This window comes from Mobula birostris, chromosome 20 (genome assembly GCF_030028105.1).
Source record: "Mobula birostris isolate sMobBir1 chromosome 20, sMobBir1.hap1, whole genome shotgun sequence".
NCBI lineage: Eukaryota > Metazoa > Chordata > Chondrichthyes > Myliobatiformes > Myliobatidae > Mobula > Mobula birostris.
In genome coordinates, this window is record NC_092389.1 from 47,363,672 (window position 1) to 47,435,760 (window position 72,089).

The 72,089-nt window shown below is 45.9% G+C and overlaps 3 long non-coding RNA genes across 3 annotated transcripts in view; 2 read left to right on the top strand and 1 right to left on the bottom strand.

The window, feature by feature from the left end:
• The window catches only part of LOC140212698 (uncharacterized), an 18,141-nt gene extending 16,102 nt beyond the window's left edge, over positions 1-2,039 (bottom strand). Inside the window, exon 1 of the long non-coding RNA XR_011889782.1 lies at positions 1,988-2,039. This is a non-coding gene — a long non-coding RNA (uncharacterized lncRNA). The remainder of the gene's footprint in view (positions 1-1,987) is intronic.
• A 10,166-nt stretch (positions 2,040-12,205) lies between these two features.
• Positions 12,206-28,996, top strand: LOC140212699 (uncharacterized). Its single transcript, XR_011889783.1, has 4 exons — positions 12,206-13,071; positions 13,685-13,760; positions 24,072-24,142; positions 27,887-28,996. It is a non-coding gene; the product is annotated as an uncharacterized lncRNA (long non-coding RNA).
• A 1,138-nt stretch (positions 28,997-30,134) lies between these two features.
• On the top strand, positions 30,135-35,775 carry LOC140212700 (uncharacterized). Its single transcript, XR_011889784.1, has 3 exons — positions 30,135-30,216; positions 34,446-34,731; positions 35,594-35,775. It is a non-coding gene; the product is annotated as an uncharacterized lncRNA (long non-coding RNA).
• The last annotated feature ends 36,314 nt before the right edge of the window (positions 35,776-72,089 follow it).

Sequence of the window (72,089 nt, forward strand, 5' to 3'; positions counted from 1 at the left end):
TTGCTATCCGTGACTCGCCAAACATTTTTGCTATGTTGTGTTTAAATTTGGAAAAAATTATAAGTGTGGTTTATGACCCTGCCATTAAATTTGAAAAAACTTGGATGCCATTTATTCAGCATTTTCATATGAAGTAATTTGACCATTTCCAAACATATTTTACTTCTCTGTAGTGTTGGTGGAGAGGAACGGAGTCATCGACACTAAGGTTTTCTTTTCTTCCATTTTTACGTTGTTAAAATTGCCCAGGTCTTTTTTTTAGTTTAGTTGATTAATTCTGTTTAGATTAGTTTTTTTTTGAGGGGGTTTTATTTTGTTTTCTTTTTTCATGATTTTTTCTAGATATTTTCTTTTTGTCCTGTATTATTCATTGGTATCCTACATGATTGGGAGTTTTGTCAATTAAATACTATTTGGTTTTATAATTACTCATGTTAAGTATAACAGTATATTCCCAACAACTTTGTATTATTGCTATGTTATGTTTATATTCTATGAAACTAATAAAAAGATTGAAAAAGAAAGCAAGCTTTTGTGTGAGAGAGGAGATTCGGGGGGGGTTGGGATTTGATGTTCAATTTGATGTTTCCCTGTGGATGATCTGTTAGTTTTTGTGTGAGAGAGGGGATTCGGGTGGGTTGGGGATTTGATGTTCAATCTGATGTTTCCGTGTGGATGATCTGTTAGTATTTGTGTGAGAGAGGGGACCGGGTGGGTTGGGGTTTGATGTTCAATCTGATGTTTCTGTGTGGATGATCTGTTAGTTTTTGTGTGAGAGAGGGGACCGGGTGGGATGGGGATTTGATGTTCAATCTGATGTTTCTGTGTGGATGATCTGTTAGTTTTTGTGTGAGAGAGGGGACCGGGTGGGTTGGGGGTTTGATGTTCAATCTGATGTTTCCCTGTGGATGATCTGTTAGTTTTTGTGTGAGAGAGGGGACCGGGTGGGTTGGGGGTTTGATGTTCAATCTGATGTTTCCCTGTGGATGATCTGTTAGTTTTTGTGTGAGAGAGGGGACCGGGTGGGATGGGGATTTGATGTTCAATCTGATGTTTCCGTGCGGATGATCTGTTAGTTTTTGTGTGAGAGAGGGGACCGGGTGGGATGGGGATTTGATGTTCAATCTGATGTTTCCCTGTGGATGATCTGTTAGTTTTTGTGTGAGAGAGGGGACCGGGTGGGTTGGGGGTTTGATGTTCAATCTGATGTTTCCCTGTGGATGATCTGTTAGTTTTTGTGTGAGAGAGGGGACCGGGTGGGATGGGGGTTTGATGTTCAATCTGATGTTTCCCTGTGGATGATCTGTTAGTTTTTGTGTGAGAGAGGGGACCGGGTGGGTTGGGGGTTTGATGTTCAATCTGATGTTTCCGTGCGGATGATCTGTTAGTTTTTGTGTGAGAGAGGGGACCAGGTGGGATGGGGATTTGATGTTCAATCTGATGTTTCTGTGTGGATGATCTGTTAGTTTTTGTGTGAGAGAGGGGACCGGGTGGGTTGGGGGTTTGATGTTCAATCTGATGTTTCCCTGTGGATGATCTGTTAGTTTTTGTGTGAGAGAGGGGACCGGGTGGGTTGGGGGTTTGATGTTCAATCTGATGTTTCTGTGCGGATGATCTGTTAGTTTTTGTGTGAGAGAGGGGACCGGGTGGGTTGGGGGGTTTGATGTTCAATCTGATGTTTCTGTGCGGATCCTGTGATCACAATTCCTATCTCCTTTACCACAGCATTGGAGAGGGATAGTCACAGACAAGTTAGGAAAACGTTTAATTGGAGTAAGGGGGAATCAGGCAGCAACTTGGAAGCATAACTTGTGAACAGAGATTCTCAGGGAAATGTACGGCAGAAATGTGGCAAATGTTCAGGGGATATTTGAGTGGAGTTCTGCTGAGGGACGTTTCAATGAGACCGGGAAAGGACGGTCGGTAACAGGAACCGTGGCGGACAAAGGCTGTTGTCAATCTGGTCAAGAAGAAAAGACAAGCTTACGAAAGGTTTAAAAAGCTACGTCGTGATGGCGAACTTCGGAGCACCCCGAGGTGTCCATGGCGCCTTGCCGTTGGCGGCATTACCGCGGCCCTCGTTGGAGGCTGCGAGTCCCAGCTGAGGCGGAATTATTGGGAGCCCTTTCGGTTCCCGAGCCAGGAGCTCGGCCGGTGGCGGAGTCCAACCGGCCGGCCAACCTTGCCTGGTGTCGGTGACTGGCCTCGGCCCCATTCGGAGCGAAACCGCAGCCGATCTGCTGCTTCGCCTCTCCGCCTCCGGCTTCACCCTCGCGGCCTCTGCGCGGTATTCCGCCGGCCTCGCTCTGACGGACGGCGTCTCCAACGCCCCGGGGGTGGAACCCTGAGGTGTGACCGGGGTCCGCGAGGTGAACGCGAGAACAAACTGTCCCGTTCCCGCGGACGGACTCAACCGTCAGACTGCTGGGCATCGGTTCAGTTCCCCGTTGTGGGGTCGGGTCCGTCCGTCGGTGTGACCGGGGGCGGCTCCTCGTCAAGGATCGCCTCAGGACTCTCTCTTTCTCTTCCTTTCTTTCTTTTCTTTTCATTCTCTCTCTCTCCTCCCCCTCCCCCTCCCTCTCCCCTCGCCTCCCTCCCCCTCCCCTCCCCCTCCCCCTCCCCCTCCCCTCCCCCTCCCCTCCCTCCCCCCTCCCCCTCCCCCTCCCTCCCCCTCCCCTCCCCCTCCCTCCCCCTCCCCTCCCCCTCTCTCCCTCCCTCCCTCTCCCTCCCTCTCCCTCTCCCCCTCCTCCCTCTCTCCCTCCCTCTCCCTCCCCCCTCCCTCCCCCTCTCTCCCTCTCTCCCTCTCTCCCCCTCCTCTCCCTCCCTCTCCCTCCCTCCTCCTCCCTCTCCCCTCCCTCTCCCTCCCTCTCCCTCCCTCTCCCCCCCTCTCCCCCCCTCTCCCCCCTCTCCCCCTCTCACCCCTTCTCCCCTCTCTCCCCCTCTCCCCCCCTCTCTCCCCCCCCTCCCCTCCCCTCTCCCCCTCTCTCCCCTCCCCTCCCCCCTCTCCCCCCTCTCCCCCCTCTCCCCCTCTCCCCCCTCTCCCCCCTCTCACCCCCTCTCACCCCCTCTCACCCCTCTCACCCTTCTCCCCTCTCTCCCCCTCTCTCCCCCTCTCTCCCCTTCTCACCTTCTCTCCCCCCCTCTCCCCCCCTCTCCCCCCCCTCTCCCCCCTCTCCCCCCCTCTCCCCCCCTCTCCCCCCCCTCTCCCCCCTCTCCCCCCTCTCCCCCCTCTCCCCCCTCTCCCCCCCTCTCCCCCCTCTCTCCCCCCTCCCCTCTCCCACTCTCCCTCTCTCCCCCTCCCCTCCCCCCTCTCCCCTCTCCCCCCTCTCCCCCCCTCTCCCCCCCTCTCCCCCCCTCCCCCTCTCCCCCCCTCTCCCCCCTCTCCCCCCTCTCCCCCCCTCTCCCCCCCTCTCCCCTCTCTCCCCTCTCCTTGCCTCTCTCCCCTCTCCCCCCTCCCCCCTCCCCCCTCCTCCCTCTCCCTCTCCCTCTCCCCCCTCCCCCTCCCCCTCCCTCCCCCCCATCTGTCTCCCCCTCTCCCCCTCTCCCTCTCACTCTCCGTCTCTCTCTCTTTTCTCCAGAGGGGGAGAGACCGATTGGAGAACTCGGTCTGACGGGGAGATCTCTCTCTCGCTGATCCCTCTTCAGAATGAAACGCTCCCTGAACCGCCTGTCCCGAGGCTCCTCAAAGGAGGGTCTTCCGAAAGGGAGTTCGGGGGCTGTGACTGCCGCTGCGGGGAAGACGGCTGCGAGAGGCCGGGAGACGCTTCCCAAACCGGCACCGTCGTTCTTCGCCATTCCCGTAAAGCCCGGGCCGAGATGATGAGGCAGAAGAGGTAACGACCAAATCAATGGCGGCAATCCGGTGTTGGGCGGGTGGGGTCCGTCCGTCGCCGGTAGTGTTGTGGGCGGCGGGGAGGAGTTTGTGGTCGGTCCGCTCCTCATCCAAGTCGAGTTCTTAAATTTAGCCTCAGAATAGACGGTCGACCCTTGGGAGCAGAGATGAAGGAAAAGATTTCCACCATGGACTAGATGGCCGAAGGGCTCGCTGATGTCCTGCAGTGCTGCCTGAGGAGGGCCCTCCTCGGCCAGAGGGCGCCGAGTCTGGGGAATGCGCCGTCGCCACAAGATGGTGGAGGAGGCCGAGACTCGGGTGTGTCCGAAGCGGGGTTGGTGCCGTCTTGTTGGGTCTAGAGCTTCAGAGGTATGGGGAGAAAGCTGGAGAACGGGGTTGAGAGGGAAAATAAAGGATCAGGGCTTAAATATTACCTTTACCTGTACTAGGAACTTGCTGTGGTGTGTTTGTCAGGACTCAACATATCATAACATTCAACAATTATAAAGGATTGAATTGACTTTATTTCTTACATCCTTCACATACTTGAGGAGTAAAATCCTTTACGTTATGTCTCTGTCTGAATGTGCCATGTGCAAACTATACTAATTTATAATAAATAGTATGCACAACAATATAAAATGGAAATATTGGGGATCACTGGGGATCCAAGCCATCCCACCACAATCTATTCCAGCTGCTACCATCCAGGAAGAGGTACTGCAGTATCAAAGCCAGGAACAACAGGTTCCCGGACAGCTTCTTCCACCAGGCTATCAGACTGATGAACTCACGCTGATTGAGTATACTCTATATTACATTGACTGTTCTATTTATTATAAATGATTATAAATTATTATTGCACGTTGCACATTTAGATGGAGACGTAATGTATTGATTTTACTCCTCATGTATGTGAAGGATGTAAGAAATAAAGTCAGTTTAATTCAATTCATTTGTGTTAACATGAATTACACACCTGTCTCTGTAAATGACCTCTACAGTGGGAAGTTCACACGTACAGATGAACTGGATGTCAATAGACAATAGGTGCAGGAGTAGGCCATTCGGCCCTTTGAGCCAGCACCGCCATTCACTGTGATCATGGCTGATCATCCACTATCAATATCCAGTTCCTGCCTTATCCCCATAACCTTTCATTCCACTATCTTTAAGAGCTCTATCCATCTCTATTTTGAAAGCGTCCAGAGACTTGGCCTCCACAGCCTTTTGGGGCAGAACATTCCATATATCCACCACTCTCTGGGTGAAAAAGTTTTTCCTCAACTCCGTTCTAAATGGCCTACCCCTAATTCTTAAACTGTGTCCTCTGGTTCTAGACTGGCCCATCAGCGGGAACATGCTTCCTGCCTCCAGCGTGTCCAATCCCTTAATAATCTTATATGTTTCAATAAGATCCCCGCTCAGCCTTCCAAATTCCAGAGTATACAAGCCCAGTCGCTCCAATCTTTCAACATATGACAGTCCCGCCATCCCGGGAATTAACCTTGTGAACCTACGCTGCACTCCCTCAATAGCAAGAATGTCCTTCCTCAAATTTGGAGACCAAAACTGCACACAGTACTCCAGGTGTGGTCTCACCAGGGCCCTGTACAGCTGCAGAAGGACCTCTTTGCTCTTATACTCAATTCCCCTTGTTATGAAGGCCAGCATGCCATTAGCTTTCTTCACTGCCTGCTGTACTTGCATGCTTGTTTTCAGTGACTGATGTACAAGAACACCTAGATCTCGTGCTTCCCCTTTTCCTAACTTGACTCCATGTGGATAATAATCTGCCTTCCCGTTCTTATCACCAAAGTGGATAACCTCACATTTATCCACATTAAACTGCATCTACCATGCATCTGCCCACTCACCCAGCCTGTCCAAGTCACCCTGCATTCTCAAAACATCCTCCTCCCATTTCACACTGCCACCCACCTTTGTATCATCAGCAAATTTGCTAATGTTACTTTTAATTCCCTCATCTAAATCATTAATATATATTGTAAACAGCTGCGGTCCCAGCACTGAACCCTGCGGTACCCCACTGGTCACCGCCTGCCATTCCGAAAGGGACCCGTTAATCGCTACTCTTTGTTTTCTGTCAGCCAGCCAATTTTCAATCCATGTCAGTACTCTGCCCCCAATATCATGTGCCCTAATTTTGCCCACTAATCTCCTATGTGGGACCTTATCAAAGGCTTACAGAAAGTCTAGATACACAACATCCACTGGCTCTCCCTTGTCCATTTTCATACTTACATCCTCAAAAAATTCCGGAAGATTAGTCAAGCGCGATTTCCCTTCGTAAATCCATGCTGACTCAGACCAATCCTGTTACTACTCTCCAGATGTGTTGTAATTTCATCTTTTATAATTGACTCCAGCATCTTTCCCACCACCGACGTCAGGCTGACCGGTCTATAATTCCCTGTTTTCTCTCTTCCTCCCTTCTTGAAGAGAGGGACAACATTAGCCACCCTCCAATCCACAGGAACTGATCCTGAATCTATAGAACATTGGAAAATGATTACCAATGCGTCCACGATTTCTAAGGCCACCTCCCTAAGTACCCCGGGATGCAGAGCATCAGGTCCCGGGGACTTATCAGCCTTCAGACCCAACAGCCTATCCAACACCATTTCCTGCCTAATATAAATTTCCTTCAATTCATCCATTACCCTAGGTCCTTTGGCCACTATTCCATCTGGGAGATTGTTTGTGTCTTCCCTAGTGAAGACAGATCCAAAGTACCTGTTCAACTCGTCTGCCATTTCCTTGTTCCCCATAATAAATTCACCGGCTTCCGTCTTCAAGGGCCCAATTTTGGTCTTAACTATTTTTTTCCTTTTCACATACCTAAAGAAGCTTTTACTATCCTCCTTCATATTCTTGGCTAGTTTACCTTTGTACCTTATTTTTTCTCCACGTATTCCCTTTTTAGTTATCTTCTGTTGCTCTTTAAAAGTTTCCCAATCCTCCGGCTTCCCACTCGTCTTTGCTATGTTATACTTCTTCTCTTTTATTTTTATACTGTCCATTACTTCCCTTGTCAGCCACGGCCTCCCCTTACTTCCCTTAGGATCTTTCTTCCTCTTTGGAATGAACTGATCCTGCTCCTTCCACATTATTCCCAGAAACACTTGCCATTGCTGTTCCACTGTCATCCCTGCTAGGGTATTGTTCCATTGAACTTTGGCCAGCTCCTCCCTCATAGCACCATAGTTCTCTTTGTTCAACTGCAATACTGACCCTTCCAAGTTTCCCTTCTCCCTCTCAAATTGTAGATTAAAACTTATCATATTATGGTCACTACCTCCTAATGGCTCCTTTACCTCGAGGTCCCTGATCAAATCCGGTTCATTGCACAACACTAAATCTAGAATTGTGTTCTCCCTGGTAGGCTCCAGTACAAGCTGTTCTAAGAATCCATCTCGGAGGGACTCCACAAACTCCCTTTCTTGGGGTCCAGTACCAACCTGATTCCTCCAGTCTACCTGCATGTTGAAGTCCCCCATAACAACTGTAGCATTACCTTTGCGACATGCCAATTTTAACTCTTGATTCAACTTGCACCCTACATCCAGACTAGATAACTCCCATTAGGGTCTTTCTACCCTTAGAATTTCTCAGTTCTATCCATACTGACTCTATGTCTCCTGATTCTATGTCCCCCCTCGCAAGGGACTGAATATCATTCCTCACCAAAAGAACCACCCCACCCCCTCTGCCCATCAGTCTGTCCTTTCGATAGGATGTATACTCTTAAATATTCATTTCCCAGGCCCTGTCCACTTGCAGCCATGTCTCTGTTATTCCCACAACATCATAATTACCAATTTCCAACTGAGCCTCAAGCTCATCCACTTTATTTCTTATACTCCGTGCATTCATATACAATACTTTTAATTCATTACTCCCCTCACCTCCCATATCAATTCCTATTTCACTTGGCCATACTGTACTATCCCTTCTTGATCTTTCTGCTCTGTTGATTCTGCTGTCTTTCTTAACTTTTCTTATTCTCACTTTCCCTTTATCTCCATCCTTATGTTTCCAGATTGTCCCCTCCCCGCACTACTTAGTTTAAACACACCCGTGTTGCAGAGGCAAAGCTGCCTGCCAGAATGCTGGTGCCCCGCTTATTAAGGTGCAACCCGTCACCCCGAAACATACCCCAGTGGTCCAAGAATGTAAATCCTTGCTTCCTGCACCAGTTCCTCAGCCACACATTCAGATCCATTATCTCCCTGTCCTTGACCACTCCAGCACAGGGATCTGGAAGCAAACCGGAGATAACCACCCTGGAAGTCCTGCTTTTCAGCCTTCTTCCGAGTTCTCTGAAGTCGCGCTGTAGAACGTCTTTCCTCTTCTTCCCCACATCATTTGTGCTGACATACACCACCACTTCCGGATGTTCACCTTCATTCTTGAGGATTCCCTGCAATCGGTCCGTGACATCCTGGATCCCAGCACCAGGGAGGCAACACACCATCCTTAAATCTCGCCTGTTGCCATAGAAACCCCTTTCTGTACCTCTCACTATGGAGTCCCCTACGACCACGGCTCTGTCTGACGCCGGTCTCCTCGACTTTGCCTCAGCGCCAATTGTTGACTCGCAGATCCGTCCGCCTCTCAGACTGGCACTGTCTTCTGTCCCGACAGCTTCCAAGAGGGAGAACCTGTTTACGAGACACACATCCCCCGGGGTCTCCTGTACTTCAAGCATCCTTTCCTTGTTCATCGTCGTCCTCCTTCTCCCTTCCTGTATCCTGGGTGTAACGACCTCACTGTAGGTCCTGTCCAGAAAACTCTCGTTCTCCCGGATTAACCTAACATCATCCAGTTGCCTCTCCAGTGCTGCAACACGGTCCTTCAGAAGCTGAATCTGGACACATTTTCCGCAGGTGTAGGATCCAGAGGCGCCATCAGTGTCCCTGACCTCCCACATCATGCACACAGCCCACTGAATCAGCCTAGCGGTCATCTCTTCTCCCACTTCTCACCCTCTCCAACTGTGGCGTTGTCTCCACTCTCAGCCTCCTCGCCGAAGACTCCTGAGCCAAAGACTCGCACTTTTCTCGCAAGGCACCTCCCTCGACAAAGCTGCTCCCCTAGAGCGAGACTTGCTTATATTAGCTGATAATTTTAAATCAGCCGCTCCTTCTCAGCCAATCCCCGCACTCGCTCCTTCACCTGCCGTGCCTCCTCCGACCTGGAAGGTGCCAGGGTCCGGGATATTCTGATCGCGTCCAAGATATCCTGAAGTGGGAGGGTGAAGATACCAATGACATAGGTAGGAAAAGGGAATCCCAAGTATATCATATTCATTAATAACAATCTGCACTTTTAATTCATCCACCTTTTACGAATGCTCCTTGCATTGACACATAAAGCCTTCAGGCTCGCTTTTACAACACTCTTAGCCCTTATACAATTATGTTGAAAGTGGCCCTTTTTGATTTTTGCCCTGGATTTGCTGGCCTGCCACTTTACTTTTCACCTTACTACTTTTTGCTTCTACCCTCATTTTACACCCCTCTGTCTCTCTGCACTTGTTCCCATCCTCCCGTTGTGAACTAACCTCCTCTCTCCTAGTCTCTTTAATTTGATTCCCACCCCCCAACCATTCTAGTTTGAAGTCACCTCAGTAGCCCTCGCAAATCTCCCCGCCAGGATATTGGTCCCCCTAGGATTCAAGTGTAACCCGTCCTTTTTGTACAGGTCACACCTGCGCCAAAAGAGGTCCCAATGATCCAAAAACTTGAATCCCTGCCCCTGCTCCAATCCCTCAGCCACGCATTTATCCTCCACCTCATTGCATTCCTACTCTCACTGTCGCATGGCACAGGCAGTAATCCCGAGATTACTATCTTTGTGGACCTTTTTCTCAACTCCCTATATTCTCCTTCAGGACCTCTCCCCTTTTCCTACCTATATCATTGGTACCTATATGTACCACGATCTCTGGCTCCTCTCCCTCCCACTTCAGAATATCTTGGACGCGATCAGAAATATCCTGGACCCTGGCACCAGGGAGGCAAATTACCATCCGGGTCTCCGGACTGCATCCACAGAATTGCCTTTCTGACCCCCTTACTATCGAGTCCCCTATTACTACTGCCCTCCTCTTCCTTTCCCTACCCTTCTGATACATAGAAACAGAGAAAATAGGTGCAGGAGTAGGCCATTCAGCCCTTCGAGCCTGCACCACCATTCAGTATTGATCATGGCTGATCACCCAACTCAGAACTCTGTACCAGCCGTCTCTCCATACCCGCTGATCCCTTTAGCCACAAGGGCCATATCTAACTCCCTCTTAAATATAGCCAATGAACTGGCCTCAACTGTTTTCTGTGGCTGAGAATTCCACAGGTTCACCACTCGCTGTGTGAAGAAGTTTTTCCTCATCTCGGTCCTAAAAGGCTTCCCCTTTCTGCTCAAACTGTGACACCTCGTCCTGGACTTCCCCAACATCGGGAACAATCTTCCTGCATCTAGCCTGTCCAATTCCTTTAGGATTTTATATGTTTCAATCAGATCCCCCCTCAATCTTCTAAATTCCAATGAGTATAAGCCTAGTTCATCCAGTCTTTCATCATATGAAAGTCCTGCCATCCCAGGAATCAATCTGGTGAACTTTCTTTGTACTCCCTCTATGGCAAGGATGTCTTTCCTCAGATTAGGGGACCAAAACTGCACACAATACTCCAGGTGTGGTCTCACCAAGGCCTTGTACAACTGCAGTAGTATCTCCCTGCTCCTGTACTCGAATCCTCTCGCTATAATGCCAGCATACCATTCGCCTTTTTCACCGCCTGCTGTACCTGCCTGCCCACTTTCAATGACTGGCGTATAATGACACCCAGGTCTCGTTGCACCTCCCCTTTTCCTAATCGGCCACCATTCGGATAATAATCTGTTTTCCTGTTTTTGCCACCAAAGTGGATAACTTCACATTTATCCACATTAAATTGCATCTGCCATGAATTTGCCCACTCACCCAACCTATCCAAGTAACCCTGCATCCTCTGAGCATCCTCCTCACAGCCAACACCGCCACCCAGCTTCGTGTCATCCGCAAACTTGGAGATGCTGCATTTAATCCCCTCATCCAAGTCATTAATTTTTTTGTAAACAACTGGGGTCCCAGCACTGAGCCTTACAGTACCCCACTAGTCACTGCCTGCCATTCTGAAAAGGTCCCGTTTATTCCCACTCTTTGCTTCCTGTCTGCCAACCAATTCTCTATCCCCATCAATACCTTACCCCGAATACCATGTGCTTTAAGTTTGCACACTAATGTCCTGTGTGGGACCTTGTCAAAAGCCTTCTGAAAATCCAAATATACCACATCCACTGGTTCTCCCCTATCCACTCTACTAGTTACATCCTCAAAAAATTCTATGAGATTCGTCAGACATGATTTTCCTTTCACAAATCCATGCTGACTTTGTCCGATGATTTCACCGCTTTCCAAATGTGCTGTTATCACATCTTTGATAACTGACTAGCATTTTCCCCACCACCGATGTTAGGCTAACCGGTCTATAATTCCCCGGTTTCTCTCTCCCTCTTTTTTTAAAAAGTGGGGTTACATTAGCCACCCTCCAATCCTCAGGAACTAGTCCAGAATCTAAAGAGTTTTGAAAAATTATCACTAATGCATCTACTATTTCTTGGGCTACTTCCTTAAGCACTCTGGGATGCAGACCATCTGGCCCTGGGGATTTATCTGCCTTTAATCCCTTCAATTTACCTAACACCACTTCCCTACTAACATGTATTTCGCTCAGTTCCTCCATCTCACTGGACCCTCTGTCCCCTACTATTTCTGGAAGATTATTTATGTCCTCCTTAGTGAAGACAGAACCAAAGTAATTATTCAATTGGTCTGCCATGTCCTTGCTCCCCAAAATCAATTCACCTGTTTCTGTCTGTAGGGGACCTACATTTGTCTTAACCAATCTTTTTCTTTTCACATATCTATAAAAGCTTTTACAGTCCGTTTTTATGTTCCCTGCCAGTTTTCTCTCATAATCTTTTTTCCCCTTCCTAATTAAGCCCTTTGTCCTCCTCTGCTGAGCTCTGAACTTCTCCCAGTCCTCAGGTGAGCCACTTTTTCTGGCTAATTTGTATGCTTCTTCTTTGGAATTGATACTATCCCTAATTTCCCTTGTCAGCCACGGGTGCACTACCTTCCTTGATTTATTCTTTTGCCAAACTGGGATGAACAATTGTTGTAGTTCATTCATGCGATCTTTAAATGCTTGCCATTGCATATCCACCGTCAACCCTTTAAGTGTCATTTGCCAGTCTATCTTAGCTAATTCACATCTCATACCTTATGATGTTGTGCAGAACTCCCCAATGGAACGACCATCCACTTCCACTGCTGTATTTGAACAGTTTCAGGCTCCACTCCTATGCCTAAACGTCAACGTGAAGATGACGAAGAGACCAGTGCTGATAATACAGCTCATGGTCAGGATGAGTCTTCAGAACATCAGTCAAAGAAATTGAAACTCACCCAGCGATCAGAAGAGCATGTACAGGAGATGGAAGAAAACACAGATGCAGACGACGAAATGCAGATCCAATCTGAGAACCCGGATTCACAGGACTCTATCACCCAGGTGGTTATTGAAGAATACCCACCTGTCAACTAATGGAAGATAATGAAGAGGCATCTCACCCTTTGGATTTAGACCCTCAACCATTAGAACATCAGCTAAGTACTCAGTATTCACGAAGTTCTCAAACACCAACTGAATACATTATTATTGAGAGTGATGAAGATCCAGACAATGAAGAGGACAATGATGATGATACTGGTATTGAGGATGGTGATGGTGTAGATAGTAATGAGGGTAGTCCTGAGGGAGAAGATAATTATGATGATGGCAATGTTGAGGCTGCTGATGGGACAGATCCTAGTACAGATGAACAAGCTAAAAAAGAAAGTTCTCAAGTTTCAGAGGATAATTCTGGAGGTGAAGGTTGTGTCACCACCACGGAATCCTGCACACCAGAAACTCCAAGACAGCAACAGGCAGTTGCTGAAAGACCAGCTTCACGAGCTCGATGCTCACCAAGGAGACCAGCACATCCTCTTCCACCAAGACTTACAATACAACCTCCAGCCCCAGAACTGGGACCACCTGCGCAGAGATTTCCACCAGCGAGGCGACCTTCATCAAGTCGAGGGGGAATTCAGCTTACTCCAGGCATTGGAGGTGTGCAGCAACATTTTTTATATATAATTTTTATTGAGTTTTCAAACATGATTACATGAAATAATAATATCTACGCTCTCCCCCTCCCTTAACCCTTCCCCCCCGATATATACCCCTACCTAAAAGAAAGAAAAGAAAAAGAAAAAAAAAGAAAGAAAGAAAGACTGACTGGATATTGAAAGGTCTCCACATGCTCCATGGGATTCAAAATAAATTTAATATATTTATTTGTTACTTTCCCCAAAGGCCCAACATCTTTATCATTGGAGCACCTAGATATGCCAACCTATCTTTCGTAAAAAAAAAAGACGCCAAATATTCAAAAATGTATCATATTTATCTCTTAAATTATAAGTAATTTTTTCAAGTGGAATACAGCTAAAAATATCATTATTCCAACGATCCATACTTAAATACGAATCCGATTTCCAAGTAACTGCTATAGCCTTCTTGGCTACTGCCAGTGCAATTTTTATAAATTCTTTCTGGTATTTATTCTATTTAAGTTTCAATTTTATCCCTTCAATGTCACCTAATAAAAATAATATCGGGTCATGTGGAAGTTGAGTTCCAGTAATTTGTTCCAATAAATCTCTTAAATTTATCCAAAAAGGTTGAATATTGGAACAGGACCAAGTAGAATGTAAAAAAAGTACCAATTTCTTGATTACACCGAGAACATTGATCAGGTAAGTTTGAAGTTAATCTATTTATTCTTTGCCGTATAATATATAATTGGTGTAAAAAATTATATTCTACTAATCTGAGTCGAACATTTATTGTATTTGTCATACTGTCAAGACAGTCTTGACCAATTTGTTTCATCAATATTAATACTCAAATCCATTTCCCACTTTTGTCTTGACTTGTGAATTCCTTGTTTAAGTGTCTGTTTTTGAATCAGATTATACATAAAAGAAATAATTTTTTAAATTTTTCCTTTTTGAATTAAAATTTCAATTTCATTAGGTTTCGGCAAAAACATTATTTGACCCAGTTGGTCTCTTAAATAAGCCCTTAATTAAGAGACGTCGGGCAGTGCAGCGCGGCAGATTTAAAAGGGCAGAAATCCTGCTTCGGGTTTGATTCGAAGAAGGAGTCTGAGAGTCTGAGTGGGAGTGCCGAGAAAGACATTTTTGAAATTTTCATTATTTTTTTTTTTCTCCAACGGCGTTGTGAGAGGCGGGACTGCGCAGGCGTGTGACGTCGGGCTGTGCAGCGCGGCAGATTTAAAAGGAACAGAGCCTCATAGAGCGGGCAGCGTAGTTTGCAGGCGGCGGAGTGAGCAGGGAGCAGAGTGAAGACTTAAGGGCTTCGGCACAACGGGCTTAGGCGGAAACGGGCGAGGCGAGGAAGGTTTGGCATTCATTTTCTGTTGTTATTTGAGGAGAGGGGCAGTATGAGTGTGAGGGCAGTTTGCTGTTCTCGGTGTCGGATGTGGGAGACTCTGGAGTCTCCAAGCCTCCCGGACGTCTACATCTGCACCAAGTGCATCGAGATGCAGCTCCTAAGGGACCGCGTTACGGAACTGGAGCTGCAGCTGGATGACCTTCGTCTGGTTAGGGAGAGTGAGGAGTTGATAGAGAGGAGTTGCAGGCAGGTGGTCACGCCGGGGCCACGGGAGGCAGACAAGTGGGTCACGGTTAGGAGGGGGAAGGGAAAGAGTCAGGTAATAGGGAGTACCCCGGTGGCTGTGCCCCTTAACAATAGGTACTCCTGTTTGAGTACTGTTGGTGGGGACAGCTTACCCGGGGGAAGCGACAGTGGCCGTGCCTCCGGCACAGAGTCTGGCCCTGTAGCTCAGAAGGGTAGGGCAATGAAGAGGAGGGCAGTTGTGATAGGGGACTCGATAGTAAGGGGGTCAGATAGGCGATTCTGTGGATGCAGTCCAGAGACCCGGATGGTAGTTTGCCTCCCTGGTGCCAGGGTCCGGGATACTTCTGATCGTGTCCAAGATATCCTGAAGTGGGAGGGTGAGGAGCCAGAGGTCGTGGTACATATAGGTACCAATGACATAGGTAGGAAAAGGGATGAGGTCCTGAAAGGAGAATATAGGGAGCTAGGAAGGGAGTTGAGAAAAAGGACTGCAAAGGTAGTAATCTTGGGATTACTGCCTGTGCCACGCGACAGTGAGAGTAGGAATGCGATGAGGTGGCGGATAAATGCGTGGCTGAGGGATTGGAGCAGGGGGCAGGGATTCAAGTTTTTGGATCATTGGGATCTCTTTTGGCACAGGCGTGACCTGTACAAAAAGGACGGGTTACACTTGACTCCTAGGGGGACCAATATCCTGGCAGGGAGATTAGCGAGGGCTACTGAGGTGACTTTAAACTAGAATGGTTGGGGGGTGGGAATCAAATTAAAGAGGCAAGGCGTGAGGAGGTTAGTTCACAACAGGGGGATGGGAACAAGTGCAGAGAGACAGAGGGGTGTAAAGTGAGGGTAGAAGCAAAAAGTACTAAGGAGAAAAGTAAAAGTGGCAGGCCGACAAATCCAGGGCAAGCATTAAAAAGGGCCACTTTTCAACATAATTGTATAAGGTCTAAGAGAGTTGTAAAAGAGCGCCTGAAGGCTTTGTGTGTCAATGCAAGGAGCATTCGTAATAAGGTGGATGAATTGAAAGTGCAGATTGCTATTAATGATTATGATATAGTTGGGATCACAGAGACATGGCTCCAGGGTGACCAAGGATGGGAGCTCAACGTTCAAGGATATTCAATATTCAGGAGGGATAGACATGAAGGAAGGAGAGGTGGGGTGGCGTTGCTGGTTAAAGAAGAGATTAACGCAATAGAAAGGAAGGACATAAGCCGGGAAGATGTGGAATCGATATGGGTAGAGCTGCGTAACCCTAAGGGGCAGAAGACGCTGGTGGGAGTTGTGTACAGGCCACCTAACAGTAGTAGTGAGGTCGGAGATGGTATGAAACAGGAAATTAGAAATGTGTGCAATAAAGGAACAGCAGTTATAATGGGTGACTTCAATCTACATGTAGATTGGGTGAACCAAATTGGTAAAGGTGCTGAGGAAGAGGATTTCTTGGAATGTATGCGGGATGGTTTTTTGAACCAACATGTCGAGGAACCAACTAGAGAGCAGGTTATTCTGGACTGGGTTTTGAGCAATGAGGAAGGGTTAATTCGCAATTTTGTCGTGAGAGGCCCCTTGGGTAAGAGTGACCATAATATGGTGGAATTCTTCATTAAGATGGAGAGTGACATCGTTAATTCAGAAACAAAGGTTCTGAACTTAAAGAGGGGTAACTTTGAAGGTATGAGACGTGAATTAGCTAAGATAGACTGGCAAATGACACTTAAAGGATTGACGCTGGATATGCAATGGCAAGCATTTAAAGGTTGCATGGATGAACTACAACAATTGTTCATCCCAGTTTGGCAAAAGAATAAATCAAGGAAGGTAGTGCACCCGTGGCTGACAAGAGAAATTAGGGATAGTATCAATTCCAAAGAAGAAGCATACAAATTAACCAGAGAAAGTGGCTCACCTGAGGACTGGGAGAAGTTCAGAGTTCAGCAGAGGAGGACAAAGGGCTTATTTAGGGAGGGGAAAAAAGATTATGAGAGAAAACTGGCAGGGAACATAAAACTGACTGTAAAAGCTTTTATAGATACGTGAAAAGGAAAAGACTGGTAAAGACAAATGTAGGTCCCCTAAAGACAGAAACAGGTGAATTGATTATGGGGAGCAAGGACATGGCAGACCAATTGAATAATTACTTTGGTTCTGTCTTCACTAAGGAGGACATAAATAATCTTCCAGAAATAGTAGGGGACAGAGGGTCCAGTGAGATGGAGGAACTGAGCGACATACATGTTAGTAGGGAAGTGGTGTTAGGTAAATTGAAAGGATTGAAGGCAGATAAATCCCCAGGGCCAGATGGTCTGCATCCCAGAGTGCTTAAGGAAGTAGCCCAAGAGATAGTAGATGCATTAGTGATAATTTTTCAAAACTCGTTAGATTCTGGACTGGTTCCTGAGGATTGGAGGGTGGCTAATGTAACCCCACTTTTTAAAAAAGGAGGGAGAGAGAAACCGGGGAATTATAGACCGGTTAGCCTAACGTCGGTGGTGGGGAAACTGCTGGAGTCAGTTATCAAAGATGTGATAACATCACATTTGGAAAGCGGTGAAATCATCGGACAAAGTCAGCATGGATTTGTGAAGGGAAAATCGTGTCTGACGAATCTCATAGAATTTTTTGTGGATGTAACTAGTAGAGTGGATAGGGGAGAACCAGTGGATGTGGTATATTTGGATTGTCAAAAGGCTTTTGACAAGGTCCCACACAGGAGATTAGTGTGCAAACTTAAAGCACATGGTATTGGGGGTAAGGTATTGATGTGGATGGAGAATTGGTTAGCAGACAGGAAGCAAAGAGTGGGAATAAACGGGACCTTTTCAGAATGGCAGGCGGTGACTAGTAGGGTACCGCAAGGCTCAGTGCTGGGACCCCAGTTGTTTACAATATATATTAATGACTTGGATGAGGGAATTAAATGCAGCATCTCCAAGTTTGCGGATGACACGAAGCTGGGTGGCAGTGTTAGCTGTGAGGAGGATGCTAAGAGGATGCAGGGTGACTTGGATAGGTTGGGTGAGTGGGCAAATTCATGGCAGATGCAATTTAATGTGGATAAATGTGAAGTTATCCACTTATCCACTTTGGTGGCAAAAATAGGAAAACAGATTATTATCTGAATGGTGGCAGATTAGGAAAAGGGGAGGTGCAACGAGACCTGGGTGTCATTATACACCAGTCATTGAAAGTGGGCATGCAGGTACACCAGGCGGTGAAAAAGGCGAATGGTATGCTGGCATTTATAGCGAGAGGATTCGAGTACAGGAGCAGGGAGGTACTACTGCAGTTGTACAAGGCCTTGGTGAGACCACACCTGGAGTATTGTGTGCAGTTTTGGTCCCCTAATCTGAGGAAAGACATCCTTGCCATAGAGAGAGTACAAAGAAGGTTCACCAGATTGATTCCTGGGATGGCAGGACTTTCATATGAAGAAAGACTGGATGAACTGGGCTTGTACTCGTTGGAATTTAGAAGATTGAGGGGGGATCTGATTGAAACGTATAAGATCCTAAAGGGATTGGACAGGCTAGATGCAGGAAGATTGTTCCTGATGTTGGGGAAGTCCAGAACGAGGGGCCACAGTTTGAGGATAGAGGGGAAGCCTTTTAGGACCGAGATTAGGAAAAACTTCTTCACACAGAGAGTGGTGAATCTGTGGAATTCTCTGCCACAGGAAACAGTTGAGGCCAGTTCATTGGCTATATTTAAGAGGGAGTTAGATATGGCCCTTGTGGCTACGGGGATCGGGGCTATGGAGGGAAGGCTGGGGCGGGGTTCTGAGTTGGATGATCAGCCATGATCATAATAAATGGCGGTGCAGGCTTGAAGGGCCGAATGGCCTACTCCTGCACCTATTTTCTATGTTTCTATGTTAATTGAAGATAACAAAAGAGCGTGTTATTTGATATTTTATATTTATTCTTTAATTGTTCAAATGACATCAATATACCTCCTTCATAACAGTCTCCAATACATCTAATGCCTTTTTTGGTACCAATTATATAAAAGTTGATTATCCATTGTAAAAGGAATAAGTCCGTTTTGGATCAAAGGTCTTCTTGCTGGTAAAGATTTCTTCATTTCATCATCAACATTTATCTTATTCCATAGATCAATCAAATGTTTTAATATAGGAGATTTTTTCTTTTCCCGTAGCCATTTAGATTCCCATTTCTATATAAAATCTTCGGGTATATTTTCTCCTATCTTATCTAATTCTATTCTAATCCATGCCGGTTTTTGTTCGTCAAAGAAAGATGCAATAAATCTAAGTTGATTTGCTTTGTAATAATTCTTAAAATTTGGAAGTTGTAACCCTCCTAACTCAAATTTCCATGTCAATTTTTCCAATGATATTCTTGACATAGAAACATAGAAAATAGGTGCAGGAGTAGGCCATTCGGCCCTTCGAGCCTGCACCGCCATTTATTATGATCATGGCTGATCATCCAACTCAAAACCCCGCCCCAGCCTTCCCTCCATACCCCCTGACCCCCGTAGCCACAGGGGCCATATCTAACTCCCTCTTAAATATAGCCAATGAACTGGCCTCAACTGTTTCCTGTGGCAGAGAATTCCACAGATTCACCACTCTCTGAGTGAAGAAGTTTTTCCTAATCTCGGTCCTAAAAGGCTTCCCCTTTATCCTCAAACTGTGACCCCTTGTTCTGGACTTCCCCAACATCGGGAACAATCTTCCTGCATCTAGCCTGTCCAATCCCTTTAGGATTTTATACGTTTCAATCAGATCCCCCCTCAATCTTCTAAATTCCAACGAGTACAAGCCCAGTTCATCCAGTCTTTCTTCATATGAAAGTCCTGCCATCCCAGGAATCAATCTGGTGAACCTTCTTTGTACTCTCTCTATGGCGAGGATGTCATTCCTCAGATTAGGGGACCAAAACTGCACACAATACTCCAGGTGTGGTGTCACCAAAGCCTTGTACAACTGCAGTAGTACCTCCCTGCTCCTGTACTCGAATCCTCTGGCTATAAATGCCAGCATACCATTCGCCTTTTTCACCGCCTGCTGTACCTGCCTGCCCACTTTCAATGACTGGCGTATAATGACACCCAGGTCTCGTTGCACCTCCCCTTTTCCTAATCGGCCACCATTCAGATAATAATCTGTTTTCCTATTTTTGCTACCAAAGTGGATAACTTCACATTTATCCACATTAAATTGCATCTGCCATGAATTTGCCCACTCACCCAACCTATCCAAGTCACTCTGCATCCTCTTAGCATCCTCCTCACAGCTAACACTGCCACCCAGCTTCGTGTCATCCGCAAACTTGAGATGCTGCATTTAATTCCCTCATCCAAGTCATGAATATATATTGTAAACAACTGGGGTCCCAGCACTGAGCCTTGCGGTACCCCACTAGTCACCGCCTGCCATTCTGAAAAGGTCCCGTTTATTCCCACTCTTTGCTTCCTGTCTGCTAACCAATTCTCCATCCACATCAATACCTTACCCCCAATACCATGTGCTTTAAGTTTGCACACTAATCTCCTGTGTGGGACCTTGTCAAAAGCCTTTTGAAAATCCAAATATACCACATCCACTGGTTCTCCCCTATCCACTCTACTAGTTACATCCACAAAAAATTCTATGAGATTTGTCAGACATGATTTTCCCTGCACAAATCCATGCTGACTTTGTCCGATGATTTCACCGCTTTCCAAATGTGATGTTATCACATCTTTGATAACTGACTCCAGCAGTTTCCCCACCACCGACGTTAGGCTAACCGGCCTATAATTCTCTGGTTTCTCTCTCCCTCCTTTTTTTAAAAAGTGGGGTTACATTAGCCACCCTCTAATCCTCAGGAACTAGTCCAGAATCTAACGAGTTTTGAAAAATTATCACTAATGCATCCACTATTTCTTGGACATCTTACCTTTCCAAAGAAATTTCCTCACACATTTATTTAACTCTTGAAAAAATTCTGTGGCAGTTGTATTGGTAGTGTTTGAAATAAATACTATGATCTAGGAAATATATTCATTTTTGCAGCATTGACTCTACCCACTAATGTTATTGATAATATCATCCATCTTCTTGAATTTTTTTCAATAGTGGTAAATAATTCAATTTATATAAATTCTTTATATCATTATGAAGTCTTATTCCTAAATACTTTATACCATTTATCGGCCATCTAAATTGGGTAGCTAATCGACATTGACTTTTTTGAACCAACATGTCGAGGAACCAACTAGAGAGCAGGCTATTCTGGACTGGGTTTTGAGCAATGAGGACGGGTTAATTAGCAACCTTGTCGTGAGAGGCCCCTTGGGTAAGAGTGACCATAATATGGTGGAATTCTTCATTAAGATGGAGAGTGACAGAGTTAATTCAGAAACAAAGGTTCTGAACTTAAAGAGGGGTAACTTTGAAGGTATGAGATGTGAATTAGCTAAGATAGACTGGCAAATGACACTTAAAGGATTGACGGTGGATATGCAATGGCAAGCATTTAAAGGTTGCATGGATGAACTACAACAATTGTTCATCCCAGTTTGGCAGAAGAATAAATCAAGGAAGGTAGTGCACCCTTGGCTGACAAGAGAAATTAGGGATAGTATCAATTCCAAAGAAGAAGCATACAAATTAGCCAGAGAAAGTGGCTCACCTGAGGACTGGGAGAAATTCAGAGTTCAGCAGAGGAGGACAAAGGGCTTATTTAGGAAGGGGAAAAAAGATTATGAGAGAAAACTGGCAGGGAACATAAAACTGACTGTAAAAGCTTTTATAGATACGTAAAAAGGAAAAGACTGGTAAAGACAAATGTAGGTCCCCTGCAGACAGAAACAGGTGAATTGATTATGGGGAGCAAGGACATGGCAGACCAATTGAATAATTACTTTGGTTCTGTCTTCACTAAGGAGGACATAAATAATCTTCCAGAATTAGTAAAGGACAGAGGGTCCAGTGAGATGGAGGAACTGAGCGAAATACATGTTAGTAGGGAAGTGGTGTTAGGTAAATTGAAGGGATTGAAGGCAGATAAATCCCCAGGGCCAGATGGTCTGCATCCCAGAGTGCTTAAGGAAGTGGCCCAAGAAATAGTGGATGCATTAGTGATAATTTTTCAAAACTCGTTAGATTCTGGACTAGTTCCTGAGGATTGGAGGGTGGCTAATGTAACCCCACTTTTTAAAAAAGGAGGGAGAGAGAAACCGGGGAATTATAGACCGGTTAGCCTAACGTCGGTGGTGGGGAAACTGCTGGAGTCAGTTGTCAAGGATGTGATAACAGCATATTTGGAAAGCGGTGAAATGATCCGACAACGTCAGCATGGATTTGTGAAAGGAAAATCATGTCTGATGAATCTCATAGAATTTTTTGTGGATGTAACTAGTAGAGTGGATAGGGGAGAACCAGTGGATGTGGTATATTTGGATTTTCAGAAGGCTTTTGACAAGGTCCCACACAGGAGATTAGTGTGCAAACTTAAAGCACACGGTATTGGGGGTAAGGTATTGATGTGGATGGAGAATTGGTTAGCAGACAGGAAGCAAAGAGTGGGAATAAACGGGACCTTTTCAGAATGGCAGGCGGTGACTAGTGGGGTACCGCAAGGCTCAGTGCTGGGACCCCAGTTGTTTACAATATATATTCATGACTTGGATGAGGGAATTAAATGCAGCATCTCCAAGTTTGCGGATGACACGAAGCTGGGTGGCAGTGTTAGCTGTGAGGAGGATGCTAAGAGGATGCAGGGTGACTTGGATAGGTTGGGTGAGTGGGCAAATTCATGGCAGATGCAATTTAATGTGGATAAATGTGAAGTTATCCACTTATCCACTTTGGTGGCAAAAATAGGAAAACAGATTATTATCTGAATGGTGGCAGATGAGGAAAAGGGGAGGTGCAACGAGACCTGGGTGTCATTATACACCAGTCATTGAAAGTGGGCATGCAGGTACACCAGGCGGTGAAAAAGGCGAATGGTATGCTGGCATTTATAGCGAGAGGATTCGAGTACAGGAGCAGGGAGGTACTACTGCAGTTGTACAAGGCCTTGGTGAGACCACACCTGGAGTATTGTGTGCAGTTTTGGCCCCTAATCTGAGGAAAGACATCCTTGCCATAGAGAGAGTACAAAGAAGGTTCACCAGATTGATTCCTGGGATGGCAGGACTTTCATATGAAGAAAGACTGGATGAACTGGGCTTGTACTCGTTGGAATTTAGAAGATTGAGGGGGGATCTGATTGAAACGTATAAGATCCAAAAGGGATTGGACAGGCTAGATGCAGGAAGATTGTTCCTGATGTTGGGGAAGTCCAGAACGAGGGGCCACAGTTTGAGGATAGAGGGGAAGCCTTTTAGGACCGAGATTAGGAAAAACTTCTTCACACAGAGAGTGGTGAATCTGTGGAATTCTCTGCCACAGGAAACAGTTGAGGCCAGTTCATTGGCTATATTTAAGAGGGAGTTAGATATGGCCCTTGTGGCTACGGGGGTCAGGGGGTATGGAGGGAAGGCTGGAGCGGGGTTCTGAGTTGGATGATCAGCCATGATCATAATAAATGGCGGTGCAGGCTTGAAGGGCCGAATGGCCTACTCCTGCACCTATTTTCTATGTTTCTATAATCTCCTTGAGTAAGAGGTAAGATTTCACTTTTATCCCAATTACACTCTGACACTTTCCCATATTCTTCCAGTCCAGAAGGTAGTTTACGTAACAAATGCAGTGGGTTTGTTAAATAAATCAAAACATCATCAGCAAATAAATTAATCTTATATTCCTCCTGATTAACTCTAAAACCCTTAATATCTGAATCAATTCTAATTAGTTCTGCTAATGGTTCTCTTGCCAATACAAGTAAAGCAGGTGATAATGGTCAACATTGTCTAGTTGACCTTTTTAACTGGAATGGTGTTGAAATTTGACTATTTGTCACTACTTTAGCGTTAAGATTAGTGTTTAAGGTTTTAATCCAGTTTATAAAAGGTACTCCTAACCCATATTTTTCTAATACTTTAAATAAAAAATCCCATTCCAATCTATCAAGTGCTTTTTCTGCATCCAAGGCTACTACCATACTTATTTCCTCCCTTTTTTGTGCCAAATGAATTATACTAAGTAGCCGAGTTACATTATCTGCCAATTGTCTATTTTAATAACTCCTGTTTGATCCATATGTATTAATTTTGATAAATATTTAGATAATCAATTAGATAAAATTTTTGCTATTATTTTATAATCCGTGTTCAACAAAGAAATAGGCCTATATGATGCTGGTTTGAAAGGATCTCTACCTTTTTTTGCAATACTATTACAATCACTGTTGAGAAAGATTCTGGGAGTTTATGTATTTTTTCCACTTGACGTATTAACTCCATAAAAGGAGAAATTAATAAATCTTTAAACTTTTTATAAAATTCAGGCGGAAAACCATCCTCTCCTGGAGATTTATTACTTTGAAGTGATCCTAAAGCTTCTTCAACCTCTTTTAAGGTAAAAGGCATATCTAATCCTTTCTGTTCTTCCAAATTGAATTTTGGACGAGTTACTTGTGATAAAGATCTTTCTATCTCATTAACATCGTTTTGTGATTCCGATTGATATAATTCAGAGTAGAAACTTTTGAAGGTTTCATTAATTTCTAAAGGTTTATAGTTTTGTAATTTTATTTGCACTTGTTCTAATTGCATTTATCGTTTTGGAAGCCTGTTCTGTTTTCAACTGCCAAGCAAGAATTCTGTGTGATCTCTCACCTAACTCATAATACCTTTGCTTAGTTCTCATGATTTCTTTTTCTGTTCGATGTGCCTGAAGCGTGTATTATATTGTAACTTCTTATTGACAAGTTGTCTTGGTTTTTCTTCTATCATATGTCTTTGAGATTCTTTTTCTAATTTTGTAATCTCTTTTTCCAATTGATCTAATTTTACCATATATTCCTTCTTAATTTTAGACGTATAACTTATTATCTGACCCCTCAAATATGCTTTCGTCGCATCCCATAATACAAATTTATCATCAACTGAATGACAGTTTGTATCCAAAAAAAAAATTGGATCTGTTTTTTCATAAAATCACAAAAATCTTGACATTTTAATAATATTGAATTAAATCTCCATCTATAAGTTGCTTCTTCCTTTTCCGTCATTATTATTGTCATTAATAAAGCCATAGTCATACTTTATTGATCCCAGGGGGAACTTGGTTTTTGTTACAGTTGCACCATAAATAATAAATAGTAATAGAACCATAAATAGTTAAATAGTACTCTGTAAATTATGCCAGTAAATTATGAAATAAGTCCAGGACCAGCCTATCGGCACAGGGTGTCTAACCCTCCAAGGGAGGAGTTGAAAAGTTTGATGGCCACAGGCAGGAATGACTTCCTATGACGCTCTGTGCTGCATCTTGAAGGAATGAGTCTCTGGCTGAATGTACTCCTGTGCCCACCCAGTACATTATGTGGTGGATGGGAGACATTCACCAAGATGTCATGCAACTTAGACAGCATCCTCTTTTCAGACACCACCGTGAGAGAGTCCATTTCCATCCCCACAACATCACTGGCCTTATGAATAAGTTTGTTGATTCTGTTGGTGTCTGCTACTCTCAGCCTGCTGCCCCAGCACACAACAGCAAACATGATAGCACTGGCCACCACAGACTTGTAGAACATCCTCAGCATCGTCCGACAGACATTAAAGGACCTCAGTCTCCTCAGGAAATAGAGACGGCTCTGACCCTTCTTGTAGACAGCCACAGTGTTCTTTGACCAGTCCAGTTTATTTGTCAATATGTATCCCCAGCTATTTCTAATCCTCCACCATGTCCACACTGACCCCCTGGATGGAAACAGGGGTCACCGGTACCTTAGCTCTCCTCAGGTCTACCACCAGCTCCGTAGTCTTTTTCACATTAAGCTGCAGATAATTCTGCTGACACCATGTGACAAAGTTTCCTACAGTAGTCCAGTACTCAGCCTCACCTCCCTTGCTGATGCATCCAGCTATGGCAGAGTAATCAGAAAACTTCTGAAGATGAGAAGACTCTGTGCAGTAGTTGAAGTCCGAGGTGTAAATGGTGAAGAGAAAGGGAGACAAGACAGTCCCCTGTGGAGCCCCAGTGCTGCTGATCACTCTGTCGGACACACTGTGTTGCAAGCACACGTACTGTGGTCTGCCAGTCAGGTAATCAAGAATCCATGACACCAGGGAAGCATCCACCTGCATCGCTGTCAGCTTCTCCCCCAGCAGAGCAGGGCGGATGGTGTTGAACGCACTGGAGAAGTCAAAAAACATGACCCTCACAGCGCTCGCTGGCTTGTCCAGGTGGGCGTAGACACGGTTCAGCAGGTAGAAGATGGCATCCTCAACTCTTAGTCGGGGCTGGTAGGCAAACTGGAGGGGATCTAAGGAGAGCGATCTGACAATATTCTCACTTTATATTCCATATTTTTCACTCTGTCTTGAATATTCATTCATAATAGAAAAAGATCTATCCTTCAGTAAGTTTTATGTCTGTTAGAATAGAACAAATAGTCTCTTTCTTTGGGGTTAATTTTTCTCCATATATCAAGCAAATTTAAATCTTTTACCGATGATAAAGTTAGTTTTACTACTTTCGATTTTGTAACAGCCTTGGTTGATCTATCTAAGACTGGGTCTAGGTAAAAGTTAGTCTCCACCTATTAATATTTTATCATGTGCGTCAGCTAAATTCAAAAAAGCTTCTTGTATAAATTTTGCATCATTTTCATTTGGTGCATAAATATTGATGAGGGTCCATAATTTGGAAAAAAGTTGGCAGTGTATAATCATATATCTCCCCGCAGAATCAGTTATTACATTTTGTATTCTAATTGGTAACGTTTTATTGATCAATATTGCTACTCCCCTCACTTTTGAACTAAATGAAGCTGCAACAACACTTCCCACCCAGTCTCTCTTTAATTTCTGATGTTCTGTTTCTGTTGAGTGTGCTTCCTGCAAGAAGGCTATATCTACCTTCATTTTCTTAATGTGTGTTAAAATTCTGTTTCTTTTCACCGGTCCGTTAAGCCCATTAACCTTAAAACTCAAAAAATTCAATAAGTTAGTCATTATTCCTAACCAAATTACTCCAATCTAAAACATTACTTAACACCTCAACTCTCATAGTTTCTTGGGGAATCTCTTTAAACTTCACCATGTTGCTGTGTTCCCCCCCCCCCCATCATCCAGGCAAAAAGAAATAAAGGATAGATATGATATAAAAAGAAAAATAACAAAATGCCCCCCTACTAATGTTGTGAGTGAAAAAAACCCCCTCCATTTTGCGGGTCATGGCTGTCGCCACGATTGCACACATGAATCCCGTAGCGATTGGTCAGTATTTCTTCCAGCTCCCTGTAACAAAAAAAATTATAAATATATTAAAAGAAATTTAATGTCACTATTCCCAACTAATATTCCTCAAACTTTTACATTTCTTCCCCTCTATCACATATTTAATAATACATTTATATATTTTTCCACCTTTAAAAATCCACCAAGTGTATTCCCTGTCCCAGCCTTCATCTTTAATCCATCTCACTCCCCTAGATTTCCTCTTGTGTCTGGTGAATATTCAAAGATTCTGGCACAAACTCCTCCGCTTTCCGGTAATCATCAAAAAATCTTCTTTCTCCGCCAGGCAAAAAAATCTTCAAGGTTGCAGGATAGCACAGTATAAATTGATAACCATGATCGCATAGGACTTTTTTCACTGGGTTGAACTTCTTCCTTCTCTTCATAACTTATGTCAGGGTAGAAAAAAATTTTGTTCCCTTCAATGGCCCTTTTCTATTCTTGGCAGCTTGGGCAGCCACCTGTAGATTCCTTTCTTTGCCTTGAAATCTCAAACAATTTATTAAAATTGGTCGCGGATTTTGGTCATGTTGTGGTTTTGCCTACTTCTTTACGCATGCGCAATTCCCGCTTCGTCTTCCCAGGGACGGCTGCTGCCGCCATTGCCCCCTGTTCTTCAACGCCAGAGATAAAATGTGTCTCCTCCGAAGGAGATCCAACCTGAGCCCGAGGTTCCATCGCTGTAATAGGCCCTTTTTCCTTCCCATCTCGCGGGGACTTCAAAACCGCAGTTTTCCTCTGTTGCTGTTTACGAGGCATATCGTAAAATAGTCTTGACTAGTTTATAAGTAGTTCTTAAAAACTATTTATTAACTCTTCTTTGTTTAAACAGTACTTTGCTGCTTTTTTACAGGAGAGCTGGATTTACAGGTCTCAATCCCACGTCATCACGTGACGTCCCCCTGACATTTTGTTGATGAAGATGACAGAATGGTGCCCAGTACTTGTTGTGCCCCACCGATCAGATGGGTTTGCAGAAGCCATTCATTCTCCCCAGGTTGCAGGAGTACCTCAATTTAGGTTTGGACCACCCGAAGATAGGAATCAAACTGGTTGAAGTCAGTCTGATCTGGGGCAATTGGCCTCACAAGGAGGTTTAGCAATGTATGAAACACCAATTTACCTTGCTGCTGTTCACGAAGATGAATCTGGAGGCTGCAGTGTACCGAGCACACCGCTGCAAGTTCATGCACCAGTGACTGTTTTCAGTGAGGGACCACAAACAGATATAACTGAGCATGCCTCCCAGTCTGTTCCTATGGTTGCAACATGCACCAGCAATCTGTCCAGCACAGTTGAATCTGGAGGTGGTGATGATGACCCAGGACCCCAAGCCTCGAGGATCCCGCAGCCAAGCTCAAGACCCAAGTCCCCAGCCTCAAGCCATGTCATGTCCTTGCCCGGTTCCGGGGTCCGAGCCCGAGGCAAGACCCAGGTTCTGGGTCCTTGTCCAGTCTCGGGCTCGGAGTCCAAGCCTAGTCCATGGTTCCTAGTCCTAGTCCCGCTTTCCCTAGCCCAACTCTGCATTCTTGTCCCTGCTCCTTGCCTGAATCGTGTCACGTCCCTACTCTAGTCAAGTCCTGTTCCTTATACTCCAGTGTCTGTGTCTTGCATCTGGGTCTGTTCCCAGCACCCCCATTGTGACAGAAGGAGCAGATCAAGAAGGGCTTAGTTCAGCCGTTGTGTTAGAAATTGAAAGACCTCAGGAGGAAGAATCTGCCCAGCCTTCAGACGAAGCCGATATTCCATCCACTAGCCAGGATCCTCCTAGTTCAGCTGATGCTGCCATCACACAACCTAAACCTTTGTGAAGAGTACAGCTTTATTCACAGATGGGGAGAATTGCAGCTCAAGGGCAACAAATCATTAGCCGAAGAGGTATAAACATTTCAAAGGGAGGAAGAAGAGGCATAAACAGAGGAAATCGTAGCTGAAGAACAGGTACCTAGGTGAAGCGTATTGATCTCTGGTCATTGGTTTGGCTGCTTGCTAAATAAAACAAATTTTTGAACTTGCAAAAAAAAAAAAAAATCAGAGATGCCAAGGGACTTGGGAGTTGTTGTGCAATACTCCCAGAATGTTACTTCACAGGTTGAGCGTGAGGTAAAGAAGGCAAACGCAATGTTGGCATTTATTTCAAGGGGAACAAAATATAAAAACAAGGAGGTAATGCTGAAGCTTTATAAGACACTAGTCAGGCTGCAGCTGGGGTGTTGTCAACAGTTTTGGGCCCCTTATCTCAGTAAGGACATATTGTCACTGGAGAGAGTCCAGAGGAGGTTCATGAGGATGAGTCTGGGAATGAAGGAGTTAACATATGAGGAGTGTTTGGCAGCTTTGGGCCTGTGCTCACTGGAATTTAGAAGAATGCGTGGGGATCTCATTGAAACCTACTGAATGTTGAAAGGACTAGATAGGGTGGATGTGGAGAAGATGTTTCCTCTAATAGAAGTATACAGAGGTACAGGGCATGGCATTAAAATTGACAGGCAACCTTTTAGATCAGAAGTAAAGAGGAATTTTTTCTAGCCAAAGTGTGAATCTGTGGAATGCGCTGCCACAGACTGTGGTGGAGGCCAAGTCTGTGGGTATATTTAAAGCGGAAGTTGATAGATTCCTGATTGGTCAGGGAATCAGGGGATATAGTGAGAGGGCAGGTGTATGGGGTTGAATGGCATCCGAGATCAGCCATGATGAAATGGTGGAGTGGACTCGATGGGCTGAATGACCTAATTCTGCTCCTTTGTCTTATGGTCTTACGAAAGGGAATGTGACATATGGAGGCCAAACACAGCAGTTATGTATTGAAAAGTGGAGGGCCAGCACTTTCTGGGCATAAATGGTTGAGAAAATCCAACTAGACTGGCACTCAATTAAGGCTCTTACTGTGGCACCAAAAGGCAATGGCAGTATGTAGATAATAGTTAAATTAATTAAGTAGTGCAAAAAGAGGGGGAGAAAAGTAGTGAGCTCGTGTTCATGGTTTCATTGTCCATTCAGAAACCTGATGGCTGAGGGGAAGGAGCTGTTCCTGAATCGTTGAGTTTGTGTCTTCAGGTTCCTGTACCTCCTCCCTGACGGTTGAAATGAGAAGAGGGCATGCTCTGGGCGACGGGGGTCCTTAATGATGGATGCCGTCTTTTTGAGGCATCGCTCCTTGAAGATGTCCTGGATGCTGGGGAGGTGAGTGCTCATGATGGAGCTGACTGAGTTCACAACTTTCTGTAGCTCCTTTCGGTCCTGTGCAGTGCCCACCTCACCTCCATATCAGATGGCCATGCAGCCCATTAGAATGCTCTCCATGGTACATCTGTAGAGATTTTCCAGTGTCTTTGCAGACATACTAAATCACCTCAGCCTCCTCATGATATATAGCCGAAGTTGTGCCTTCTTTGTAACTGCATCAATATATTGGGCCCAGGATAGATCCTTAGAGATGTTGACACCCAGGAACTTGAAATCGCTCACCCTCTCCACTTCTGATCCCTCTATGAGGATTGACGTGTGATCCCTCGTCATACCCTTTGAGGTCTGTAATCAGTTCTTTGGTCTCACTGACGTTGAGTGCAAGGTCAGGTACACTTCCATTCCTATGTCAAAGAGCACCCCACCCCCCTCACTGTTAGACTCATGGGTGATTCTTGCCCCCGGTACTGCTACCTCTGGAACAGCCGAGTGTGTTGTCCCTACTGGGCATAAGGTTGGAACATTGAAGGGGTGGGAGAGGGCATTGTTAATATTGGTACAATGGCTTAGTATTAAAAATCACTGGTGGGAGTTGTCGATTGGCCACCGAATAATAACATTACAGTGGCACAGGCAATAAACAGAAATATCTCAGGCATGTAAGAATGGAACAGCAGTTATCATGGGGGACTAACTTGCACATAGATTGGGTGAATCAAGTTGCTCGAGACAGTCTTGAGGAGGACTGTGGTCCTGTGCAATGAGAAGGGTAAAATTAGTGATCTTGTAGTTAGGGATCCTCTTGGAAAGAGTGATTACAGTATGACTGAGTTTCCCATACAAATGGAGGGTGCAAAAGTTTGATCTAAAACCAGTGTATTATGTCTAAACAATGGAGACTATAATGGGATGACCAAGTGTAGTGTAGTCTGGGAACACAGGCTATATGGTGGGACTATTGAAGAGCAGTGGAAGACTTTCAAAGAGATTTTTCACGGTGCTCAATAAAAGTATATTCCAGTTAAAAGCAAGGACAGTAAGGTTGGGTAGAGCCAGTCTGAGATAACTATGGAAATTAAAGAAGGCGGCAAACTAAAAGCTTGTGAACAGAAAGCCTCCAAGAGTAGTGGGAAACTGGAAGACTGGGAAAACTTTAAAAAGCAACAAAGAACCATCAAGCAAGTAATAAAGAAAGGGAATAAAGAAAGAAAATAAACTATCACAAAATATAAAAATGGATAGTAAAAGTTTTTATAATTATATAAAGTGGAAGAGTGTGGCTAAAATGAACGAAGGTTCCTGGGAGAATGAGAAGTGGGAATTGATATTGGGTAACGAGGAACTAGCAGAAGCTTTGAATGACTATTTTGTGTTGGTCTTCACGGTGAAGGACATGTGTAACATGCCAAAGAGAGATGTTATGGAAGTGATGGGAGGTGAAGACCTCGATACAATAGCTATCATTAAAGAGGTAGTGCTGAGCAAACTTGAGGGCCTGAAGATACATAAGTCCTCTGGTCCTGATGGAATGCATCCCAGGGTACTGAAAGAGATGGCAGAAGTTATAGTGGAGGCTTTGGTGATAATTTACTAAAATTCTCTGGACCCTTCCAGGTTCTGGTGGATCAGAAGATGGCGAATGTCACGCCACTGTTCAAAGAATAATGTAGGCAAATGCAGGTAACTACAGGTCAGTTAGTTTAACATCTGTAGTTGGGAAAATGCTTGAAAGCTATCATTAAAGAAGAAATAGCAAGACATCTGGCAAGAAATGGACCCATCAGGCAGATTCAATTCTTTTTTTTCCCTGTACTGGTTTACGTGTTAATAAACAGCCAGTAGGTGGAGGTTGTGTCTCTCTCAGTCCATCAGGGTCAAGCATATTTAGCTTCCAACCCACAACACACACACCAAGTGCTGGAGGAACTCAGCAGGTCAGGCAGCAACTCTGGTGAGGAATAAAGAGTCGATGTTTCAAACCCAGACCCCCTCATCAGGACTGGAAAGGAACTGGGAAGAAGCCAGAATAAGACTGGGAGGTGGTGGGAGCGTGGAGGGAAGGAGTACAAGCTGGCAGGTGATAGGTGAGACCAGGCAAGGGGGAAGATGGATAAAGTTAGAAGCTGGAAGGGTTTAGGTCAGGGGTTCCCAATATTATAAAGCCACAAGATATGGGAGCAGAATTAGGCCATTAGTCTGCTCTGCATTTCATCATGGCTGATCCATTTTCCCTCTCAGCGCCAATCTCCTGCCTTCTCCCTTTATCCCTTCATGCCCTGACCAACCTCTGCCTTAAATATACAAAACTACTCGGCCTTCACAGCTGACTGTGGCAATAAACGCCACAGATTCACCACTCTCTGGCTAAAGAACTTTCTTCTCATCTTCCTATTCATCTCTAAAAGGACACCTCGCTATTATGAGGCTGTCCTCTGGTCTTAGACTCCCTACCATGAGAAACATCCTCGCCACATTCACTCTGAGACCCCTTGCTTAATTGTACTGGTCCATGGCAAGTAAAAGGTTGGGAACCCCTGGGAGGGGTGGAAGAGTTAAAGGGCTGAAGAAGGAGGAATCTGATGGGAGAGGAGAGTGGACCATGGGAGAAAGGGAATTAGGAAGGGAAGAGGCTTAAGATGGGGATGTCTTCATTGAGTCCTCAACATCCAATCTGCTCTGGTACCACAGTATTTATGTGGGCTGTCCTGCTGAGACTCTGGACAATGGTGGCCCCTCCAGGACATTAACAGTTGGGTCTTTTCCACCTATCACTTTCCAGCTTCTTACTTCATCACGCTCCCCCACCCACCTGGCTCCACACATAATCTTCCAGCGTGTCCTCCTTCCCTTCTCCCCACCTTATTTATTCTGGCTTCTTCCCCCTTCCCTTTCCAGTCCTGATGTAGGGTCTTGGCCCAGAAACGTCAACTGTTTATTCATTTCCATAGATGCTGACTGACTTGCTGATTTCCTCCAGTATTTTGTGTGTAGAATCTCATTTGTCTTTGTCGTTATCTACATTAGTCACAGCTAACTTTCTGTGACCACCCCTCCCCCCCAGCTCTCCCTGTACAGTAACGTTCTGTCTCTGTCTGTCTGTCTCTGTCTCTCTCTCTCATATTTTACTTTCTTACACCTTTCACCATCATCATTATGTGTCATGTCGTATGATGTGGGCAATCATGGTCTTTGGCACTGTGGGCAATGGCAAACCTCTTCTGGGGCAGTGTCTTCACAAGACGGGTGACCCTAGCCATTATGAATTCTCTTCAGAGACTGTCTGCCTGGCGTCCGTGGTCGTATAACCAGGACTTGTGATATGCACCGGCTGTTCATAGAACCAACCACCACCTGCTTCCGTGGTTTGATGTGACCCTGATCGGGAGGGCTAAGCAGGTGCTATTCCTTGCCCAAGGGTGACCTGCAGACTAGTGGAGGGAAGGAGCACCTTACACCTCCCTTGGTAGAGATGTATCTCCACCCCACCCCCCAACTACACCTTTAACCACACATTATAGTCCAGCTCCCGTGTGGCGTTTACCCTTCAGGGAAATATCTAAAATAACGCACACAAAATGCTGGAGGAACTCAGCAGGCCAGGCTACAGTGAATTCTAAATCACAACTGTCTATGTTAAAAAGAAATTACTTCACTGCCCCTCTGACCCAGGCCTAGGCTGAGTCCAGACTGAACAAGAGGCCTGAGCGGAAACCCAGGAACTGGAATCTCAGTAACCAAAGTGAAGAGATTTATGGCAACTTAAGAATTATCCTCAATCTCTTTCCTCCAGTTATGGACCCTCCTGCCGCTGAAAGCAGTTTCTTTTGACCCACCCTCCATTATTTGATTGCCTGTAATAAATCTGCCTTTATCACCTGTCTGAAAGGGGAGTAGCACTGGGGCTTCTCACATCTCACCGCATTAAATGGTCCCCTCTCCCTGGGCTGCTCACTGACCTGTTACGGTATCAGGGATGGCATTATTAGAGTCATGTTATTCTATAATATCATGAAAATAAACCTTTGACTACATCGTGTTCTTGTCACTGGTGCCATTGCCATGGATTCTTCTGCACGCCTCTCTGAGTCTCTGAGGCGAAACTGAATGGTATTCTGAGCGTCACAAGGTCAGGAAGTTCATCTGACACTGGCTGCCAAGATTGTTTTTTACTGAGTGTTTTAAAATGCCAGCTGTTTTCAAAGTTTTTTTTCTTCTGTCTCCTTCAGACCAGCCAAGTGATAGGAATTGTCTCCAGCCCAAGCCAGCGAGCAGGCAGCTGGGAGGGGAAGAATGTGGGCCACAGCTGTGAATTGTCTCCAGTCAGAGCAGATGATGAGCCAGAGCTGGTTGCCGTGGAGCCTCTATCAACAGGAAGCTCAAGGCCTTGAGCAACAGCAGGTCCAAGGCCTAGAATTTGAAGGCAGATTACAAAGATAATGGCAATATTCTTAGCAGCGTGGAGAAACAGAGGGTTCTTGGGATCCAGGTCCATAGATCTCTTGAAGTTACCACGTAAGTTGTTAAGGTGGTTAAGAAGGCATATGTTGTGCTCACCTTCATTAGGTAGGGGATTGAGTTCAAGAGGCGCGAGGTAATGTTGCAGCTCTAACAAAACCCTAGTTAGACTACACTTGGGGAGTATTGTGTTCAGTTCCAGTCACCTCATTACAGGAAGGATGTGGAAGCTTTAGGTGAGGTGCAGAGGAGATTTACCAGGATGCTGCCTGAATTAGAGGACATGTCTGGTGAAGGTAGGTTTTGCCAGCTGAGGCTTTTCTCTTTGGAGCGAAGGAGGATGAGGGGTGACTTGATGGAAGTGTATAAGACTATAAGAAGCACAGATCAACTGGATAGCCAGAGTTTTCTTCCCAGGCAGAAATGGCAAATGCCAGGAGGCATAATTTCAGGCCATTGGAGGGAAGTATAGAGGGGATGGTAGAGGCAGAGAGTAGTGGGTGCATGGAACGCCCTGTCATGGGTGGTGCTAAAGGCAGATACATTAGGGGCATTCAAGAAATGTTGAGACGAACACATGATGATGGAAAAATAGAGAGTTAAGTAGGAGAGAAGGGTTAGATTGATCTTAAAGTAGGTTAAAAGTTGGTACAACATCGTGGGTGAAAAGGAATGCACGTGTGCCCAAGGCAGTGACATAGAACAGAACAGGAGAATTCCGCACCCTCAGGAACATGCGAAAACTGGGCGAAAGTGAAGTCAAAATTAAATGCAGAGTCAAAGGTCAAGAGAAGGCCACCAAGGAGATGGGTGGAGGGGCTGGAACCAATAGTAGAATAAAACTTCTGGCGTTCACCTTTTTTTTTACCTGCCATGATTGTTGAGGTCCCTTTGTCTAATCCTGGGTTTTGTGCAACAGGTAGAGCCACGGAGGAGCAAAGCTGGGGGCTTGGAGGACACGCACAGCTTCCCTCTGCTCCTGTCCTCGGTCACCCTCTCGGGATAGGCAGACACGTTGGGAAACCTCTCGGCAACTTGATTCTGCTGGTGCTCGGGCCGGTTCCTACAGTCCGGTTCCATGACACTGTCCCGTAACCAACTCATGCAGCAGATCCTGTCTGGGGTATGAACTGAATACTTCAGCTATCGAAAAACATTCAAGATTGTTTAGTGTCATTTAGTGCCGGTACTGTAAAGTATTGTGCTAACCACTACGCTACGATATTGCCCCATGGAATCCCCATGCAGTCTAGCAGAGTTTGAGCAGTTTTGTAAAGAAGGAAAGGGAAGGGGAAAAATTGCAGTGTCCAGATGTGCAAAGCTGATGGAGACCTGTCCACACAGACTCAAGGCTGTAATTGCTGCCAAAGGTGCATCTGTTAAATAGTGACTTGAAGGGGAAAAATACTTATGCAGTCAATTGTTTTGTGTTTAATAATTGTAATTAATTTAGAGCACTTTGTAGAGATCTGTTTTCACTTGGTTTTACTTCATCCCGCTCCCCCACCCAGGAGGTCGTTCGTGGACGGATCGGGGAGGTGTGAGCTCCAACGACTCAATTTGGTGCACAAATCTGACAAATTTACTGAGTGGCACCTTTGTTTTTTTTTGTGTCCACTAACCACACCACCAAAAAGAGTTATAAAGTGTAACTTAACTGTACATTGTGTATTGACTGATATCTTACAGTGTGGGCTTGTATCGGGGTGCATTACATAGCACCTATGCAAACGTGAGTACACAGTTTGGTAGGGCCTCCGGCAGTTCCCCTAGACGGACGTGAGTTGATCGAGCCGAGCGTTACATATCTATCTAGCTAGGGTGCCTGAGACTTCTGCACACGGCCCTGTAGTTGTCAACATGGAGCGGAGATCGAGTTTGTAAATCTGGCAGGAGCAAAGAATGTTGGGAATGTCGAGGGTGGTGCACCGCGGGAGGGGTGTGGGTCAGGTGGCAGAGGAGGAGTGCCAGTGCACTTGGATGGTGTGGTTGCAGACACACCCAGCCCTGAGACACCAGGCAAGGCCATTTGATTCCAAACAATTGGTTTATTGATCATTACAGATGTCTCTCTGGTGCTTCCCACTCACTGCCTCTCCCTTCCCCTATTCCCAACCATGATCCCCCCCTCTCCCAGTCCACAATAGAGACCCACATCAGAATCAGATTGATCATCACTCACATACATAATGAAATCTGTATTTTTTTGCAGCAGCAGTATAGTGTAATGCATAAAATTACTACAGTGCTGTCCAAGAGTCTTTGGCACGCTATTTGTATATATGTTTGTGTGTGTGTGTCTGCCCCTAAGAATTTGGCACAATACTGTACATACTTCGATAGAAAATTTTTCAAAGTTCCAAGTTCAAAGTAAATTTTCACTTTTCATCTTGCAGGTGGTAACAGTCCACGTTGGCAATGATCTGCAGAAAACCGCTTCAGCCGTTCCTAGGCGATGCAACGCCTCTACAGTGCACTGATGCCCCTGTCCACTTGCGCTCCAGACTCTTCCATCTTGGACATGATACAACGCTGCTTAAATTTGAGAAGGAATCATTTTATATCTTACTGATCTACTGAGTGAAAATTTTAGTCCTTAACCTCCTGCTTTTTGTAAATGTATCTCTTTCCAAAATGTATTAAATATATTTAAAGGTTGCAAACCACTGTCATGTTGCATCAGTTCTTTTGCCTCCCCCGTAGATAACGTGTTGATGATATTTTACCTGTATGATTGAGGGAGGGAGAGACAGCGGTGGGAACATTGACACATGGAAACAAAGAAAATCTACAGCACAATACAGGCCCTTTGGCCCACAAAGCTGTGCTGGACATGTCCCTACCTTAGAAATTACACAGGGTTACCCATAGCTCTCTATATTTTTCTAAGCTCCATGTACCTATCCAGGAATCTCTTAAAAGACCGTTTTGTTTCCGCCTCCACCACCTCTGCCGGCAGCCCATTCCATGCACTCACCACTCTGCGTAGAAAAACTTACCCCTGACATCTCCTCTGTACCTGCTTCCAAGCACCTTAAAACTGTGCCCTCTCGTGCTAGCCAACTCAGCCCTGGGGAAAAGCCTCTGACTATCCACACAATCAATGCTTCTGATTATCTTGTACACCTCTATCAGCCACCTCTCATTCTCCGTCGCTCCAAGGAGAAAAGGCTGAGTTCACTCAATTTATTCTCACAAGGCATGCCCTCCAATCCAGGCAACATCCTTGTAAATCACCTCTGCACCCTGTCCATGGTTTCCACATCCTTCCTACAGTGAGGCGACCAGAAGTGAGCACAGTACTCCAAGTGGGGTCTGACAAGGGTCCTAAGGAGCTGCAACATTACCTCTCGGCTCTTAAACTCAATCCCACGATTGACGAAGGCCAACGCACTGCATGCCTTCTTAACCACAGAGTCAACCTGTGTAGCAGCTTTGAGTGTCTTATGGACTCAGACCCCAAGATCCCTCTGATCCTCCACACTGCCGAGTCTTACCATTAATACTATCTTCTGCCATCATATTTGACCTACCAAAATGAACCACCTCACACTTATCTGGATTGAACTCCATCTGCCATTTCTCAGCCTAGTTTTGCATCCTATCAATGTCCCGCTGTAACTTCTGACAGCCCTCCACACTATCCACAACACACCCAACCTTTGTGTCATCAGCAAATTTACTAACCCATCCCTCCACTTCCTCATCCAGGTCATTTATAAAATTCACAAAGAGTAGGGGTCCGAGGACAGATCCCTGAGGCACACCACTGGTCACTGGCCTCCATGCAGAATATGACCCATCTACAACCACACTTTGCCTTCTGTGGGCAAGCCAGTTCTGGATACACAAAGCAACGTCCCCTTGGATCCCATGCCTCCTTACTTTCTCAATAAGCCTTGCATGGCTTGCTAAAATCCATGTACACTACAACTATGGCTCTACCTTCTTCAATGTACTTAGTCACATCCTCAAAAAATTCAATCAGGCTCGTAAGGCATGACCTGCCTTTGACAAAGCCATGCTGACTATTCCTAATCATATTATGCCTCTCCAAATGTTCACAAATCCTGCCTCTCAGGATCTTCTCCATCAACTTGCCAATAACTGAAGTAAGACTCACTGGCCTATAATTTCCGAATATATTTCTACTCCCTTTCTTGAATAACAGAACAACATCCGCAACTCTCCAATCCTCCAGCGCCTCTCCTGTCCTCATTGATGATGCAAAGATCATTACCAGAGGTTCAGCAATCTCCACCCTTGCTTCCCACAGTAGCCTGGGGTACATCCCATCTGGTCCTGGTGTCTTATTCAACTGGATGTTTTCCTGAAGCTCCAGCACATCCTCTTTCTTAATATCTACACTCTCAAGCTTTTCAGTCCACTGCAAGTCATCCCTACAATCGCCAAGATCTTTTTCCACCAAGACTATATGGTTAGTAAAGAAATGAGAAAAAAGAAAACAAGGGCCCAATCTTATTGAACAGTCTGTTGCATAAAGTTGGAACTGACTGGGGGGCAGGGAGGTGGGGGGGTTGTCCCGGATGATGGATATTGGTTCCCTGTCACATCGCTCTGTGTAGGTGTGATCTATGGTGGGGTATTGTTCTCTGATGTTGGAGACTGTTTTTCTGTGACATCACTCCCTATAAAGGTGTGAGAATTTTCACTTCCTCCCATTTCAGAAGCAACTGGTTATGATCTGTGTAAGTTTTCGCTAGACTTCTGGAGATGTTTTACTGATTTCCACCGTGTTTGACCAGGACAGTCTGAATCTGAAAGGTGGATTGTCACCGAGTCCCAATGTGACTCAGTTCAGGGAAACGTCTTCTGCTGATTTCTGTTCAAAGCTCTCCAGTGAACTGTAGCTGAAAGGCTTTTTAAACAGTGCAGGATGAATTTAATGTGCAACTGATTCGTGTCAAGACACAATCTGCAGCAATCCAATTATGCTCAGAGTGGATGCACTCTTGTGTCACGACAGATGTACTCCAGTGAAGTTCATTCTGGTTCCTGAATCCTGTATGCCAAACGGTTACTGTAGGAACGGAAAGAAAGGTTTCTTCTTCAGCTCTGTCTTGTTTTATGGCGGTTGGCACCCAGCTTAATGGTGTATTAGCGCCACCTTCTGTCCAGAGTGTGCAATAGACTTACATTCTAAATCCCTTCACCCAATCACACACTAACACATACCCTAACCTACATTTTATCCTCCCATCTTTGGCCATACTAGTACCCTGTTCCTGCTTATCCGTCATATCCTATAAAAAAAACTCCTGTAGCCCTTAAGAATGCTAAAAATACCCTGACCTGTGCTCTGTCACCCATGCCCAGCAACCCTTTTAATGTGAATTCCTGCACTCCCAGTTCCCGTTGATTAATTCTCATCATCTCTCTCTGTATCCCATTCTTTCTGCAACTCAGAACTACATGTTCTACTGACTCCCCTTCCTGACGTTTCTCACACAATCCTGTCTGGTGTTTCCCTATCATTTACAATGTTTTTTTTAACGTCCAGTGCCCCAGCCTTAACCCAGTCCACACAGTTTCCTCTCTTCTGTATCCACTACCTACCCTAGTATCGCAACACTCTTTTGCCAACTCATCCACCCTCTCATTCCCCTTCACCCCTGCATGTGCTGGAACCCATAGAAATTTTACCTGACCTCCCTGATTTGCAATTCTTGTGACTGACTGAAAGACTTCATAAAGTACATCTTGCCGACTGTTTGTGTGAAAAGACCTTAAACTTGCTAGAACTGAGGATGAATCTGAGCATATCAACACTTTGATTTGTCTAGCTTTCTCCACCCATTGCAACGCAACCAACACTGCCAGCATCTCCACTGTAAACACCCCTAACTTATTAGATGTTCTTCTGCTGATTCCAATTTCTTTTGCTGGTATGACCACCCCAAACCCTGTCACTCCTGTTGCAGGTTCCTTAGCACCATCCGTATAAATCTGAGTATAATCACTATACTTTTCCATCACATAACATATATTTGATTCACAATTAACATGGGCAGATCATATCAGGAAAGTTGAGGAGAAATGTAAAAAAGTAATAAATGTGATGAGATGTTTGACTGGTAGGGAATGGGGAGCAGGTTGTTCAGCTTTGAAGAGAATGTATGTGGCTTTAGTGAGATCTGTATTGGACGATGGAAATATAGTATATGGATCAGCAGCTAGAATCCCCCATAGAAACTGGATGTGATTCAGGCTCGGGCATTGAGAGTGTGCAGTGGGGCTTTTAAAACATCACCAGTGTCAGCCCTACAGGTAGAAATGGGAATAATGCCTTTGGAACTAAGAAGGATGCAACTGATGGCAAACTACTGGGCTAATTTGCAGGGGCACAATGATTCTCACCCGACTAAAGGAGTGTTGCAGGAGTGCTGGGAAAATGGGAGGTTTCAGAGGGATACCTTTAGTCGGGTAGAGAATGATATTGCTAAAGAATGTGGAGTGTTTGATCTGAGGATAAGTCCTTCAGTAGTTTATCCGCTTGTAGCTCCATGGAAGCTTGTATGGCCTGACATAGACTGGCATTTGTTAGAGGTAAAAAGGAAAGGAAAATATAAAACTGATTTGGTAAGTGCATTTAACTGTCATGTGATGGAAAGAAAGGCTTACAACATCTCATTTTCCTTTTGGGTAACCTCTCACCTGATGGCATGAATATCTATTTTTGGATGCCAAAATCTCTGAGGGTCTAACTGGCCCCAAGATATTGATGCAGCTATGAAGAAGGCAAGACAGTGACTGTGTGTCAATGCAAGGAGCATTCGTAACAAGGTGGATGAATTAAAAGTGCAGATTCTTATTAATGAATATGATATAGTTGGGATCACAGAGACATGGCTCCAGAGTGACCAAGGATGGGAGCTCAACATTCAAGGATATTCAATATTCAGGAGGGATAGACATGAAAGAAAAGGAGGTGGGGTGGCGTTGCTGGTTAGAGAGGAGATTAACGCAATAGAAAGGAAGGACTTTTTTTATTTCAAAATATACTTTATTCAAAAATAAATATATACAATAAACCATTCAATAACTTCCCATCCTTTACATACGTTTCCATTATAGTCAGTACATATCCACATTTATAGCCACCCACGTGGCACTCCAGTAGTTCAGCTTACCATATCATTGTTGAGGGGTATACTCCCCGCCCCCCGACCCCTCCCACTCCCACGGGTGGAGAAACCTATACTGTGGTTCTTCCCCACCGGGCCCTTGCGGTGGCCGCACCGAGTTTCAGTGCGTCCCTCAGCACGTACTCCTGCAGCCGAGAATGTGCCAGTCGGCAGCATTCTCCCACGGACATCTCCATGTGCTGGTAGATCATCAAGTTTCGGGCCAACCAAAGAGCGTCTTTCACCGAGTTGATGATCTGCCAGCAGCACCGGATGTTGGTCTCCGTGTGCGTCCCCAGGAACAGCCCGTAGATCAGAGAGTCCTCTGTTACGCAGCTGCTGGGGATGAAACGTGACACTAGCCCGTCCATCCTCCTCCACACCCTCTTTGCGAACTGGCAGTGTGCAAAGAGGTGGGTCACAGACTCCTCCTCTCTGCAGTCCTCCCGTGGGCAGTGGGGTGCGGAGACGACATTCCGGGCGTACAGGAGGGCTCTGACTGGGAGGGCCCCTCTCACCGCCAGCCAGGCGAGTTCCTGGTGCCTGTTTGTGAGAACTGGCGATGAGGCATTTTGCCAGATGAACTGGACGGTCTGCTCAGGGAACCACCCCACTGTGTCCATCACGTCCTTCTCCTGCAGTTCCTGCAGGACATTACGTGCCGTCCACTGTCTGATGGCCCTGTGGTCAAAGGCATTCTCCTGGAAGAACTTTGCTACATAGGACAGGTATGCTGGCAACGACTAGCTGACTGGGGCGTTGCATGGGAGTGGGGCCAGACCCATCCTTCGTAGCCAGGGCGACAGGCAGAACCTAAGCCGGGAAGATGTGGAATCGATATGGGTAGAGCTGCGTAACCCTAAGGGGCAGAAGACGCTGGTGGGAGTTGTGTACAGGCCACCTAACAGTAGTAGTGAGGTCGGAGATGGTATGAAACAGGAAATTAGAAATGTGTGCAATAAAGGAACAGCAGTTATAATGGGTGACTTCAATCTACATGTAGATTGGGTGAACCAAATTGGTAAAGGTGCTGAGGAAGAGGATTTCTTGGAATGTATGCGGGATGGTTTTTTGAACCAACATGTCGAGGAACCAACTAGAGAGCAGGTTATTCTGGACTGGGTTTTGAGCAATGAGGAAGGGTTAATTCGCAATCTTGTCGTGAGAGGCCCCTTGGGTAAGAGTGACCATAATATGGTGGAATTCTTCATTAAGACGGAGAGTGACATAGTTAATTCAGAAACAAAGGTTCTGAACTTAAAGAGGGGTAACTTTGAAGATATGAGACGTAAATTAGCTAAGCTAGACTGGCAAATGACACTTAAAGGGTTGACGGTGGATATGCAATGGCAAGCATTTAAAGATCGCATGGATGAACTACAACAATTGTTCATCCCAGTTTGGCAAAAGAATAAATCAAGGAAGGTAGTGCACCCGTAGCTGACAAGAGAAATTAGGGATAGTATCAATTCCAAAGAAGCAGCATACAAATTAGCCAGAGAAAGTGGCTCACCTGAGGACTGGGAGAAATTCAGAGTTCAACAGAGGAGGACAAAGGGCTTAATTAGGAAGGGGAAAAAGATTATGAGAGAAAACTGGCAGGGAACATAAAAACTGACTGTAAAAGCTTTTATAGATATATGAAAAGAAAAAGATTGGTTAAGACAAATGTAGGTCCCCTACAGACAGAAACAGGTGAATTGATTATGGGGAGCAAGGACATGGCAGACCAATTGAATAATTACTTTGGTTCTGTCTTCACTAAGGAGGACATAAATAATCTTCCGGAAATAGTAGGGGGACACAGGGTCCAGTGAGATGGAGGAACTGAGCGAAATACATGTTAGTAGGGAAGTGGTGTTAGGTAAATTGAAGGGATTAAAGGCAGATAAATCCCCAGGGCCAGATGGTCTGCATCCCACAGTGCTTAAGGAAGTAGCCCAAGAAATAGTGGATGCATTAGTGATAATTTTTCAAAACTCTTTAGATTCTGGACTAGTTCCTGAGGATTGGAGGGTGGCTAATGTAACTCCACTTTTTAAAAAAGGAGGGAGAGAGAAACCAGGGAACTATAGACCGGTTAGCCTAACATCGGTGATGGGGAAACTGCTAGAGTCAGTTATCAAAGATGTGATAACAGCACATTTGGAAAGCGGTGAAATCATCGGACAAAGTCAGAATGGATTTGTGAAAGGAAAGTCATGTCTGTCGAATCTCATAGAACTTTTTGAGGATGTAACTAGTAGAGTGGATAGGGGAGAACCAGTGGATGTGGTATATTTGGATTTTCAAAAGGCTTTAGACAAGGTCCCACACAGGAGATTAGTGTGCAAACTTAAAGCACATGGTATTGGGGGTAAGGTATTGATGTGGACAGAGAATTGGTTGGCAGACAGGAAGCAAAGAGTGGGAATAAACGGGACCTTTTCAGAATGGCAGGCGGTGACTAGTGGGGTACTGCAAGGCTCAGTGCTGGGACCCCAGTTGTTTACAATATATATTAATGACTTGGATGAGGGAATTAAATGCAGCATCTCTAGTTTGCGGATGACACGAAGCTGGGTGGCAGTGTTAGCTGTGAGGAGGATGCTAAGAGGATGCAGAGTGACTTGGATAGGTTGGGTGAGTGGGCAAATTCATGGCAGATGCAATTTAATGTGGATAAATGTGAAGTTATCCACTTTGGTAGCAAAAATAGGAAAACAGATTATTATCTGAATGGTGGCCGATTAGGAAAAGGGGAGGTGCAACGAGACCTGGGTGTCATTATACACCACTCATTGAAAGTGGGCATGCAGGTACAGCAGGCGGTGAAAAAGGCGAATGGTATGCTGGCATTTATAGCGAGAGAATTTGAGTACAGGAGCAGGGAGGTACTATTGCAGTTGTACAAGGCCTTGGTGAGACCACACCTGGAGTATTGTGTGCAGTTTTGGTCCCCTAATCTGAGGAAAGACATCCTTGCCATAGAGGGAATACAAAGACGGTTCACCAGATTGATTCCTGGGATGGCAGGACTTTCATATGAAGAAAGACTGGATGAACTGGGCTTGTACTCGTTGGAATTTATAAGATTGAGGGGGGATCTGATTGAAATGTATAAAATCCTAAAGGGATTGGACAGGCTAGGTGCAGGAAGATTGTTCCCGATGTTGGGGAAGTCCAGAACGAGGGGTCACAGTTTGAGGATAAAGGGGAAGCCTTTTAGGACCGAGATTAGGAAAAACTTCTTCACACAGAGAGTGGTGAATCTGTGGAATTCTCTGCCACAGGAAACAGTTGAGGCCAGTTCATTGGCTATATTTAAGAGGGAGTTAGATATGGTCCTTGTGGCTACGGGGATCAGGGGGTATGGAGAGAAGGCTGGTACAGGGTTCTGAGTTGGGTGATCAGCCATGATGATAATAAATGGCGGTGCAGGCTCGAAGGGTCGAATGGCCTACTCCTGCACCTATTTTCTATGTTTCTTGTTTCTATTTCATTGGGATTTGGATTGTCACTTAAAACACTTGAAACCTTCTACAGATGTACTGTGGAGAGCATTCTGCAAGGCTGCATCACTGTCTGGTATGGGGGTGGGGTGTTGGTCTACAGCATGGTAAAGATAGTCAGCTCCATCTTGGCTTTCAGCCTCCATAGCATCCGAGAGATCCTGAGGGTCAGTGTGTCAGAAAGGCAGCGTCCATTATTAGGGCCCCCATCAGTCAGGATATGCTGTTTTCTCATTGTTCCCATCAGGGAGGAGGGACAGGAACCTGAATATTCAGGAACGGCTGCTTTCCTTCTGCCATCAGATGTCTAAATGGGCATTGACCCATGAGCATAACCTCACATTTTCAATATCTTTTCTGTTTCGCACTAGGTTTAATTTAACTATTTAATACACACACACACACACATATATATGTATTCGTAGTGAAATTGATTTACTTATTTATATTTTCTTTCAATATTATCATTTATTGCATTGTACTACTGCTGCTAAGTTAACACATTTTTTGACATGTGCCTGTGATAATAAAACTGATTCTTATTCTGAACTTCTAGCAATTATTTCCTCCTCCTCCTCTTCTTTCCTTTTTCCATTTCCCATTCTGGTTCTCCTCTCAGCCATTCTCTTCGCCACACCTGGCCATCAGCTCCCTCTGGCGACCCTCTTCCTTCCCTTTCTTCCATGGTCCCCTCCTATCAGAATCCTTCTTCTTCAGCGCTTCACCTCTTCACCAATCATCAACCAGCTGCTTCCCTCACCTTCCTTCCAACTCCACTTGTCCCACCGATCACCCGCCAGCTTGTACTCCCGACACCTTCTTATGATGGGACTTTCGCCATTTATTTCCAGTCCAGGGGAAGGGTCTTCAGCTGAACCACCAAAACCTATAGTCCTCTGCGTCGATGCTGTCAGCACTGGGGTGTTTCTACGGCATTTTGTGTGTGTGACTTCCCAGACAGGAGCACAGGTATTCCAACATGACATAAGATTGCCATGCAGCTAATGAAGTATTCTCTTCAATTGCGTTCATGGACTTTATGGAGATCTGCAGGAAGCTGAGGAATCGGACTGCACACAGCAAGCTCCCATGGCACAATTAAAATGTCAGTAAATCTGTCTGGATGGTGTCGGGCTCTGATCCTGGCCAGATGTCCAAATGAACAACATGGCCATTTTCATCCTTGGGGACATTTAACTCACTGTGCGAGGGATTGGAAAAACAACACAATTATGCCCATTCCTCATGTCCTTCCACATTATTCACTCACTGAGAGGGTCTAGTAGAACAACATCATTATCACATTCCCCATGTCCATCCACATTATTCACTTACTGAAAGGGTCTGGTAGAAGAACACCATTATCCCCATTCCCCAATTTTCCACATTATTCACTCACTGTGAGGGTCTGGTAGAAGAACACCATTATCCTCATTCCATGGCAGTTGTTGTCTGGGCCTGGACGAAAGGAGAAAAAACAAGCAGCTGGCAGGATGGGGGAAGAGGCAGAACGAGCCCCTTGTTGGATTTGGAGTAGGATAGGAGGGGAGCTGGAAGCCAGGAGCAGATGGGCAGTGATTTGGCCACCACTGCCGGCCCACCAACTGGAGGGTGTTGTGGTTAATGGTCAAAAATCTCTGTGAAGGTTGGGAACCAACTGATGACATCTGTTCCTGGCTGAAGGCTACGGTTACCTTAGAAGGTAACTGGAGAATGCACCCTAACAGAGGTATATATCAAGCAAGAGGTTCTAGAGGAACAACACCAATATCCCCATTCCCCATGTCCTTCCACACTATTCACTCACTGAGAGGGTCTGGTAGAACAACATCATTCTCCCCATTTCCCATGTCCTTACACATTATTCTCTCACTGAGAGTGTCATGGTCCGGTCCGTGAATCTGCATTCCGGTTCATGCTCCGGTCCGTGGACTCAGACTCCGGGTCTTCCAGCTGTCCCTTGTTTTGGTTGAGTTAATCATAGGCACCTGATTTCCATCTTGGGGCTTGGAATATAAGTGGCCTTGGGGTCGTGTGTTGGGGGCTGGTTTGTCTTGTCAAGATCCCCTGGGAGCAACCTGCTGGTGGAAGGCTAGAGTGGCCACTTGTCATCTTTAGGCTGAGTTGGAGAACCATCACTTCAAGGAGCCTTGCTGTTGGTAGTCAGAGCTGTCTTTGCGGTATGGATTCGGTTGTTTCCTGGGCCAGCTGAGTGGCTGTCAGCCACTCCGAGCTAGGTAGGGATCCGGCTGTTTCTGTAGCCAGCTGAGGTTGCTGGCCATAACTGCGACTCAAAGCAACCCTGATGCAAAGATGGAACTGTCTGTCGTTTTTCGGTGTTTGTCTCTTCTTGTCCTCGCCTCCGTGGGATAAGTCAGGCTGTTCTGCCATTGCCTTGTGGGAGGATCTGTCTTGTCCTTGCCTCCGTGGGGTAAGTCAGGCTGTTTGCCATTGCCTTGCGGGAGGATCTGTCTTGTCTTGTCCTTGCCTCCGTGGGGTAAGTCAGGCCATTCTGCCATTGCCCTGCAGGGGGACCTGTCTTGTCTTACCATATAACAATTACAACATGGAAACAGGCCATCTCGGCCCTTCTAGTCTGTGCCGAACGCTACCCTCCCTTAGTCCCACCGACCTGCACTCAGCCCATAACCCTCCATTCCTTTCCTGTCCATATAGTTATCTATTTTAACTTTAAATGATGATGTCGAACCTGATTCTGCCACTTCTACTAGAAGTTCGTTCAATACTTACTTCAAGCTCCCCTGTCCTCTCCTGATAATTGACTTATCACTACATTCATGTGAGGAAAATATGCGCTGTGTGTTTAATATTAAATTTGTTAGATAAGCCCTTTTAGAAATGAAATTGAGTGTATTAGGCACTTATCACCTATACTATTGTCATGATTAACACCCCCACCCCCGAACAGAATCACCAAAAACGATTTGCAGAAAAAAAAATTGGCAGGTCACGCATACGCACTGGTGCCCGCACAAGGCTTCATTGTCATGGTAGCCTTTCTTGGGGTAAACAACGTATTTGACTGCTACTCTTGTCCGTTGGCAACCCTACCCACCCCCCCCCCCCCCCCCCCCGGGTTGACCGGTCCGCAAGAATATGTCAATATTAAACAGGTCCACAGTGCAAAATTGGTTGGGGACCCCTGCTATAGGCGACCAGAATTGAACACATTACTCCATGTGGGGTCTGACCAGGGTCCTATATAGTTGCAACATTACCTCTCGGCTCTTAAACTGAATCCCATGATTGATGAAGGCCAACGCACCGTATGCCTCCGTAACCACAGAGCCATTAAAGGTTTAATGAAACCTTACTTTTGTATATTGCTCTACTGACAGTACCAAGGATTACATATCCTTACAAATAAAGTCACTATTTCCATAGAAATAATTGGAAACACTTTGTTCAGTTTTTCTTCAGTACTATTGTTGATGGGTTGATTAGAGACTGACCCAATACCTTCAGGACAATTTTGCTTTAAGTGAATTCTTTCGTATCTATGATATACAACAAGAGGATATTCAGTCATTGGATTTTTACCAGGTCTCAGAACAATCCTATCAATATACTTCCCCCTCTGAATAAAAAATAATTAAAATTAAAAATTTCCTTACCACCTGTTCACTCATTCGCCCACGGACCCTTGTCAAATCTCCTACCACTCACCCACACTACAGATGATTAACAGAACCCAGCTAACTTACCCTGTGTTTTTGGGACACAGTGGGAAACCCATGCGTTCACAGTAGAACAGTGCAACCTCCTGGCAGACAACACCCAAGGTCAGGATTACACCTGGGATGCTGGACCTGAAGCAGCGGCCCTGCTTGTCATGCCACTAACCATGGAACGCGTGTCACAAGTTGCCAACATTCAAGGCAAATGTGGTCTCTGAGGGAAGCCTGGTTCCCTCCTTGTTTCTTTCTAATCGGATGCTGAGTTTTGTTTTCCTACCGCACTGCGTTTTGCTGCAGAGGGCTACAGTCTGTACAACTTGTCAGTGTCTATACCGTGGTGATATACACCCCACATCTCCCTCATTAAACACTAACACAGCGTTCCATGCCTTTAGGAAGCTCAACGATCTGGAGTGCAGGTTGCAACACCATCTCCTCCCACTGATGACAACAGTCACATCCAGGCCATACACTGATGGAACGTTCACCCCGGTCCTTCTGAAATCAAATCATACAGGGTGATGGCCATAAAATGTCTGTAACTACTTTACTGAGAGTTGACTGAGGATGGATTCTGTATGCCTGCATATTTATCGAGGAAATGTTGCTGTTATTTGACACTGTTATCTTTTCAGGAGAGCCTTTCTTCCCATCTCCCATGTTGTGTCAATTTTCCCATTGTCTTTCCTAATCCCGTTTCTTCCAATAAAACGTTTCCAGTTCTCTACATGAACACTTCAAATGCAGACAATCATGCAAGGGATTTTAATTGTGTTCGTAGCAAATTCTGTTTGGAAAAAGTAACATGAAGTTTTAGTTTATAACTCCTGTCAAACTATTATTCTGCCTAGTCCCATCTGAACAATAGCCCTCCATCCCCTCCCATCCGTGTGTTATCTGAAATTATCTTAAATGTTGCAATCAAACCCATATCCACCACTTCCACTGGGATCTCATTCCACACTTACTCCACTGAGTGAAGGAATGGCCCCTCAGGTTCCCCTTAAATATTTCACCTTTGAACTTTAACCCATGACCTCATGTTCTCATCTCACCCAACCTCAGTGGAAAAAAGCCTGCTTACATTTGCAAACACGAGGAATTCTGCAGATGCTGGAAATTCAGGCAACACACATCAAAGTTGCTGGTGAACGCAGCAGGCCAGGCAGCATCTCTAGTAAGAGGTACAGTCGACGTTTCAGGCTGAGACCCTTTGTCAGGACTAGCCTAGTCCTGACGTCGAGTCCTGACGAAGGATCTCGGCCTGAAACGTCGACTGTACCTCTTCCTAGAGATGCTGCCTGGCCTGCTGTGTTCACCAGCAACTTTGATGTGTGTTACGTACATTTACTTGATGTACACCCCTCAATATTTTATATAGCTCTGTCAAATTTTCCCTCATTCTCCTCTGCTATAGGGAATAAAGTCCGAACCGATTCAACCTTTCCCCTTAACTTGTCCTCAGGCCCTGGCAACATCCCTGTAAAATGACTCTGTACTCTTTAAATTTTATTGATATCTTTCCTGTGACTATATCAACAGAACTACACGCAATACTCAAAATGCTTTCACCAAAATCTCAAACACCTCCAAAGTAATATACCAACTCCTGTACTTGTGACTTCGATTTATAAAGGCCAATATGCCAGAAGCTTTCCTTACTATCCCATCTATCTGTAATGTCACTCAGGAATTATGGATCTGTTTTCCCAGATCCTTTTGTTTACCTGCACTCCTCAGTGCCCTACCATTATCTGTGTTTATCCTACCCTGGTTTGTCCTCCCAAAGTGCATCACCTCATACTTGTCTGCATTAAGTTCCAACTACCAATTTTCAGCTATTTTTCCAGCTGGTCCAGATCCTACTGCAAGCGTTGACAGCTTTTGCTGTTCTCTACATCACTGATCCCTAATGTACTGTGTTCCCTCAGAACATCATATCCTGAACTCTTCACCCAACAGTCTTCCTTGATTTTTCTCACCCTTATCGCCATATTTGAACGCCTGAATTTCAAATCTGTCTGCTCTTCCCTTAAAATCCAAAAGCTTTCCATCCTGTTCGTTTCTGTTGGTTTAAACTGAAGTATTTTGAGCTTCATGTAAAGTTCATTCGAACAAATTAAACTTGTGTATAAAAACTAATAGGATACAGCAAGTAATTAAAGCAAGAAAATAACAATTAAACAATTTAATCTAAGAATCAACCAATCCCGAAGAGCAGGTTTTTGAGTCCTATGTTTTGCTCCTGACTGCCTGCTGGTAGCACAAGCAAATTAAACCGGGTGGGGGGGGATTTGGTGAATACTTGTGCAATCAAATATTTTGTGTTTTATATTTGTAATTAATTGAAATCACTTTGTCGAGATCTGTTTTCCCTTTGACAGGAGAGACTTTTCCTATTGATCTGTGTCAAAAAAGCCAAATTAAATCCACTGTGATTCAATGTTGTAAAACAATAAAACATGAAAACTTCTCAGAGGGGTGAGTGCTTTTTATAGGCACTGTACGTCAATAAGCCTGACCTCAGTGGTCGGGAAGATGCTGGAGGTGATTAAGGATGTGGTTTCTGGATACTTGGAGGTACGTGATAACAAAGACCAAAATCAGCATGTACTTTAACGAAACCAAATTTCCCTTGGGATTAATCTACCTATCTATAACAAAGACCAAAATCAGCATGTTTTTCTTTAGGAAAAATCATGCCAGACAAATCTGTTAGAATTTTTTCAGGAAATAACAAGCAGGAAAGACAATGGAGGATCACTGGATGTTGTATACCTGGATTTTCAGAGGCATTAGAAAAGGTGTTGCACAAGTAAGACGAGCCCATGGCATTACAGGAAAGATATAAGTGTGGACAGAACATTGGCTGATAGGTAGTAGGCAAAGAGTGGGAATTAAGGGAGCCTTTTCAGATTGGCTGCTGGCAACTAGTGGTGTTCTGCAGATGTGGGTGTTGGAACCACTTTTTATATTGTACGTCAATAATTTGAATGATGGAATTGATGGCTTTGTGGCCAAGTCTGTGGATAATACGAAGATAGGCAGACTGGCAAGAAGTGCAGAGGAAGCAGGGAGGGAGGCTGCAGAAGAACTTGGACAGATTAGAAGAATGTGCAAAGAAGTGGGAAATGGAATTCAGTGTATGGTGTGCTCTTTGGCAGAGCATATTTTATTAACGTGGAGAAAACTGACAAGTCTGAGCTGCAAAGGGACTTGGGATTCTTCCTTGGAATCTGCGACTGGAACAGTGCCCAGTCCTCAACCTATGATGTACACAGTGCTCTACACAATTCCAGAATATTCCCTTCTTCATTTTCATCTCCTTATCTCTGTCTCCCCAAAAGGATGAGAATATGTGGTGACTCCCAGCGGAGGAGATGATGACGACGAGGACTCATTTGATCATGATGTGGGTGAAGAGCGAGGCAGAGGGCAAGAGTTCACCATTTGCAGACAGATGGTGGATGTGGCAGTGTCCGTCTGGAATGCGTCTTGTCTTTACCTCTGTTGCGTAAGTCCGGCCGATCGGCCGTTACCCGACAGACGGACCTGTCCCACCTTGGTGTGGAGATAAAGTTAAGTCCCGGCTCTACGACTATGTACTGTCCAGTCTCATGTTAGTGTCGTGTTAAAGATGAGTCCCAATGTCCTTCCACATTATTGGAGAGTCTGCTGGAACAACACCATTATTCCCTTTCCTCATGTCCAACCACAGTATTCACTCACTGACAGGGTCTCATAGAACAACGCCATTATCACCATTCCCCATGTCCTTACACATGATTCACCTCTCACAGAGAGAGTCTGGTAGAACAACACTATTATCCCCATTCACCAGGTCCTTCCACATTATTCACTCACTGAGAGGGTCTGTTATAACAATACCATTATAGAACATAGAACAGCACAGCACAGTACAGGCCCTCCGGTCCACAATGCTGTGACGACCGTCAAACATTGCCTCCCACCTAAAGTTCCTCCATATACCTGTCCAGTAGTCTCTTAAATTTCACTAGTGTATCTGCCTCCACCACTGACTCAGGCAGTGCATTCCACGCACCAACCACTCTGAGTAAAAAACCTTCCTCTGATCTCCCCCTTGAACTTCCCACCCCTTACCTTAAAGCCGTGTCCTCTTGTATTGAGCAGTGGTGCCCTGGGGAAGAGGCGCTGGCTATCCACTCTATCTATTCCTCTTATTATCTTGTACACCTCTGTCATGTCTCCTCTCATCCTTCTCCTCTCCAAAGAGTAAAGCCCTAGCTCCCTTAATCTCTGATCATAATCCATACTCTCTAAACCAGGCAGCATCCTGGTAAATCTCCTCTGTACTCTTTCCAATGCTTCCCCATCCTTCCTATAGTGAGGCGACCAGAACTGGACACAGTACTCCAAGTGTGGCCTAACCAGAGTTTTATAGAGCTGCATCATTACCTCGCGACTCTTAAAATCTATCTCTCAATTTATGAAAGCTAACACCCCATAAGCTTTCTTAACTACCCTATCTCCTTGTGAGGCAACTTTCAGGGTTTTGTGGACATGTACCCCCAGATCCCTCTGCTCCTCCACACTACCAAGTATCGTGCCATTTACTTTGTACTCTGCCTTGCAGTTCCAAAGTGTACCACCTCACACTTCTCCGGGTTGAACTCCATCTGCCACTTCTCAGCCCACTTCTGCATCCTATCAATGTCTCTGTGCAATCTTCGACAATCCTCTGCACTATCTACAACACCACCAACCTTTGTGTCGTCTGCAAACTTGCCAACCCACCCTCCTATCCCCACATACAGGTCATTAATAAAAATCACGAAAAGTAGAGGTCCCAGTACAGATCCTTGTGGGACATCACTAGTCACACAGTCCAATCTGAATGTACTCCCTCCACCACCACCCTCTGCCTTCTGCAGGCAAGCCAATTCTGAATCCACCTGGCCAAACTTCCCTGGATCCCATGCCTTCTAACTTTCTGAATAAGTCTACCGTGTGGAACCTTGTCAAATGCCTTACTAAAATCCATATAGATCACATCCACTGCACTACCCTCATCTATATGCCTGGTCACCTCCTTAAAGAACTCTATCAGGCTTGTTAGACACGATGTGCCCTTCACAAAGCCATGCTGACTGTCCCTGATCAGAACATGTTTCTCTAAATGCCAATAGATCCTATCTCTAAGAATCTTTTCCAACAGCTTTCCCACCACAGACGTAAGGCTCACTGGTCTATAGTTACCCGGACTATCCCTACTACCTTTTTTGAACAAGGGAACAACATTCGCCTCCCTCCAATCCTCCGGTACCATTCCAGTGGACAACGAGGACATAAAGATCCTAGCCAGAGGCTCAGCAATCTCGTCCCTCCCCTCGTGGAGCAGCCTGGGGAATATTCCCTCAGGCTCCGGGGACTTATCTGTCCTAATGTATTTTAACAACTCCAACACCTCTTCTCCCTTAATATCAACATGCTCCAGAACATCAACCTCACTCATATTGTCCTCACCGTCATCATGTTCCCTCTTGTTGGTGAATACTGAAGAGAAGTATTCATTGAGGACCTCACTCACTTCCACAGCCTCCAAGCACATCTTCCCACCTTTGTCTCAAATCGGTCCTATCTTCATTCCTGTCATCATTTTGTTCTTCACATAATTGAAGAATGCCTTGGGGGTTTTCCTTTACCCTACTCGCCAAGGCCTTCTCATGCCCCCTTCTTGCTCTTCTCAGCCCCTTCTTAAGCTCCTTTCTTGCTACCCTATATTCCTCAATAGACCCATCTGATCCTTGCTTCCTAAACCTCATGTATGCTGCCTTCTTCCACCTGACTAGATTTTCCACCTCACTTGTCACCCATGGTTCCTTCACCCTACCATTCTTTATCTTCCTCACCAGGACAAATTTATCCCTTACATCCCGCAAGAGATCTCTAAACATCGACCACATGTCCATAGTACATTTCCCTGCAAAAACATCATCCCAATTCACACCCGCAAGTTCTAGCCTTATAGCCTCATAATTTGCCCTTCCCCAATTAAAAATTTTCCTGTCCTCTCTGATTCTATCCTTTTCCATGATAACGCTAAAGGCCAGGGAGCGGTGGTCACTGTCCCCCAGATGCTCACCCACTGAGAGATCTGTGACCTGACTCAGTTCATTACCTAGTACTAGATCTAGTATGGCATTCCCCCTGGTCGGCGTGTCAACATATTGTGACAGGAATCCATCCTGGACATACTTAACAAACTCTGCCCCATCTAAACCCTTGGAACTAATCAGGTGCCAATCAATATTAGGGAAGTTAAAGTCACCCATGATAACAACCCTGTTATTTTTGCACCTTTTCAAAATCTGCCTCCCAATCTGCTCCTCTGTATCTCTGCTGCTACCAGGGGGCCTATAGAATACTCCCAATAGAGTCACTACTCTCTTCCTGTTCCTGACTTCTACCCATACTGACACAAAAGAGGATCCTGCTACATTACCCACCCTTTCTGTAGCTGTAATAGTATCCCTGACCACTAATGCAACCTCTCCTCCTCTTTTTCCGCCCTCTCCATCCCTTTTAAAGCAGTGAAATCCAGGAATATTGAGAATCCATTCCTGGCCTGGTGCCAGCCAATTCTCTGTAATGGCCACTACATCATAATTCCATGTATGTATCCAAGCTCTCAGTTCATCACCTTTGTTCCTGTTGCCTCTTGCATTGAGGTACACACATTTCAGCCCTTCTACCTTACTGTCTTTACACCGTTTATTCTGCTTCTCTTTCCTCAAAGCCTCTCTGTATGTTAGATCTATCTTTACTCCATGAACTTCTTCCACTGCTCTATCGCTCCGGGTCCCATCCCCCTTGCAAATTAGTTTAAACCCTCCCGAACCATGCTAGCAAACCTACCTGCAAGGATATTACTCCCCCTCGAGTTCAGGTGCAACCCATCCAATCTGTACAGGTCCCACCTTCCCCAGAAGAGATCCCAATGATCCAAAAATCTAAAACCCTGCTCCCTGCACCAACTCCTTAGCCACGCATTCAACTGTCATCTCCTCCAATTCTTACCATCACTGTCACGTAGCACTGGCAGCAATCCTGAGAACGTCACCCTTGAGGTCCTGTTCTTCAGCCTTCTGCCTAGTTCCCGAAACTCACACTTCAGGACCTCATCCCTCTTCCTGCCTATGTCGTTGGTCCCAACATGTATCACGACTTCTGGTTGCTTTCCCTCTCGTACCAGGATGTCGTGCACCCAGTCAGAGACATCCCGGACCCTGGCACCCGGGAGGCAACAAGCCGTGCGGGTGTCCTCCTCACGTCCACAAAATCTCCTGTCTGCTCCCCTGACTATACAGTCTCCAATGACGACAGCTCTCCTCTTCTCCGTCCCACCCTTCTGCACCACCGGGTCAGACTCAGTGCCGGAGGCCCTGCCACCGTGGCTCACACCTGGTCGGTCATCCCCGCCAACAGTATCCAGGACGGTAAACTTATTATTCAGGGGAATGGCTACAGGGGTGCTGTGCACTACCTGTCTGCTCACCTTCGCTTTCCCCCCTCTGACTGTCACCCAACGACCAGCTTCCGACAGCCTAGGTGTGACTACCTCCTTGTAGCTCTCATCTATGACTGCCTCATTCTCCCTTATGAGTCGAAGGTCATCCAGCTGCTGCTCCAGATTCCTTACACGGTCTTCCAGATCACCCAGCCGTATGCACTTCTGGCAGATGAGACTCTACGGGAGAGGGGAATTCCCCCAAGACTGCCACATCTCACATGAGAGGCACATCACCATCTCAGGAGGCAAGGTAAAGACTAACTGAGAACAAGCTCGTCCTCTGCCTCTTCTCGTCGAAGCCTCTTGAGTCAAAGCCTCAAAGCTCCACTCCTTCACTGGCCCAGTCACTCAGTGGCCGCTTTCCACAGGCCACTCTGCTTGAGCTACCCCTCTATTTATCTGTTTGAGCTTTTCACACCGCTTGGTTACCTGACATCGACTGCCCAATCAGGTGCTTTCTGCTGAGTCGTGCCCATTCCCCATGTCCTTCCAAATTATTCACTCACTGAGAGGGTCTGGTAGAACACCATTATCCCCTTTCCCCATGTCCTTCCAAATTATTCACTCACTGAGAGGGTCTGGTAGAACACCATTATCCCCTTTCCCCATGTCCTTCCAAATTATTCACTCACTGAGAGGGTCTGGTAGAACACCATTATCCCCTTTCCCCATGTCCTTCCAAATTATTCACTCACTGAGAGGGTCTGGTAGAATAACACCGTTATCCCCATTCCCCATATCCTTCCACATTATTCACTCACTGAGAGGGTCTGGTAGAATAACACCATTATCCCCATTCCCCATGTTTTGCACCATTATTCAATCAGTGAGAGAGTTTGGTAGAAGAACACCATTACCTCTAATCCCCACCTCCATCTACATTATTCTCTCACTGAGAGGATCTCGTCGAATAACACCATTATATCCATATTATATCCATTCCCCATGTCCTTCCAAATTATTCACGCACTGAGAGGGTCTGGTAGAACAACATCGTTATCCGCTTTCCCCCATGTCCTTTCAAATTATTCACCTCTCACTGAGAGGGTCAGGTAGAATAACAGCATTATGGCAATTCCCCATGTCCTTCCACATTATACACCTCTCACTGAGAGAGTCTGGTAGAACAAACAACACCTATATCCCCTTTTCCCCATGTCCTTCCACAGTATTCACTCAGTGAGAGGGTCTGGTAGAACAATTCATTATCCCTATTCCCCATGTCCTTCCGCATTATTCACCTCTCACTGAGAGGGTCAGGTAGAATAACAGCATTATGGCAATTCCCCATGTCCTTCCACATTATACACCTCTCACTGAGAGAGTCTGGTAGAACAAACAACACCTATATCCCCTTTTCCCCATGTCCTTCCACAGTATTCACTCAGTGAGAGGGTCTGGTAGAACAATTCATTATCCCTATTCCCCATGTCCTTCCGCATTATTCACCTCTCACTGAGAGGGTCAGGTAGAATAACAGCATTATGGCAATTCCCCATGTCCTTCCACATTATACACCTCTCACTGAGAGGGTCAGGTAGAACAAACAACACCTATATCCCCTTTTCCCCATGTCCTTCCACAGTATTCACTCAGTGAGAGGGTCTGGTAGAACAATTCATTATCCCTATTCCCCATGTCCTTCCGCATTATTCACCTCTCACTGAGAGGGTCAGGTAGAATAACAGCATTATGGCAATTCCCCATGTCCTTCCACATTATACACCTCTCACTGAGAGAGTCTGGTAGAACAAACAACACCTATATCCCCTTTTCCCCATGTCCTTCCACAGTATTCACTCAGTGAGAGGGTCTGGTAGAACAATTCATTATCCCTATTCCCCATGTCCTTCCGCATTATTCACCTCTCACTGAGAGGGTCAGGTAGAATAACAGCATTATGGCAATTCCCCATGTCCTTCCACATTATACACCTCTCACTGAGAGAGTCTGGTAGAACAAACAACACCTATATCCCCTTTTCCCCATGTCCTTCCACAGTATTCACTCAGTGAGAGGGTCTGGTAGAACAATTCATTATCCCTATTCCCCATGTCCTTCCGCATTATTCACCTCTCACTGAGAGGGTCAGGTAGAATAACAGCATTATGGCAATTCCCCATGTCCTTCCACATTATACACCTCTCACTGAGAGAGTCTGGTAGAACAAACAACACCTATATCCCCTTTTCCCCATGTCCTTCCACAGTATTCACTCAGTGAGAGGGTCTGGTAGAACAATTCATTATCCCTATTCCCCATGTCCTTCCGCATTATTCACCTCTCACTGAGAGGGTCAGGTAGAATAACAGCATTATGGCAATTCCCCATGTCCTTCCACATTATACACCTCTCACTGAGAGAGTCTGGTAGAACAAACAACACCTATATCCCCTTTTCCCCATGTCCTTCCACAGTATTCACTCAGTGAGAGGGTCTGGTAGAACAATTCATTATCCCTATTCCCCATGTCCTTCCGCATTATTGTTTGTCATATATATTAATGATCTGGATGATGGGGAGGTAAATTCGATTAGTAAGTATGCAGATGATATTAAGATAGGTGGCGTTGTGGATAATGAAGTAGGTTTTCAAAGTTTGCAGAGAGATTTGGGCCAGTTAGAAAAGTGGGCTGGAAGATGGCAGATGGAGTTTAATGCTGATAAATGTGAGGTGCTACATTAAGTAGGACTAATCAAAATAGGACATACATGGTAAATGGTAGGGCATTGAGGAATGCAGTAGAACAGAGGGATCTGGGAATAATGGTGCATAGTTCCCTGAAGGTGGAATCTCATGTGGATAGGGTGGTGAAGAAAGCTTTTGGTATGCTGGCCTTTATAAATCAGAGCATTGAGTATAGGAGTTGGGATGTAATGTTGAAATTGTATAAATCATTGGTAAGGCCAAATTTGGAATATTGTGTAGAGTTCTGGTCACCGAATTATAGGAAAGATGTCAATAAAATTGAGAGAGTACAGAGGAGATTTACTAAAATGTTGCCTGGGTTTCATCTCCTAAGTTACAGAGAAAGGTTGAACAAGTTAGGTCTTTATTCTTTGGAGTGTAGAAGGTTGAGGGGGGACTTGATAGAGGTGTTTAAAATTATGAGGGGGATTGATAGAGTTGACGTGGATAGGCTTTTCCATTGAGAATGGGGGAGATTGAAACAAGAGGACATGAGTTAAGAGTTAAAGGACAAAAGTTTAGGGGTAACATGAGGGGGAACTTCTTTACTCAGAGAGTGGTAGCTGTGTGGAACGAGCTTCCAGCAGAAGTGGTTGAGGCAGGTTTGATATTGTCATTTAAAGTTAAATTGGATAGATATATGGACAGGAAAGGAATGGAGAGTTATGGGCTGAGTGCAGGTTGGTGGGACTAGGTGAGAGTAAGAGTTCGGCACGGACTAGAAGGGCCGAGATGACCTGTTTCCGTGCTGTAATTGTTATATGTTATATGGTTATTATTCACCTCTCAGTGAGAGGGTCTGGTAGAAGAACACCATTATCCCCATTCCCCATGTTGTGCTCCATTATTCACTCAGTGAGAGAGTCTGGTATAGTAACACTATTTCCCCTAATCCCCATGTCCTTCGCCATTATTCTCTCACTGAGAGGGTCTGGTTGAACAACACCATCATCCCCATTCCCCATGTCCTTGTACATTATTGAACTGTCACTGACAGGGTGTGGTAGAACAATACCATTATAGAATAAAGGGCGTAAAGGTATAAGGGCTAAAGTGTGTATATTTCAATGCAAGAAGCATCAGGAACAAAGGTGATGAACTGAGAGCTTGGATACATACATGGAATTATGATGTAGTGGCCATTACAGAGACTTGGCTGGCACCAGGCCAGGAATGGATTCTCAATATTCCTGGATTTCAGTGCTTTAAAAGGGATACAGAGGGGGGAAAAGGGGAGGAGGTGTGTCATTACTGGTCAAGGATACTCTTACAGCTACAGAAAGGGTGGGTAATGTAGCAGGATCCTCTTTTGTGTCAGTATGGGTAGAAGTCAGGAACAGGAAGAGAGTAGTGACTCTATTGGGAGTATTCTATAGGCCCCCTGGTATCAGCAGAAATACCGAGGAGCAGATTGGGAAGCAGATTTTGAAAAGCTGCAAAAATAACAGGGTTGTTATCATGGGTGACTTTAACTTCCCTAATACTGATTGGCACCTGATTAGTTCCAAGGGTTTAGACGGGGCACAGTTTGTTAAGTATGTCCAGGATGGATTCCTGTCACAATATGTTCACAGGCCGACTAGGGGGAATGCCATACTAGATCTAGTACTAGGTAATGAACTGGGTCAGGTCACAGATCTCTCAGTGGGTGAGCATCTGGGGGACAGTGACCACCGCTCCCTGGCCTTTATAATTATCATGGAAAAGGATAGAATCAGAGAGGACAGGAAAATTTTTAATTTGGGAAGGGCAAATTATGAGGCTGTAAGGCTAGAACTTGCGGATGTGAATTGGGATGATGTTTTTGCAGGGAAATATCCTATGGACATGTGGTCGATGTTTAGAGATCTCTTGCGGGATGTTAGGGATAAATTTGTCCTGGTGAGGAAGATAAAGAATGGTAGGGTGAAGGAACCATGGGTGACAAGTGAGGTGGAAAATCTAGTCAGGTGGAAGAAGGCAGCATACATGAGGTTTAGGAAGCAAGGATCAGATGGGTCTATTGAGGAATATAGGGTAGCAAGAAAGGAGCTTAAGAAGGGGCTAAGGAGAGCAAGAAGGGGGCATGAGAAGGCCTTGGCGAGTAGGGTAAAGGAAAACCCCCAAGGCATTCTTCAATTATGTGAAGAACAAAAGGATGACAGGAGTGAAGGTAGGACCGATTAGAGATAAAGGTGGGAAGATGTGCCTGGAGGCTGTGGAAGTGAGCGAGGTCCTCAATGAATACTTCTCTTCGCTATTCACCAATGAGAAGGAACTTAATGAAAGTGAGGACAATATGAGTGAGGTTGATGTTCTGGAGCATGTTGATATTAAGGGAGTGGAGGTGTTGGAATTGTTAAAATACATTAGGATGGTTAAGTCCCCGGGGCCTGATGGAATATTCCCCAGGCTGCTCAATGAGGCGAGGGAAGAGATTGCTGAGCCTCTGGCTAGGATCTTTATGTCCTCGTTGTCCATGGGAATGGTACCGCAGGATTGGAGGGAGGCGAATGTTGTCCCCTTGTTCAAAAAAGGTAGTAGGGATAGTCCGGGTAATTATAGACCAGTGAGTCTTACGTCTGTGGTGGGAAAGCTGTTGGAAAAGATTCTTAGAGATAGGATCTATAGGCATTTAGAGAATCATGGTCCGATCAGGGACAGTCAGCATGGCTTTGTGAAGGGCAGATCGTGTCTAACAAGCCTGATAGAGTTCTTTGAGGAGGTGACCAGGCATATAGATGAGGGTAGTGCAGTGGATGTGATCTATATGGATTTTAGTAAGGCATTTGACAAGGTTCCACACGGTAGGCTTATTCAGAAAGTCAGAAGGCATGGGATCCAGGGAAGTTTGGCCAGGTAGATTTAGAATTGGCTTGCCTGCAGAAGGCAGAGGGTCGTGGTGGAGGAAGTACATTCAGATTGGAGGGTTGTGACTAGTTGTGTCCCACAAGGATCAGTTCTGGGACCTCTACTTTTCATGATTTTTATTAACGACCTGGATGTGGGGGTAGAAGGGTGGGATGGCAAGTTTGCAGACGACACAAAGGTTGGTGGTGTTGTAGATAGTGTAGAGGATTGTCAAAGATTGCAGAGAGACATTGATAGGATGCAGAAGTGGGCTGAGAAGTGGCAGATGGAGTTCAACCCGGAGAAGTGTGACGTGGTCCACTTTGGAACGAAAAACTCCAAGGCAGAGTACAAAGTAAATGGCAGGATACTTGGTAGTGTGGAGGAGCAGAGGGATCTGGGGGTACATGTCCACAGATCCCTGAAAGTTGCCTCACAGGTAGATAGGGTAGTTAAGAAAGCTTATGGGGTGTTAGCTTTCATAAGTCGAGGGATAGGGTTTAAGAGTTGCGAGGTAATGATGCAGCTCTATAAAACTCTGGTTAGGCCACACTTGGAGTACTGTGTCCAGTTCTGGTCGCCTCACTATAGGAAGGATGTGGAAGCATTGGAAATGGTACAGAGGAGATTTACCAGGATGCTGCCTGGTTTAGAGAGTATGGATTATGATCAGACATTAAGGGAGCTAGGGCTTTACTCTTTGGAGAGAAGGAGGATGAGAGGAGACATGATAGAGGTGTACAAGATAATAAGAGGAATAGATAGAGTGGATAGCCAGTGCCTCTTCCCTAGGGCACCACTGCTCAGTACAAGGGGACATGGCTTTAAGGTAAGGGGTGGGAAGTTCAAGGGGGATATTAGAGGAAGGTTTTTTACTCAGAGAGTAAATGCACTGCCTGAGTCAGTGGTGGAGGCAGATACACTAGTGAAGTTTAAGAGACTACTAGACAGGTATATGGAGGAATTTGAGGAGGGGGATTATATGGGAGGCAGGGTTTGAGGGTCGGCACAATATTGTGGGCCAAAGGGCCTGTACTGTGCTGTACTATTCTATGTTCTATATTTTCCTCATTTCCCATGTCCTTCCACATTATTCACCGGTCACTGAGAGAGTCTTGCAGAACAAAATTATTCCCATTTCCCATGTCCTTCCACATTATTCACTTCTCACTGAGAGGGTCAGGTAGAACAAACAACACCTATATCCCCTTTTCCCCATGTCCTTCCACAGTATTCACTCAGTGAGAGGGTCTGGTAGAACAATTCATTATCCCTATTCCCCATGTCCTTCCGCATTATTCACCTCTCACTGAGAGGGTCAGGTAGAATAACAGCATTATGGCAATTCCCCATGTCCTTCCACATTATACACCTCTCACTGAGAGAGTCTGGTAGAACAAACAACACCTATATCCCCTTTTCCCCATGTCCTTCCACAGTATTCACTCAGTGAGAGGGTCTGGTAGAACAATTCATTATCCCTATTCCCCATGTCCTTCCGCATTATTCACCTCTCACTGAGAGGGTCAGGTAGAATAACAGCATTATGGCAATTCCCCATGTCCTTCCACATTATACACCTCTCACTGAGAGAGTCTGGTAGAACAAACAACACCTATATCCCCTTTTCCCCATGTCCTTCCACAGTATTCACTCAGTGAGAGGGTCTGGTAGAACAATTCATTATCCCTATTCCCCATGTCCTTCCGCATTATTCACCTCTCACTGAGAGGGTCAGGTAGAATAACAGCATTATGGCAATTCCCCATGTCCTTCCACATTATACACCTCTCACTGAGAGAGTCTGGTAGAACAAACAACACCTATATCCCCTTTTCCCCATGTCCTTCCACAGTATTCACTCAGTGAGAGGGTCTGGTAGAACAATTCATTATCCCTATTCCCCATTTCCTTACATGTTATTCACCTCTCACTGAGAAGGTCTGGTAGAACAACACCATTATTCCCATTCCCCATGTTGTGCTCCATTATTCACTCAGTGAGAGTCTGGTGGACTAACACCATTATTCCCATTTCCCATGTCCTTCCACATTATTCACTGGTCACTGAGAGGGTTTGGGAGAACAACATCATTAACCCCATTGTCGATGTCCCTCCACGTTATTCACCTCTCACTGAGAGGGTTTGGGAGAACAACACCACTAACACCATTCCCCATGTCCTGCTGCATTATTCACCCACTGAGATGGTCTGGTAGAGCAAAACCATTATCGCCATTTCCAATGTCTTTAAACATTATTCACTCACTGAGAGAGTCTTGTAGAACAACACCATTATCCCCATTCCCCCTACTGTTTTATATTGAATTGGATCCGCGGTTACAACATTGTGTGTTTTTGTATCGAATTGGATCCAGGGTTACGACACTCTGTGTGTTTTTATACTGAATTGGACCGTTTACACTCATGTACTGAAGAATAAAAGTAAACTGACTCCAAACTTGAAAACACATCACATGGAGTGATCACATCACACAACATCAGAAATTACTGCTGTTCCACTTCATGTATGTGGATGAATTCAGCATGAACATGGGTTTGTAATTAAATTATCGGCAGCACACCATTGTTCCCTCTGCCTCCCAGCATGGAGACAAATCATAGAAATCCCTCAGGTACTGAGAGAATGAAAATTTACAGATTTTAACAAGCCTTTTCTCTGGCAAGACAATTGCAGACAGCCATTTCAGAGATCAATGGCAGAGAGATTGTGTGAAGATAATAGGCTTCACAGCATCAATGTATTTTATCAATCAGTACCTTCAGAAGAACCCTTTCATCCCTCCAATAAAGTAGATATTCTGTGATTGTCGATGGCAAATCAGTCTCCACATTTCTTTCTGAGAGAGTGTCAGGAGAGGGCAGTGTTTGATTAAACTATCTATATTAAAAGCAGGTCACATTTCGGATTTTCCATCATGGTATTCTAAGTTTTTTTTTCTCATTTTAATGTAAATGAGTTTCATTCCAATAATTGTTCTGTAAATCTTTCTTATTCGGAGGTGTTAAATGTAGAAATGTTTGTAATTGTTAAAGTCATGGCTTTGCGACTGACAGGATATACACCAATAGTGAATTGGCAAAGAGAAGGGCCAACTCATTCAGTCTGAGGGTGAGGGGGAGACACAGAGAATGTACTGTGTGGTTTCTATCCACGCTGTACAACAACCCATCTCAGCGATGGGAAATGGGAAAGGTCACGGACTGTTCCAATGGAGACACATTTCCCTATATCCTTCCTAAAGAACAACCCGTCTCTGCGATTGGAAATGGGAATGGTCACAGTCTGTTCCACTACAGACACAATTCCCCATCTCCTATACAGCAACCTGTCTCTGTGATGGGAAACGGGAATGGGCACAGACTCTTCCCCACTACAGACACAATTCCCCATCTCCGTCCTGTACAACAAACTGTCTGGGTGATTGGAAATGGGAAAGTTCACAGTCTGTTCCACTACAGACACAATTCCACAACTCCTATACAGCAACCTGTCTCTGTGATGGGAAACAGGAATGGGCACAAACAGTTCGACGACAGACACAATTCCCCATCTCCGTCCTGTACAACAATTCGTCTCTGTGATCGTATATGGGAACAGCCACAGACTGCTCCACTACAAACACAATTCCCCATCTCCTTCCTGTACAACAACCCATCTCCGTGATGGGATATGGGAATAGCCACAGACTGTTCCCCACTACAGACACAATTCCCCATCTCCTTCCTGTACAACAAAACATCTCTGTGATGGGAAATCGGAATAGTCACAGACTGTTCAACTGCAGACACAATTCCCCATCTCCTTCCTGTACAACAACCGGTCTCTGTGATGGGAAACGGGAATGGTCACAGACTGTTCCCCACTACAGACACAATTTGTTATGGTCCAGATCGGGTTCCTTTTGAATTTCCTTTGTTTGTGTTATAATCGGGACCGTTGACTCCTTGTTTTCCTTTAATTCCCTGTTTTCCCGTGTCCCTCGGGCTTGGTGATTAAAGGCAATTTACTCTCGACTTAACCGGCAGTTTATAAGTCTCCGGCTTTCAGCCGTTCAGCGTGAGAGCGTCATCGAAGTCATCTTGCCGGAGCCGACTAGGTTGCTTGCCGGAGCAAGCCTGGTCTCCCCCCCGAAGCAAGTGCCAGCAAGCCGCCTTTCCTTGCCAGAGCGGGTCAGTCAAAGTTAACCTGCCGGGGTGAGTCAAGAGCCTGCTGCTGCTTGGAGCAAACTTGAGTCCGGATAAAGAACTGTCTATAGTTGTGTTTGGAATCGTCTCGTTGTGTTCAGCATTCTGTGTCTGAGTCCCGGCCCTACATCCTGCTCCCAAGGAGGGTCCTGGCTCTGTGATCTATGTCTGAATCCTGTCCCTACGTCCTGTTCCCAAGGAGAGGTCCCGGCTCTGTGTTCTGTGTGAGAGTCCCGGCCCTACGTCCTGCTCCCAAGGAGGAGTCCTGGCTCTGTGATCTATGTCTGAATCCTGTCCCTACGTCCTGTTCTCAAGGAGAGGTCCTGGCTCTGTGATCTATGTCTGAATCCTGTCCCTACGTCCTGTTCCCAAGGAGGGTCCTGGCTCTGTGATCTATGTCTGAATCCTGTCCCTACGTCCTGTTCTCAAGGAGAGGTCCTGGCTCTGTGATCTATGTCTGAATCCTGTCCCTACGTCCTGTTCCCAAGGAGGGTCCTGGCTCTGTGATCTATGTCTGAATCCTGTCCCTACGTCCTGTTCCCAAGGAGAGGTCCTGGCTCTGTGATCTATGTCTGAATCCTGTCCCTACGTCCTGTTCCCAAGGAGGGTCCTGGCTCTGTGATCTATGTCTGAATCCTGTCCCTACGTCCTGTTCCCAAGGAGAGGTCCCGGCTCTGTGTGAGAGTCCCGGCCCTACGTCCTGCTCCCAAGGAGGGTCCTGGCTCTGTGATCTATGTCTGAATCCTGTCCCTACGTCCTGTTCCCAAGGAGAGGTCCCGGCTCTGTGTTCTGTGTGTGAGTCCCGGCCCTACGTCCTGTTCCCAAGGAGGGTCCTGGCTCTGTGATCTATGTCTGAATCCTGTCCCTACGTCCTGTTCTCAAGGAGAGGTCCCGGCTCTGTGTTCTGTGTGTGAGTCCCGGCCCTACGTCCTGCTCCCAAGGAGGGTCCTGGCTCTGTGATCTATGTCTGAATCCTGTCCCTACGTCCTGTTCCCAAGGAGAGGTCCCGGCTCTGTGTGAGAGTCCCGGCCCTACGTCCTGCTCCCAAGGAGGGTCCTGGCTCTGTGATCTATGTCTGAATCCTGTCCCTACGTCCTGTTCCCAAGGAGAGGTCCTGGCTCTGTGTTCTGTGTGTGAGTCCCGGCCCTACGTCCTGTTCCCAAGGAGGGTCCTGGCTCTGTGATCTATGTCTGAATCCTGTCCCTACATCCTGTTCCCAAGGAGAGGTCCCGGCTCTGTGTTCTGTGTGAGAGTCCCGGCCCTACGTCCTGCTCCCAAGGAGGGTCCTGGCTCTGTGATCTATGTCTGAATCCTGTCCCTACGTCCTGTTCCCAAGGAGAGGTCCCGGCTCTGTGTGAGAGTCCCGGCCCTACGTCCTGTTCCCAAGGAGGGTCCTGGCTCTGTGATCTATGTCTGAATCCTGTCCCTACGTCCTGTTCCCAAGGAGAGGTCCCGGCTCTGTGTGAGAGTCCCGGCCCTACGTCCTGCTCCCAAGGGGGGTCCTGGCTCTGTGATCTATGTCTGAATCCTGTCCCTACGTCCTGTTCCCAAGGAGAGGTCCCGGCTCTGTGTTCTGTGTGTGAGTCCCGGCCCTACGTCCTGTTCCCAAGGAGGGTCCTGGCTCTGTGATCTATGTCTGAATCCTGTCCCTACGTCCTGTTCCCAAGGAGAGGTCCCGGCTCTGTGTTCTGTGTGTGAGTCCCGGCCCTACGTCCTGTTCCCAAGGAGGGTCCTGGCTCTGTGATCTATGTCTGAATCCTGTCCCTACGTCCTGTTCCCAAGGAGAGGTCCCGGCTCTGTGTGAGAGTCCCGGCCCTACGTCCTGTTCCCAAGGAGGGTCCTGGCTCTGTGATCTATGTCTGAATCCTGTCCCTACGTCCTGTTCCCAAGGAGAGGTCCCGGCTCTGTGTGAGAGTCCCGGCCCTACGTCCTGCTCCCAAGGAGGGTCCTGGCTCTGTGATCTATGTCTGAATCCTGTCCCTACGTCCTGTTCCCAAGGAGAGGTCCCGGCTCTGTGTTCTGTGTGTGAGTCCCGGCCCTACGTCCTGTTCCCAAGGAGGGTCCTGGCTCTGTGATCTATGTCTGAATCCTGTCCCTACGTCCTGTTCTCAAGGAGAGGTCCCGGCTCTGTGTTCTGTGTGTGAGTCCCGGCCCTACGTCCTGCTCCCAAGGAGGGTCCTGGCTCTGTGATCTATGTCTGAATCCTGTCCCTACGTCCTGTTCCCAAGGAGGGTCCTGGCTCTGTGATCTATGTCTGAATCCTGTCCCTACGTCCTGTTCCCAAGGAGAGGTCCTGGCTCTGTGATCTATGTCTGAATCCTGTCCCTACGTCCTGTTCCCAAGGAGGGTCCTGGCTCTGTGATCTATGTCTGAATCCTGTCCCTACGTCCTGTTCCCAAGGAGAGGTCCCGGCTCTGTGTTCTGTGTGAGAGTCCCGGCCCTACGTCCTGTTCCCAAGGAGGGTCCTGGCTCTGTGATCTATGTCTGAATCCTGTCCCTACGTCCTGTTCCCAAGGAGAGGTCCCGGCTCTGTGTTCTGTGTGAGAGTCCCGGCCCTACGTCCTGCTCCCAAGGAGGGTCCTGGCTCTGTGATCTATGTCTGAATCCTGTCCCTACGTCCTGTTCCCAAGGAGAGGTCCCGGCTCTGTGTTCTGTGTGTGAGTCCTGGCCCTACGTCCTGTTCCCAAGGAGAGGTCCTGGCTCTGTGATCTATGTCTGAATCCTGTCCCTACGTCCTGTTCCCAAGGAGGGTCCTGGCTCTGTGATCTATGTCTGAATCCTGTCCCTACGTCCTGTTCCCAAGGAGAGGTCCCGGCTCTGTGTGAGAGTCCCGGCCCTACGTCCTGTTCCCAAGGAGGGTCCTGGCTCTGTGATCTATGTCTGAATCCTGTCCCTACGTCCTGTTCCCAAGGAGAGGTCCCGGCTCTGTGTTCTGTGTGAGAGTCCCGGCCCTACGTCCTGTTCCCAAGGAGGGTCCTGGCTCTGTGATCTATGTCTGAATCCTGTCCCTACGTCCTGTTCTCAAGGAGAGGTCCCGGCTCTGTGTTCTGTGTGTGAGTCCCGGCCCTACGTCCTGCTCCCAAGGAGAGGTCCCGGCTCTGTGATCTATGACTGAATCCTGTCCCTACGTCCTGCTCCCAAGGAGAGGTCCCGGCTCTGTGATCTATGTCTGAATCCTGTCCCTACGTCCTGCTCCCAAGGAGAGGTCCTGGCTCTGTGTTCTGTGTGTGAGTCCCGGCCCTACGTCCTGCTCCCAAGGAGGGTCCTGGCTCTGTGATCTATGTCTGAATCCTGTCCCTACATCCTGCTCCCAAGGAGAGGTCCTGGCTCTGTGTTCTGTGTGTGAGTCCCGGCCCTACGTCCTGCTCCCAAGGAGGGTCCTGGCTCTGTGATCTATGTCTGAATCCTGTCCCTACATCCTGCTCCCAAGGAGGGGTCCCGGTTCTGTGTGTGAGTCCTGGCCCTACGTCCTGCTCCCAAGGAGGGTCCCGGCTCTGTGATCTATGTCTGAATCCTGTCCCTACATCCTGCTCCCAAGGAGGGGTCCTGGCTCTGTGTACCACGTTCCTGTCTCTCAAGTCCCCGCTCCAAGGTTCAGGTATCAAGTCCATGTCTGGGACCCGAGTTCCATGTTCCAGTTCTGAGACCAAGTCCAAGTGAAAGCTTTGTGTTCTCGTTCACTCCTGTCGCCACGTCTTGTCTTTGTCTAGATCCGGGGTCCGAGCCCGAGTCAAGACACAGTTTCTGGGTCCCTGTCCAGTCTCTGGCTTGGTATCCTAGCCCAGGCTCCTAGTTCCAAGTTCCTTGTCCTGGTCCCGCTTTCCTAGTCTTAGCCTTAGCCCAGAACCAAAGTCCAGGGCCTGAGTCCTAGTCCATTCTGCTTATTCCTGCTTCCGCTTTACTCTCTCCTTGACCTCTCTCTGTTCTATCCTTGCATCATGGCTGTCCTTGTAATTATAAATAAACTCTATTTAGTTAACCCTACAAAATGTTTTTGTGTCCTGTGTTTGGGTCCACCCTTGCTCCACACTTGTGACACAATTCCCAATCTCCTTCCCGTGTAACAACCCGTCTCTTTAATGGGAAATGGGAATGATCACAAACTGTCCCGGTATAGTCACAATACTTCAACTCTGTCCTCTACAACAGCCCGTCTCTGTGCTGGGACATGGAATGGTCACAGACTCTTCCCCACTACGGACACAATTCCCCATTTCCTTCCTGTACAACAACCCATCTCTGTGATGGGAAATGAAATTTGTCACAGACTGTTCCACTAGAGATACAATCCCCATCTCATTCCTGAACAACCCGTCTCCGTGATGCGAAATGGGAATGGTTACAGAATATACCCCACAAAAAACACAATTTCCCATCTCCTACCTGCACAGCAACCTGTCTCTTTGATGGGAAACCAGAATAGTCAGACTGTTCCACCGCAGACACAATTCCATCTCCTTCATGGACCACAACCCATCTCAGTGATGTGAACAGGGAATGGTCACAAGATGTTCTAAGACAGACACAATTCCCCATCTCCTTCCTGTAGAACAACCCGTCTCTGTGGTGGGAAACGGGAATGGTCACAGATCTTCCATTGCAAACACCATTTCCCATCTCCTTCCTGTAGAACAACCCGTCTCTGTGGTGGGAAACGGGAATGGTCACAGATTGTTGCACTTCAAACATAATTCCCCATCTCCTTCCTGTACAAAAACCCATCTCTGTGATAGGAAACAGGAATGGTCACAGACTGTTCCACTACAGACACAATTCCCCATCTCCTTCCTGTACAACAACCTGTCTCTGTGATGGGAAATGGGAATGGTCACAGACTGTTCCACTACAGACACAATTCCCCATCTCCTTCCTGTACAACAACCCGTCTCTGTGATGGGAAATGGGAATGGTCACAGTTTGTTCCACTACAGACACAATTCCCCATCTCCTTCCTGTACAAAAACCCATCTCTGTGATAGGAAACAGGAATGGTCACAGACTGTTCCACTACAGACACAATTCCCCATCTCCTTCCTGTAGAACAACCCGTCTCTGTGGTGGGAAACGGGAATGGTCACAGATTGTTGCACTTCAAACATAATTCCCCATCTCCTTCCTGTACAAAAACCCATCTCTGTGATGGGAAATGGGAATGGTCACAGACTGTTCCACTACAGACACAATTCCCCATCTCCTTCCTGTAGAACAACCTGTCTCTGTGATGGGAAATGGGAATGGTCACAGATTGTTCCACTACAGACACAATTCCCCATCTCCTTCCTGTACAACAACCCATCTCTGTGATAGGAAACAGGAATGGTTACAGACTGTTCCGTTACAGACTGTTCCACTACAGACACTATTCTGCAGGTTGTCAAGATACCATAGAAACCACCACAGCTTTTGTAAAAGACAAAACCTAATTCAGAACCAGCAAGTCTGAAGGCAATTGTGCTTCACTTTGGAGAATTAATTCTTGATCTTTTCACTTTCTGCTCCGATTCATTCGCTAACTTGTTGAGTGAGATGCCTTCCATGAACCAGCACTATATGTTTCAGAAGCCGCTCCTTGACCTCTGTGTCAATTGCATTTCTCTTCCATTCCATTGGTAACTTCTTAATGTCGAATGAGTGCAGTCGGAAGTCTGTTCTTGAAAACGTGACCCTTTGATATTCAGGCAGTTTTGGTATTTTTAAAAGCTGGAAGTGACTTCAATGAATTGCCTAATCATTTGCTTGGCTCAGTTATTTCTAATAATTATCAAGACCATGTTACCATTTGACATGGGAGCTGAAATAGGCTA